Source organism: Anabrus simplex, chromosome X (genome assembly GCF_040414725.1).
Source record: "Anabrus simplex isolate iqAnaSimp1 chromosome X, ASM4041472v1, whole genome shotgun sequence".
Taxonomy (NCBI): Eukaryota; Metazoa; Arthropoda; class Insecta; order Orthoptera; family Tettigoniidae; genus Anabrus; species Anabrus simplex.
Window position 1 is genome coordinate 186721403 of NC_090279.1, and position 72089 is coordinate 186793491.

General features: G+C 39.2%; 2 protein-coding genes across 3 annotated transcripts; one reads left to right on the plus strand and one right to left on the minus strand.

Annotated features, from left to right (window-relative positions):
• Nucleotides 1–5332: 5332 nt before the first annotated feature.
• Nucleotides 5333–43443, minus strand: LOC136886762 (HIRA-interacting protein 3-like). Its single transcript, XM_067159568.2, has 4 exons — nucleotides 41839–43443; nucleotides 21646–21805; nucleotides 10699–10797; nucleotides 5333–6084 (listed from the first exon to the last, which is right to left on the minus strand). The coding sequence occupies exons 1-4, from the start codon at nucleotides 43441–43443 to the stop codon at nucleotides 5954–5956; spliced, it is 1995 nt and encodes a 664-aa protein (XP_067015669.2). The 3' UTR covers nucleotides 5333–5953.
• A 342-nt stretch (nucleotides 43444–43785) lies between these two features.
• On the plus strand, nucleotides 43786–45400 carry LOC136885996 (uncharacterized). Of its 2 annotated transcripts, none has more exons than XM_067158707.2 (2): nucleotides 43786–43915; nucleotides 44195–45400. In XM_067158707.2, exon 2 carries the CDS (start codon nucleotides 44290–44292, stop codon nucleotides 45034–45036), a length of 747 nt encoding a protein of 248 aa, XP_067014808.2. In that variant the 5' UTR covers nucleotides 43786–43915; nucleotides 44195–44289; the 3' UTR covers nucleotides 45037–45400. The 2 variants fall into 2 exon arrangements, with proteins under 2 accessions (XP_067014808.2, XP_067014810.2); XM_067158709.2 differs by having other exon boundaries at nucleotides 43792–43900.
• Nucleotides 45401–72089: the final 26689 nt, after the last annotated feature.

Below are 72089 nucleotides of genomic sequence, written 5' to 3' on the forward strand. Positions count from 1 at the left end.
AGAGAGAGAGAGAGAGAGAGAGAGAGAGAGAGAGAGAGAGAGAGAGAGAGAGAGAGAGAGAGAGAGAGAGAGAGAGAGAGAGAGAGAGAGAGAGAGAGAGAGAGAGAGAGAGAGAGAGAGAGAGAGAGAGAGAGAGAGAGAGAGAGAGAGAGAGAGAGAGAGAGGAGAGAGAGAGAAGAGAGAGAGAGAGAGAGAGAGAGAGAGAGAGAGGAGAGAGAGAGAGAGAGGGAGAGAGAGAGAGAAGGAGAGAGAGAGAGAGAGAGAGAGAGAGAGAGAGAGAGAGAGAGAGAGAGAGAGAGAGAGAGAGAGAGAGAGAGAGAGAGAGAGAGAGAGAGAGAGAGAGATACACACACACACTTCCCAATTCTGTATTTAAAGGAAAAGCAGTCAAAATAACATAACAAAAACTGTATATCCCAACCTCTCTAGCGTCATGTCGTATGAGATGCTGTATAATCGCATAAAATGAATGGACGGATGTTGGAACAAGCTTGGATGAAGTTTCACCATTTAGCCAAAAGATGTCAGCACATATGAAATTAAATTCAAACTTAAGACGTCAATTTGTGATAGTATTGCTTTGATGCAAGGTTCAAAACTGCTCAAGAGTTTTAACTAGTAAGATATGAAAGGACAGAGGTAAGAAGAGGAGTTCATTTCCTTGAGTGAATGATCAGCACTGATGCCTTCAGTTCCAATTTCAGGCTGGATCGAGAATTTTAACCATGTCTGGACTAGGTGTTTGTGTTCATTGTAATATACACCCCTTCATTCTCACATTACACTACCAAACACTTTAGAAACATGTGAATATATCCCTACAAGTAGGGTTGGCATCATACAGGGTGCCATTAAAACTGGGTCAGGTCTATGCAGTGAAACATGCTCCTGTAGCATGTTCTCTAAAATGATTTTACCCATGTTTCAATGAATAGGCTATGTATCTGCCTTGCATAAAGTGGCTTATGTACTTCTGCTTTCAATCGATAGAGGGCAGCTCCCACAGTCGCGAGCACGAAGGATCATTATTTAGGCGAGACTCTTTTAATATCATCTTCTTGGAGAGAATGTTGTTGTGTTTATGCATGCTAATTTAATAATGGAGCCCTCGCACACAGGTGCGGCATTTTTACATTTCAAATGGGTGTTTAATAGATTTAAAGCTGACCTAAACTACCGCATCTTTATCATGCCTCGATGATTGATATTGAAGGTACTGTAACAGTTTGAAATGATATTATTTCTGCATTCTCTGTTTTCTTTTTCTTTTCTTCGTATAATGGCCGACCGATACGCATCTTTGTACTTGGGGCGAGAATGGTTGGTGTGTCAGTTGTGGACGTGATTGTGGTGTATTAATAGCTGGGTCTCTGTTTATTTTGATGAGCTTCACTATGAAATATTTGCCATCGTTTGGAGGTATGCCCTGCGTGTCGGCTGGGAGATACATTCTGGTCGTACGCAGTGTGTATGTGATGGGTATACGCGTTACCGTGGGGTCACGAACGTCCTGCTGGCAATTGTCCTGGCTGAGCTAAGTATCTGTAATTAATGTGAGACCTAATTTGTGAAACGATGAGTTGCACTGTACGAGTTGCCTTGATTTATTTACTCGTACCAATCTGCTGGTATTGTTTGCCTAGGAGGGCAAAAAGTCGTTTGAATGAATGTGAGGATGAATGAGCGGGGTGTAAGGATGATGTGTCAATCAGCGAAATTAATTTTTATTTATTCTTTACCGTGCCTTGTTATTTCTTGGGTGCAATGTCGTTTATTTGTTTGGTGTCCGTCCTGGTCGTTTGTGACCTGGAGGGTGCCATGTTACTTTGTTTCTTTCGTGGGCGTGCGCAGGTCCATGTTATTCTTTGAGATTGGCATTCCATTCATTGCTCCAGAGAGCTTTCTTTCTGCCCTTTGATGAAATCTTCCTTGGTCGCACACTCTCTGGTTTAATTTATTATTATTATTATTTTATCTGCTCCTTGGTGTGGGAAATCTTTTAATGAGAGGAATTGCTGAAAAATGATTTGAAAAGATAACAGACGCCCACGCTTGGATTTAATTTTTTCTCGCTGATGGAATGATCAAATTAAGCCCGTGCAAAAGATATTAACATCACAGCATTATGTTGCAAGATCACTGATTATTCGATGGAAACATTATATGAATAACTATGCCTGGTGTTTAAAAGAACTGATGAGGTCACGTAATGTTGACACGTTTTCCATTTGGGTCGGCATCAAACATGTATGTATTGCCCTGTTTCAATGCTGGTATTTTCCCTTAATTGATTTATTTGATTTGCCTTATATTTCAATAAACCCTTATTTAGTATTTATATGGATTTTTACTCATGGTAGTATTAGTCATTAACTTCAATTGCGTTGATAAGAGGGATATTTCCAGTTCAGGGCTGCGTCGTTTGCCCTTCCTGGTCGGGGATCTACGCCTCATTTTTGTTTTTGACGCATGCATTTAAACATGTATGTATAAGTCTTTGGGGTGGGTGTGGCTCAGCAGACTGCACTCATGACCTCACCAGAAGTAACAGAGAAAGAGAAAAGAGGTAAGAAGAAGAAGAATAAATATACATAAGATAGGAAGGGAAGATAGATGAATTACGGCATTCTACTTCCTCAACTTCGACGTCCATTTCGGAAAGTCCGCTGTGTGAAGGAAAACACACCATTTCCTTTTTAATAACGAGTCTCCTAACCAAAACATGAAATGTGAACAGCAATGACAGCCTGCCTTTTTAAAAAGATCCAGCTTATATCTTTCCGAAAGATTTAAGTTTATAAGCTGGAATAAGAAGTGTGTTATTACCGACAGAAGGGATATTGCAGACCAGTGGAGGTACTATTTACAAGAAATTATAGACAGCTCAGGAGGGATTGTCAAAATTTAAGTCTGTTCCTCTTTTTTAAACAATATTTTTAAGACTATTAGGTGATGTAACCGTGAATTAAATATTTCTATCAAGTACAGTCGTAAAAACAACACTACAGTAGTTATTTTACTGTTTTAAAATAAAGTATATCCTAACGCTAAAATACTTTTCACTTGCAAAACTGAACACGAAATATGGAGCTACAATAACTTTTTACTCCATGCCACGTGCTGCAACGATGCTAACCAATAGCCAGATGAGGATGGTACCGGGCAGACAATACGGAGGGATATTTTACTTTCTTTTAACAGTAACCAGACTATAACCAATCTTATCACTACTGAATTATAATAATGAATGAATTACCTTGCAGTTAAGTGTTGCTGAAGACAGCTGCACAAAAAAGCTGAAAGCACTCCAAGAAGGTAATTCATTTACTGCTATAAAAATTGTACTTTTAAAAGTTTATCTCCACCCTAAATCTACTTTACAGGCATACTTTGAACTATAGTCTGTGCAGAACTAGAATGGGATTGACAGCTGCTTCAACAAATGTTCTTCGGCTAAAATGGAGATGGAGTGGGAAGAAAGCATTAGTAGGTCATCTTGACCATGCGGAATTTGAGCAATCACATGCGACTAACCACAAAAGAGCGCAGGCCAGCAAAGAGGAGGGAGTGCAAGCTTAAAACAATGTTTCCATTTTCGCAATACGTGCAGCAAGATAGTGGGTTCAAACCCGGCAGAGGTAGTCGGATTTTTGAAGGGCGGAAAAAAGTCCATTCGACACCCCATGTCGTACGATGTCGGCATGTAAAAGATCTCTGGTGAAACATTTGGTGTTTACCCGACAAAATTCATTAAATCTCAGCCATTGACGCCCAGGAGAGTTTCGGTTTACTCGGTCTGCCATCTAGTGGGCCTAGAGTAAAACAGAACGTCGAAACTGACGAGCAGACAGCCAGATGGCGTCAAATTGAAATGTCTGCACATGGTAGCTGAGGCCATACGATTTTATTATTATTATTATTATTATTATTATTATTATTATTATTATTATTATTATTATCATCATCATCAGTTCCTTAACAGTAAAGGTTACTTTGCATTCGTACTGTTACGTGCCAGCCCTGTGGTAGCCCCTTTCAGTACTTCCTTTCGGGGCTGTTGAATCAGCTGACCTGGAATCTCCCAGCCGGCTTCTGGGATGGGGCCGGCCTTTCCGAGTACTGTTCTCGTCGGCTGGCTTACCTGTGCGTTCCTTGAAGATTCAAATGGAATGTTCTGCCCCTAGTGATATTGCAAAATTTCTGGGCCAAATCAAGCGACCTATACAAAGGGAGGCTAGCAGCGGACAGTCAGTTAAGTGTTGGACTGGGAGTCCGTGGTGGACTCAGAGTGACAGTTGGGCTCTGAAATGGAGCCCGTGTGACACTCAGTGAGTTGGGGTTCGGTGGCTGGGCTGAGGACGACAGAGGTGTTGGCTGTCGCTAGTGTCCCACCGAGGTCTAAACCAGGAGTAGTTGTTTTGGTGTCGGAGAGACCAGTGTGTAGGTGCAAGCGACAGAACGAAAAACTACAGAGATGAGATATCTATTAGGTTCCACCTATTCAATACTAATTACGTGTTGATGTTACTAATAACTTTTATTCAACTTGGGACCGGTTTCGACACATAAAATGTCATCATCAGCCATTCATGTGTGAATGGACGGTTAAAGATTTTTAATGATCATATTTCAATATGTATCCACAATAGTTTTGATTATTATGTCTTTGCTTATATATCTGTAATTCATTTTATGGCTGATGATGACATTTTGTGTGTCGAAACCGGTCCCAAGTTGAATAAAAGTTATTAGTAACATCAACACGTAATTAGTATTGAATAGGTGGAACCTAATAGATATCTCATCTCTGTGATCTCAGTTCAATACGGAAACATCAATGAAGCTCATATCTTTGAAGAATGAAAGACTGTACTGTGTGTTCGTGTAACTCTGTGAAGACTGAGGATCACCGCGAGTCAGCGAGGAAACGCGCTACCGTGAGTGCGAGGATAAATAGACCTGTGTTAATGTTCGCTGTTGTGAGTATCGTCCTGCTGTTGAATACTGTTGGGCTGTTTAGTTGTTAACTGCATGGGACTGTGTGAAGAACTAGACCATAAGTGAAGTCGAACTCACGAACAGTCGCCGTATGTTGTATAGCCAGTGTTCAAATCCAGCTGTCTACGCACAGCGGCTGTAGGAGGTGACTGGACTTGGGGGAAAGTGAAAGTAAGGATTAGTGTCCCAGGTAAAGGAACGGGCTGTACCCTTGCTGCGCCATAAGGTACAGAGATTTGTAAATAGACTGGTAATTAGTGTGGCCATTCATAACTCATTAGAATTGATCGTGTGTGTGTGCATTTATCAGGCCATCCCAAAATAAATTAGAGTAATGAAACAGATGGAGTTATATTCGTAACAGTATGTATGTCTGCCTGTGTGTATAATTGTAATGTTACTTATAAAAATAAAAGCAAAAACACTGTTAGGAAAAGACGAGCATGATTACTGTAAATGGGCAACTGTCGTAGGGGAATTATATTTATTGACATTGATAAATATTTGTTTCTGCTGCAAATACTTATCTTAATTATGCATTATATATGCTCATTTTTATAATTTACTTTGTATATCTGCTTGAATTCTCTAAAATACATCTTTAGTGTACAGTAGTGACTTTGCTGTGAAGAGGCCTCCATCGAGTAACACGACATGGCAACACAAGCATCTCCCTCTCTTAAACATCAATCCCATTCTAGTTCCGCACAGACTATAGCTCCTATATTAAAAATGGTATGAACTTACCCCTACATCGTAATTTTACACTACACAAGTACAATGAAACATCTCTAAAAGTTAAATGTAAAGCACTGTAAGAAATGACTCCTAATGCCACAGAGAATCTGTCACATACCTGCAGTCACGGTTCTGCAATAGGGCAGATTAAAAAAGAAAAACATACTACTTAGCTGGCAGTGAAATCACAGCTTTGGACAGATCACCACTTAACATCTCAGTCTGACTCACTATCAATTAAGTCTTTGATGCGGCTGAACCGGTGCTTCCAGTCGGGTGTTGCCGCTTTCGCAGTATCTGGAGCTTCGTCTTTGACGGAATTACTTCGTGCTCCCCGAGTCCTGCGTCCTGCAAGATAAAAGAAGGCAGCTAGAAAGGGATTCAATCGACTCCGTTTTCTCTTAACTGAAGAATTCTTAATACAAGCCAATCAGAATACCAAATATGCATTTTCACATTTTTCCATGTCTCCCTGTTCCCACACTGACCTGTCATTGAGTCAGAGCGAGAGAGAGAGAGACAAGAGTGGGGGAGGGAGAGGAATAAGAAAGGAACACACATAATAGGACAAACATAATGGCAGGTTAGTGTGGCAAGAGGGAGCACAGAAACAGATGAGGACAAACATGGAAAGGTGGTGGTGGTGGTGGTGATTACTGTTTTAAGAGTAAGTACAACCAGTGAAGAATTCTCTATTAACACTAATCAAAAGGAAAAATTGAAAGGGATCCAAAACTTTTGAAAAATGAAGGTATCGGCCAAGAAAGACAAGCACCACGAATGGCGTGAAAATGAAAGAATCCCAAGGCCTTGAATGCTCTAATATCTATTCACTAACTGAAAATCACTGTTATATATTTAAACCAGCCTTGTCAATACTATTAAAAAATTAACTGTTTACTTATTTCAGTCATTAAACGCCGTACATGTTTCAAGAACTTAACACGTTCTCTTCTTCAGTGGCTCAAAAACCACCGAACACTTCTTGGAGTCCTAATATTTAACAACTATCAAGCTATCATTATAAGACACGTCATCTGTATAACATATTAAAGCTTTGGTACTAAGCAATTCAAAATTAAAATATTAGGTATGTCAATCAAATAAACTCTAGACTTACTATCTTCTACATAAAATTCTATTAAAATAACAGACTTGTCCAGGAACTTAAACATTTAAAACTACATATAAATCAAATTAATGAGGAGAGAGCCTATTGATTTGAAGACAGCAGTGTATGAAGATGTGGGAATTGTCCTTGTGTTGCTTCAACTTACTCCTCACTTTCATCAATCCTATCCAACCTCCTTTCATCAACTCTTGTTCTTTTGTCTAAGTATAGGCTATTTAAGTACCTAGGTGAATGGATCACTGAAAATTGCAATGAAAATAAATCAGTAGTTCCAAAAATTCAGAAAAGGGAAATGACTTTTCAACACACAAAGAATGTTTACAATAAAAAAATGCTTGTCCTGGAAGAGTAAAATTCGTTATTACTCAACAGAGATCAAACTTGAAGCTTTTTATGCTTCAGAAACCCTCACTTTACATCACAAAAAGTAAACAAAGAAAAATCACGAGAAAAATCTTATGGCAAAGAATTTAAAATGGAACACATTATCCCAAGTCCAACTCAGAAATGTACTTAAAAACATCTAAACTTACTGATAGAACGAGACTGTAAAGAATTAAATTTATAAGCCATTTGGAAAGAATGAATAACACTACACTTACTTATCCAATACACAAATTTTTGCAAAAATCAAACATACGAGATCAAAATGGTATAAGCAAATAGAGAAAGACCTCACTGGATTAGGATCAGCAAATCTGCAGGATATGAATATAATCAGGGAAATTGTTCATACAAGGGGATTTGAGGAAGACGAGAAGAAACCAACACGACATACTTGCTCGGAGGAACTGAAATTACAACAATCGATGAAAATAAAGAACTATTGGGCAAGGAGGAAAGCTCAACGAAAGTGGTCCTCAGTGACCCATTTGCGCAGAAGAAGAAGGAAGGCTACGTAGTTTAAAATGTTTTACTTATGGGACCTCAAGGCAACCAGCACTGGTGCGATGCTTTGTGTAAGAGTGACATTGGTCTCCTAAGCCTCCTCCCTTTCTCCCGCGTAAAATAGGAATGCTGGCTTGCAGTTTCGAAATTATACATGTTTTCCAGGTTGTTTAGCTCCTGTGTGTGACTAGAAGTGAGTAGAAGTGATTGGTGTGACATTATTCTTTCGAACATGACGGGCAAGTATTCAAGCAATAGAGCTGGATTTAAACTCCATAGTACAGTACGTTGACGAACGTGGTAACAGGGCAGCAGGTCGTAAATTTGCAGTGCTTTCAGGTACAATACTGGTGTAAGCAGAAGATGAACTTCAAGAAATGAAAAGTTAAAAAAAAAAAAGCTTTCCACGATCTGAAGAGTGGAAAGTTTCTGAAAGCTGGTTGCCAATTTTATTGTGTTGGAATACCTTCACAAGCTTTATATAGCAATGGGTTTGTAGTAGTAACCCATGAAGCAAATGAAACAATGAAGTCATTACAGCTTTAGCAAGCGTACAACCTTGTTGTGCTTCTAGCAATGTTACCATACTGCTGACATTCTGGACAGTCTTCGTCAGTGCTCCTCAAGTGTCAAAAAGAGAAACATCTGAATTATGAACAACAACTGTTATAATTCATATCAACTAAGTGTTCACAGATTCAAATGAACCTAAAAACGAGCAGCCATTGGTACGAACACATTACTACAAATCTAAAATAAATTCCAACTAAGTCTCTCTTCTTTTCTTGCTCCAACAGCAGCAGCATTTCATAATTGATTTCTTCCTATACTCTGAACTCGTGATGGGATAATCGAATACTTTCAAATTATCGAATAACCTCCATCCGATTATTTAAATAATCAAACAAAATAATCAAATGAGTTTCAAATATCATTCAGTTTAGTGACGGAATAAACAAGTACTTTCAATTCGAATAACCTCCATCCGATTATTTAAATATTTGAATAAATAATCAAATGAGTTTCAAATACCATTCAGTTGTATCGCATAGAATATTCAGATACATAATGAATAAAGGTTGCAGTTAAAGTGTGTCAGATGGATAATTGATTTAACTGCCAACTCTAGCAATCTGGAGTCTTTATGAAGTCATTTCGCAACATAATTTCAAAGATAGCAACTAGAATCTTCCGCCATTTAGTGAACATTTCGATGAATTTTAATTTATGATGATAAATGGTGGCCAAGTAGTCAACACTAGCATTGTGCTTCGCATAATCGTGTGTTGCAATATCTTAATCAATGCATTTTAAGTAATGATATCCGAGTGCACAACTCATTCACACGTGCGGAGCATGAGTTTGTATTATTTTCGGAAGGCTTATCAGAGACCGAGCCTTCCACGCACACATTTCCTGTAAGGGAATGGAGATAGGTAGTTTTAAATTCTCCGTGATGGGACAGATGTGCTGATGACATCTGGATAACATTTCATTCTATTATTTCAAAAGTATTAACTATTTGATTGCCTCATTCATTTGAATGGAGTTCAAATGAATATGATATAGATGATGATTCCCGTACGGAATCTGAAATATTTGTTCCGAATGAGTAAATTTATAATACCAATATAAACGGTCCGTTATTGGACATTATAAATTTTCCAGCTAACTCATTCCTGGTTGCCAGCGTTTCGCCCTAGTGTGCTAGGCTGGGCTCATCAGTTGGTACCTAGCACACCTACCAAGATGCATGGCTAGTGCATACTGGCACTGCCGGTGGCTACAATAAGCCTACGCAGTGGCCTCCATGGTATGCACTAGCCATGCGTCTTGGTAGGTGTGCTAGGTACCAACTGATGAGCCCAGCCTAGCACACGGGGCTGAAATGCAGGCAACCAGGAATGAGTTAGCTGGAAAATTTATAATGTCCAATAACGGACCATTTATATTGGTATTTCAAATGAATAATCGGAAAATAATTGAATGGAAAAATAATCAAATAAATGAAAAATAACTGAATGGAAAAATAAACAAAAAATAATCGAATGGAGAAATAATCAAACAAAAATAATTAAAATGGAAAAATAATCAAACAATATGAAATAAATAAATAAATAAATAAATAAGCAATTATTTTGAATTTGGTTAACCAATAACTACTCTGAACATTATAATTTTTAAATATACGTTTTGGCTGATTTTGATACTGTCCACCGGTAGCACATTAAAACAGAGATCCAATCAATCCCACGCCGCCATTCATATCGATCTGTATCAGAAGAGTGCAATCTCGAAATCTGGTTGCCAATTCTATTGTGTACATTCACCGTCTGGTTAAGCTATCTCATTCAGTGTGTATAGGATATGTTGCCACAAAAATAAGCAGTTCACAGTTTCCAAAGTGGAAAACCTATTAGCCAAAGCTGTGGCAAATGCTAGAGCCGATGACTGGAGGAAAGGAGTGTGCCATATACTAACAATACTACGTGTGGCATGGGAAAAAGAGTGTAGTGAAGAACTACGTCAAAAGTTTAACAATCTCTAGGGAGTGGAGAGTTCTAAGATTAGTGAAGTGTTCCCTCTGCAGGCCATAAAATGTATCTGTTCCAGCTTTTAGCGGCGAGTAATTTATTATTTCTTCATTCTCTTTTATTCTTAATAATTTACTTTTCCTATTTTAATGTCGGATATTATTGGTAAGTGCATACCGTCTTTAAAGTTTTTGTGAATTTTTTTTTCCCTCGTGATTAATTAGCTTTCCTGAGTACGTTATTACATTTTGCAAGGGCTGTGAGCGCAGTCGTATTTCATTAGCTGTTCTCACAGCTGACAACATAGGTAAAGCTTGCATGGTTTGCGAACTGTCAATTTAGAAGTAAAGTCGTATGGAGCATAAGACTCTTTTGTAACATCTCTGACTTTATTAGAGAATTCCTTACCTGATTCCTCTATGATATTATTGGTATCCAATTCCTGAATTTCTTTCTTGGTTTCAATTTTCTTGCGTAGTTTCTTGCATTTCTCCACAGTTGGGCGACCTGGAAATATACACATGCTATTAAGACCTAGTAAAATATTTTAAATCAAAGCAATTACCCACAACATTAAAATAATAAATGACAGCTGAGACCAGTTACAAATGACAAGTCTGAAGAGAAAGTTTGTTCAGGCGAAGATACATGGTAATCAGTGTGGATTTGTATAAGGAAAGTCCATCGTAATGCAATTTAGACCATGAGGATTCTGATGGGAAAACAAAGAGATGCCATAAGAAGACCTGTACATAGTTTTCGTCAATCTTGAGAAGGGATTTGATAGAAAATAAGAGAAATCTGACTTGGGCAGAATTACGAGCTCACGGCATTCCAAAAACTTATATTATACTGATCCAGGATATGTACAGGGATGCAAACACCTGTGCGAAATGCACTGCAGATACAATGAGTGGCCAAAAGTCATGGAAAGACACTGAATGTGATGATAATAACAAGTTGCACCTCCACGAGCCCTCAAAACGGTAGCAATACGGCGTCCTGTTGAAGCATGGCATCTCCATCAGGGCACTCTAGGGCCAGAAAGGGATGCAGATGGTCTGAAAGAATGTCCACGTAATGTGCACCTGTCAGCGCTCCCTGCAGCCGGACAAAGGGACCTAATTGCGACCTCGAGAACGCAGCTCAGACCAGAAATGAGCCACCTCCCGCTTCTACACAACCTTGTTGACATGCACGATCCATAGCTTCGTGGGGCATACGACACACTCTTACGCGCCCATCAACTCAATACAAGTGACCCGGATTCATCGGACCATACCACACGCCGCCACTGTTCCATGCTCCATTGCCGATGTTACGACAAGATATGGTCAAAAAGTTGCATACTATTCAGATTCACCTTATTTAAATCTGTGCATCGTGTTCTTGTGCTTTCTTTTATTTTTAATGCAGCTATACTCTTATGCAGGATTCGATCTCCTTTCCCCGCCTCTCCCCTTTCTTTCCTGTTGGTTTCTCGAGGATAGATGTCTCTTTCTTTCTATGTTTTCTCTTGAAGAATGTTTTTTAAACACCCTGGAGGTATAATTTAATTGTGGCCTTAAATTTTTAATATTTGTTGCGCTCTGTGTCGAGGTGTCAGCAAAGAGACACGAGTTGGTCGTTGGCTGGTGAAGCCTATGCGGTGCAGTTGTCTCCTTTCAGTCCTGGTAGAAATGGGTTCTTGACTTCCAACATTCAACTGGATGGTGATTTTACTCACAGCAGCCTGTCGAACAACCAGGATGGTTCTGTGGAGGCAACGTGATGTCTGTTCGTTAAAAACCTGTGGTCTTCCCATGCGGCGGTTTACGTGGGTAGTAACATTCTCTCTGAGATATTGAAGATTCACCCTCGACAGTGCTGACCTCGGAAACCCAAATTCACGTGTAATCTCCGCAAAGCTATGACCCGTGCGCCGTGCGCCAACAATCATCCCAAATTCAAAGTCAGTTAACCCACGACGTGTTGCCACATCTTCACAACACTGGTGTCAGTGACAGACTGCTCAGCTACGCCGCAGCTAGCAGCAACACTCAGGGGTCACACACGGCACATTTTCAAATCGGACATCCCTTCCGGCAACTTTTGGCCACTCAGTGTATATCAAAACCTTTTCCTGTCAAAGTTGATGTTCACCAGTGCAGTGTTCTCAGCCCTCTCCTTTTCATCTCTGTCATGAATTTCCTGACATCAGAAATCACAGATGCACTTCTAGAGACACCACTGTTTGCTGATGACAATGTGGTAGTGCTTCAGGAGGTATGCAAAAAAATGGCAAAAGGTGCTAGAAAACAATGGACTTCTAGTGAACCGTGCAAAGATCGAACATTTTCACTGCATTTTCAATGCCAGTTATTTTGCTTGACTCCCAACCACTTCCGAAATGCAGCAGTTCTAAATATCTTGGCTACGTGGTGGATGTGATGAAGATGTAAATCATAGAATCAGTGTAGGCTGGCTGAATTGGCAACAAAATTCACCTGTGTTCTGCGATGAGAGCATGCCACTGAAACTTAAAGGAAACCTCCACATGACAGTGGTGAGGCCTGCACCATTTATGTTTTAAAATGCTGGACATTCTATGAACACCACTAGTGTCGTCTAAATGCCACGGAGATGAAGACAGGAGGAGTTTCGAAAAAAGACTATATCCAAAATCAGAGCATAAGAAGCACTTTACAAGTGAAGGAGACAGTTTTGGAGAAAGTTAGGTAGAAGCAAGTGAAATGGTTCGAAAAGGTGAATGAACTGGACAGGCATTCCACAGTGATGGGTGTTACAGTTGAACAATTACAAAGACGAATTTGGAGAATGAAATAACAACTGATCAAAATCTCATCAATTGCAAAAGATAACTCTTACTTCTGTGTGTACTATGGGCTGAATTCTCAGTATTTTAAATACTAAAAAAACATACTGTAAAGGGTGTTACACGAATACCTGTTGAGGAAGATCGTGAAAATCAATGACACATGACAGCTAATAGAAACTTGCAAATTTTATTGCAGACCAAAGAAACTCTAGGAAAACTAAACATATAATTAAAAAAAGGACAACCTATGTTTTTCTTGTTATTTTACTATTTTCAATGTAACGGGTATTGCAGGAATTATAAAGGATGTTACACAGCTGACAGTTAACATTATAATTGAGCAAAATTGGCAAAATGCTAATCAGATTAAAGGAGATAATAGTATATAAGGACAAATTAGAGTAAAATTGTTTTTAAAATGAGTAAATTAAGCATTAGAGCTCATGAACAAATATAACAACTTAAAAATTATTCTGAAACTCCCTGTATTTTAATAGTGATTTATTATTAAATGCACATTAGAATTAGAGAGGAACTTAAAATAAAATCTAGCATCAATGAGGGAATTAAGAAAACAGTATACACTGTATTGGCATGGAAATGACAAAAAGATGAGGAATGGTGTTGGTTTCATCATGAGTAAAGATCTAGGATGAGTCGCTGACATTCAGTATGTTAGTGAGAGAATAATAAAGGTGACTGTGCGTTTAGGTAAAGAAAAACTAACTTTGGTACAGGTGTATGCACCTCAAACAGAATGTTGCCAAGAGGATAAGAACCACTTTCTTGATGATTTGGAAAAAAGTTATTAGAAAAGAGAGAGTAATCATTATAGGAGATCTGAATCTACAGATTGGGATGGATACAACAGAATATGAGAACGTAATGGGACCTCATGGATATGGTGGACGAAAAATAGTTGGTTCAAGAAGAGACAGAGCCATAAGATAACATGATACAGTTGGGATGGACTACAAAAGACTGTAATTGATTATGTCATCCCAAATGAAGAAAAGAGCAGAATGGTAACAGATGTAAGAGCGAGAGCCTTGACAGTCACCAACGTCTATTAGTAGCAGACCTGAGAAACTTCTATGCGCCAGAAGTACAGAACAGGAAAATGCCAAAAATCAAAGTATGGGAACTCAGAAAACAGATAAGAGAACCGAGTAACAGAACTGGATGAAAACCCTGTAACCAAGAGATGAAAAGAAAAATGGAGAGGCAGAAAGGACCAGACTACGGGACACCTTGGTTAAGGAAGCAACTGAAGTTTGTGGAAAGACAAGTATGAAAACAAGGGAGAAGGAAACACCGTGGTGGAATGAAAGAGTGAGAGCAGCAATCAGGGAAAGAAATATCTTGCGGAAAGAAAGGCATCGGGAGAAAAATAAACCAGATCTTACTAGAGACGAGGCAAAGATCAGAAACCTCGAACAATTATACCGAAACAAGAAAATATTAAAAAACAGTTACAGAAGAAAAGACCAAGACATGGAATATATTCACTCGGAAACAGAAGGAAGTCAGCAGAGGCAATAAGAAACTACTGTATAGTGTTATCAGAGGTAAAAGGAAACCAATGAATACCATAAAGGCACTTGAAGATGAAAATGGAAATCTGGTTAGGACAGAAAGTGACATGAGAGAAGTCCTGAGTTCAATCACCTACTGAGTAGACCAGTTCAAGAACAAAATACAGAAATGGAAATTCAAGCCTACAATGGGGAACCTCCCATCACCTGGAGAGAAACTGAGACAGGCTTAAAATCTATACCTAAAGGAAAATCTTCAGGTGCAAATGAAGTGAATACGGACATGATAAAGGCAGCAGGCATCCAGAGTATACAATGGCTGCACAGAGTACTAAATACCATATGGACAGACAACAAAATACCTGCAGATTGGAGCAAGGGCGTTATAATTCCCGTTTATGAAAGGCAGCAGACGGAAACCCACCAACTATAGTAGAATAACACTGCTGTCTCATGGGCTAAAAATTCTAGAGAAGATCATAGAAAGAAGATTGAGAACCATCACTGAACCACAGTTAGAGGAGGAGCAATATGGATTCAGAAGTAACAGATCAACAATATTGCAAGTTATGAATCTCATTCCGTATTGACGGATATCACTTTACAAAAGAATGTAATCACTGTAATCACTGTTTTACTACTGAAGATGGCCTTGAGATTAGGCTGAAACATGTATAGATTTTGTTTCATCTAACAGATGACTTGACTTGTATTGATAGGAGGATTTTATAAATATTTTCTTTTGTAAAGAGATCAACAATATGTATAATTTTTAGCACCCGCATGCTGATGGAAAAGTATTGGGGGAAAGGCAAGACCTGCTCATTGTATTCCTGGATATAAAAAAGGCCTATGATAGTGTTATAACAGAAAAGATCTGGGAGTGCCTGAAGGACTGGTAAGGAAAATTCAGATGTTGTATAAAGACTGTACTAGCTGTGTACACATTATAAAATCCTCCTATCAATACAAGTCAAGTCATCTGTTAGATGAAACAAATCAGTAATCAACACCATTACTGACAGCAACACCGTTCTTGAATTACTTAATAACCTGGATCCACACATAAAGTTTACGATAGAATCCGAGAACAACAATTCCCTTAATTATCTCGATTTAACTATTACTCGCAATCAGAATAAAACCATTTCTTTTAATATTTACAGGAAGCCCACTCACACAATAAACATAATCCACCAAACTTCTCTACACCCAAAGACACAGAAGAAGACAGCATACAATAGTATGATTTTCAGAGCTCTTAATGTTCGTTTATCCCGTAAGAATTTTAGAAAGGAAATCAACACCATTTATGCAATAGCCGAAGGTAATGGTTTCAGTAAAGCTTTCGTGAATAAAATTCTCAATAAATTTAGAAATAAACCCAAGACCACCTTAGAAAAATAATCTCCCCTTAAAGAGAGGTTCACCACATTTACCTTTCAAGACCGTTCACACCAATACAAAAATGTTTTTTAATTCTCATACTGTCAACAGCAACAAAAAAATTTTCAAACTCTGGAATATACAAATTAAAATGCCAATCATGTCTTTCAACGTATATTGGGCAAACAGGCCGCAGTTTCAACGTAAGATACTCCGAACATCTTAATTCCCTAAAGTATAATCGCTATTCAGCCATGAGCGAACATTATAGAGAGAAAAATCATAAATACACAACAATTGATCAAGATTTTAAGATCCTGCATTACGAACAGAAAGGTCCCTTACTTAATATACTAGAGAATATATATATATATATATATATATATACATACAACAATTGATCAAGATTTTAAGATCCTGCATTACGAACAGAAAGGTCCCTTACTTAATATACTAGAGAATATATATATAGATATCGACCAATATAACAATTCCATCTATAACTTGAATGAAATCAACGAAAAGAAAAATATTTTATTAGAAACCTTTGTCCCGCTCATCTGCGAACAGTTCATTAATAAAAAAGAGTTTCATTACCGACATTCTAGAACAAGACCCGCCCTTCCATCAAAACCCCCCTTCCGCGAATCACAACGTCCCTCCCTCCTTGCCCCTCCCCCTCCATTACCCCACCCAACCACATCGACACAGATACACAGCAAGCCACACACAGGCTTAGTTGTCAATGTGACTTGAGACTGACAAGGTCATCTCCATTCGAGACGACAACTTTTAGTTACAAGTAAGTCATATGAGTTTTCTTTTCGTACACCATTTTTAACTTGTTTTTGTTTTTCATCCACTCATATATTCCTTTTTTTCTCATTACAGATGTTATACACGTTTTATTCGTAGTATTGACGGTCACACTACACTCCTCAGCATAGTGTTTTCATTTTAACAGTCAGCAAGATCTATTAGACGAGAGGACTTTGTACCTCAATGTGTTTTTAACTCACTAATCATGATCACTGTCACTTAGTGATGGGTCGAACTAGCTCTTTTGAGGGAGCTAGCTCATTCGCTCCCGCTCCTAACTGAGAGTCGTTCAAAAGAGTCGACTCTTGGGAGCGGGAAGGTAGGAGCGAGCCAGGAAGTCAGAGGCCGCTCTCCGCTCCAGGTTCGTTCGTTCATTCGTTCATCCGGTTTAGGGCAGACGGCTCTTTATGACTTCCGGTCGCTCTTCATGACTTCCGGTCGCTCTGTATGACTTCCGGGAACGAACGATATAGCGCAAATAGTTTATATTTTCCACAACAGATGGCAGCACAACGTCTAGTTCAGAAAGCTTCTCTTGAAATAAAACAAATAAACAAATGCACTCCTGGCAACATTGGCAAATAATCTAACGATAAAGCTTTATATACAGTAACGAAGAAATGTTTAACAAATATGCAGTATTAATGGATAACATCTAATATTACTTTGCCCATGTTCCTTTCTTCTTAAAATGATGCCTTTCAAGACTGAATGCACCGTGACGAGACGTATGTTCATGATATTGGCAATACTTACACGTTAATAAATAATTGTTTAAGAATGTAATGGGATGTAAGTTACTATAGTATACACTAAGCCAGGAGTTTTTTATTCATAAGCGCCCAAAATAGCGTGATTTTACATCTTCTAGATTAATCATGACTCCCGTCTTTATTTGAAGGAGCGAGATGGTGCGAGATAGTTCACCTTTTACACAACAGACGGCAGCACAATGTACAGTTTGATACGCTATTCTTGGAATAAAACAAATGTACATTGCTGCCAAAATTCGCAATTAATCCGATGATAAAGTTTCATACACAGTAACGAAGAAACGTGTCACAAATATACAGTGTTGATTGATGACATCTAATATTACTTTGCCTAAGTTCCATTCTCCTTAAAATGATGTCTTTCAAGATTGAATGCACTGTACGGGACGTATGTTCGAGATATTGGCAATACTTCCGTTCGACCCCGGCAATCCAGATAAGCGTAAGAAGAATCTCTATTCCTGTGCACGTAGTTTACATTTCACTCAAAAGATGTCATCAGAATATCCTCTTTCGACTGGAGCTGCAGAAAGATCTCACTTGACACTCCGCGTTGGGACAACAGATTCTTTCATTCATTAATGCAGCGTAGGAAACATAGCTGATTAAACAGGATCTTTAACGAAAATAATGGAAACTACTATCAGCACAAATGTACATATAACCAAGTATACTACAGTACGCATAGCATTTTGCCTATTTTTCGTGTACAGTATGGTCACACTCTCTTCTATTTTTTTTTTTTTTTTTCAAGAACGATTAAACCGTATGAGTCGTATATGTTCAATATATTGGCATTCCTTACACTATCTAAACTTACTTCTTCTTCTTCTTACGCTTCGACCACTTTTCCCACACTTGTGGGTTCGCGGGTGCGAACTGTTCCGCAAATGTGGATTTGGCCCTGTTTTATAAGTAATAATGTTACTGGCTTTACGTCCCACCAACTACATTTACGGTTTTCGGAGACGCCGAGGTGCCAGAATTTAGCCCCGCAGGGGTTCTTTTACGTGACAGTAAATCTACCGACACACGGCTGACGTATTTGAGCACCTTCAAATACCACCGGACTGAGCCAGGATCGAACCTGCCAAGTTGGTGTCAGTAGGCCAGCGCCTCAACCGTTTGAGTCACTCAGCCCGGCTAGTCCTGTTTTATGACCGGATGACCTTCCTGACGCTAACCTTATGCGGAGGGATGTAATCAATATTGCGTGTTTCTATGGTGGTTGGTATTGTGGTGTGTTGTCTGAATATGAAGAGGAAAGTGTTGGGACAAACACAAATACCCAGTTCCCGAGCCAGAAGAATTACATTCCCGACTTGGCCGAGAATCGAATCCGGGACCCTCTGCAGCGAGGGCCTCAATGCTGACCATCCAGCTAAGGAGTCGGACTTCTTACACGTCAATAAATAATTATTTGAAAATGTACTGCGGTATACATGTTGGTATGAGTTATTTAGCCTATATTTTAAAGCCAAAACTAGTGTTATTTTCTATTTGCCTTAATTCGATTTAAAACTATGGTATATTATTTTATCCACTGTACCGTAAAAGCGAAAGATTTTGGCAATATGTTAATTCATAACTACGAACTCATTTAAGAAACAGATGAGGATTTATCAGAGTATTTCTTAATTATTTCAGACAGAATAAAACTACGCAGTTTCTACTTGCCGAGTGGTATATTCAGTATTCTGGATAGCGACTGTTTGTTCGTGTTTAGTTGAGGTTAGTTAACCCGAACTTCGTGTCGTTTATTTGCTCCTAACCTACTGGATCTATACTAGGCCCTAAATCCTTCATAGATTATGAGTGCATACAGGAAGTGAACAGGTAAGTATTGCTCAATAACATGTTGTTTATTTCATTTCATTGTTTCGTTACGTTGCAAGTTGCCAGAACTATGGCACAAAAACATACCTAACAAACAGCCCACAACCACTGCACTCAGAGCACTGACTGAATGCGGGAAGAGGCTACACTGGGCAGCCTATAAAAAAGAAAGCTGCTTCAATACGTCACGTGATTATCTGAGGCATGGCATTGGCTAGAAATGAACGAGAGTCGATGTGACGAGCTAGCTCTTTCTTGGAGTCGCTGCTGATAAAAGAGTCGGCTCGTGCTAGCTCTCAGGGAGCAAGGAAGGAGCTAGCTCATACAAGAGTCGACTCGTAATTGAACGACTAGCTGTTGATAAAAGAGTCGGCTCGTGGTAGCTCTCAAGGAGCAAGGAGGGAGCTAGCTCTTACAAGAGTCGACTCTCATTGAGAGAGCTAGCTCTGAGCTAGCTCTCTCCAATGAGTCGTTCAAAAGAGTCAGTTCGTTCATGAACGACCCATCACTACTGTCACTTCATATCATTACGATTTTTAATTTGTTTGTATATTATGTAATCACTGTTTTACTACTGAAGATGGCCTTGAGATTAGGCTGAAACATGTATAGATTTTGTTTCATCTAACAGATGACTTGACTTGTATTGATAGGAGGATTTTATAAATATTTTCTTTTGTAAAAGAGATCAACAATATGTATAATTTTTAGCACCCGCATGCTGATGGAAAAGTATTGGGAGAAAGGCAAGACCTGCTCATTGTATTCCTGGATATAAAAAAGGCCTATGATAGTGTTATAACAGAAAAGATCTGGGAGTGCCTGAAGGACTGGTAAGGAAAATTCAGATGTTGTACAAAGACTGTACTAGCTGTGTACAAATTGGGGAAGTTCGATCATCATGGTTTGAGACCAAGAGTGGAGTTCAACAAAGAAGTCGACTGTCCCCACTACTGTTCATCACTGTTATGGAAATATAATGAAGAACGTCAAGGAAAAGTTACGTGAACTCAATGCAGTGGTCTTTGCTGATGATATCATGATCTGGGGTGAAACAGAAGAGGAAGTACAGACCAGACTCAATGTATGGAAATCCCAGTTCGAGGAATATAACCTGAACATCAGCGAGACAGTGGTGATGGCAGTCAACAGAGAAGGGCATCCAGCAAGTGTAAAACTAGGAGAGCACCAGCTAGAATGAGTGGATAGTTTTCCTTACCTTGGAAGTGTAATCTCCAGTGACAATTTGGTCAGAAAGGAAATAACAAACAGAGTGCAAAAGAGTCAGAATTCTACCAACAAGTAAGAACACTTATGGGATGACATGATTCCAAAAGTGGCTAAACTGATGATGTTTAACAGCTATTTCATACCAATATTGACCTATGGTACTGAAGCGTGCACCCTCACAAAAAGAGATTCATCAAGACTGCAAGCATCAGAGATAAAATTTCTTAGATCCAAGTTAAGAAATGAGGAGGTGAGAAAAGAAGCCAGAATAAAGACATCCCTATTAGACCGAATCGACACATCCAGACTATGGTGGTATGGGCATGTGATGAGGATGGAGCCTACAAGAACAGCCAGAATAAGTTTGAAAAGACAGATGGAGGGGAAAAGACCTGCAGGAAGACCTAAAACCTGATGGATGGACATGATCAAAGTTGATCTAGTTACCACGGGATGAACAGTGGATGATGTTCTCCATGACCAGTTGTATATGGACAGGAAGAAGTGGAAGAGGCTCATAAACAGTACCCGGGAAACTGGAACTGTACAATGATGATGATGACGATCAATGTTGTTACAAATTCTACGTTTTTCATTTTGAAACCTCAAGAACTGCATCTAAACTTTATTAATAATGATTTTTTAAATATATTCATCACCAGATATGACCATTTATAATATGTACTTCCTCTTAAAACAAAAATCACACCACGACCACCAAGGGTCCAGAGTTGTGCGTTGGCAACAGTTGGAAGTAACCAAGCCAATGTGAGTCCTGAAGGTGGAGCATCTAAGAACTAGCAACAAAATACAATTACAGTACATTGCAGACAGATGTGTGCACTGCAGGTGGAGCCTCTAGCAACTAGCCTGCAGATCTTCTGGCCCCTAAAACTTATTCCTATGAACCTGCCATCAGCAAGTACACACAGGTAGGAAATGTATAAAATTCACATACCTTTCATGCCATGCTCTTCCAGAATACTAAGAAGTTTGTCAGCTCGAGCTTTATTTGTTCGACATCCTTCCCACATGCTGGCGTAGTTGTTGATACGGATGCCAGCAAGATGCAAGTAGTGTTTCATCGCTGCGATGCGCTTCTCATCTTTAGAGGGACCCTGTTTAACAAGACATGGGCTTGATAACAAAATGGCTAAAATCAATCAATCAATCAATCAATCAATCAATCAATCAATCAATCAATCAATCGATCAATCGATCCAACGATATCAAAGAGTACGGGCTACATGCACATGGTAGTTGTGTAAACAAATACAAAATCAGCTGATTATTCAGATAATTTGTAGCCTAAGGTCCCTGCATACTTTGTACTGTACTTTGCACCTTCGTTCATACACTGATAAAAAGTTAATAATTAAACTCCTATAGGGCCTATCGTAATAATATTGCAGCTCAAGCCCCCGGCGTAGTTTTGACAGAAATTATTGTAGACAACCTCTTATTTTTCGGCATTTAGGGACACTTATATTCTCCGCCCCGCATAGTAGGGAAAATAAGAGTAATCCACCAGCGGTAAAATTCATATAAACACATTTCAGTTTAGAATTGTAGTGCAGATACGGTATATTTGGATAGTACAGTATCTTACCTGCTATATTCGTATGTATCTTTGTGTGTGTATCTATTAGAGCATAGTACTAATAATAATATGTCTAAGCATTTAGCTTTGTTGGTAATCTTTGAGTACAGTAGTTCGTGCAAATTTCAAACTTGCAATTTCAATTTCTGTTTGTGCTTAGTAGTGATATACGGTACCGGTATTGTAATTAGGATACATCTGAACGTAGTTTAAAATTATTGTAGTGTACTGTACAGTAGTATATGAGTAATATCTTATTAGAAATTAGCGTGCTTATTTTATTATTGTAAAATTTTTGTGCAGTATAGTAGACGTATCTGTAGAAACTCTCTTAGTAAAATTCTGTTGTTGTAATTAGGAAAGGCTTAACTGCAGTATAGAATTGTGTAATTCTTGTGCATTCCTTATGGTATTCAGTAATTAACAGCATTTTTATCTGTTAGGGTGTTGTAGGATAAAAACAGAATACGACTAAGTATTATTGTAGTAGTATATTAATTTTATTGTCGTGTGATTTTTTAGTACTATTCTAGACAATATTTCTTTTCGTTCATTTTTTTGCACAAAACAAGTTATTTTATTTTTATTTTCATTTTTTTCCGTAAAGAATGGCTAAAGAGTGCAAGTGTAGGAACTGTGGGTGTGGCGAGGCATTGAGGGGTACGAGGGAGGAGTTGGAGAGTTTGAGGGAGATAATTAGGATTCTCACAGAAGACAGGAAGGAAGGTAAGCCTCCCTCAAACAATGTACAGGTTACAACATGTGTAAAAGAGGGATGGGAAGGAAAGGGGGGAACTGTACAAGACAGGTGGTCTAATGTTCTAAGGGGAAGGAGATTGCAGGCTAAGGCTTCTATTCAGGACCAGAATTCAGGACAGGTGTCTGTGAGAAATTGGTATGAGCCACTCCAGGTAGAGCAACAGAAGGAAGATGAGGAACAGGGAACTGTTGCTGAGATGTGTGGAAGTAGGAGGAAGGGAAAATGTAGGAAAGGGAAATGTAGAGTAGAGGGTAGGAAAAGACAGGTGGAACAGGGTCAGGGGAGGGAGAAAAGGGACAAGGAAGTAACTTCTGCATCTATCAGGAAGGATAAAGCTGACCAGGAGGGGAGGGGATCAAAAGAGGTGGGTAGGGTTGAGGCTCTGGTCATGGGGGATTCCATCGTTAGACATGTGGGGAAAGTGTGTGGAGGAAAGGGAATTAGGTTGAGGCAGATGCTGAGAAAAGCAGAAGAGAAGGAGGAGGGGAAGGAGAAGGTGGTAGTGTTTCATGTTGGTACTAACAACGTAAGGCAAGCTAATATAAGTACCAACATAGTTGGGGATGTGTGGGATCTGGTAAATGCAGCACGGGTGAAGTTTAAGAAAGAAGAGATTGTTACCAGTGGAATACTGTGTAGGAGGGATACTGACTGGAGGGTGATTGGTGATTTAAATGAGACTATGGAGTGGGTATGTGGGAAACTGGGAGTGAAATTTCTAGACCCTAATGGGTGAGTAGGAGATAGGGATCTGCGCTCAGATGGCCTTCACTTAAACCGCAGTGGCACGTATAGGTCAGAAAATTTGTTTAGAAGGGTAATAGGGAGGTACATTCAGGGAAACGGGGTTGTCTAGGGAGCGGTGATGAGCGTACAGGGGGATCTGGAAGTCAAGTAGGGATGACATAAAAATGTTAGTGTTGAACTGTAGAAGTATTGTAAAGAAAGGAATAGAATTAAGTAATTTAATAGATATATATATTTACCAGATATTGTAATAGGAGTTGAATCATGGCTGAAGAATGATATAAAGGATGCAGAAATTTTCTCACGGAACTGGAGTGTGTTATAATTCTCATGTTAGGTCCGTATTGAATTCAATATTGAATAGGTGGATATTTAAAATAACACTTGTAACATACTGTGTGTTTACTGGAGTGTGTATCGTAAAGATAGGATAGGAATGGTGGGAGGGGGAATATTAATTCTGGTGAATTAAGAATTTGTAAGCTACGAAAAAGTTAAAGATGAAAAACATGAAATACTAGGTGTAAAGCTCATTTCTAAAGATAATAGGAAACTTGAGGTCTTTGGAGTGTACAGACCAAGAAAAGGTAGCGCTGACACGGATTCAGAATTATTTGGTAAGATAATCAGCTATGTGGGAAACGACATGGAAAGGAATGTGATTGTAACGGGAGATCTGAATTTACCAAATGTCAATTGGGAAGGAAATGCAAACGAAGGAAGCATGACCAACAAATGGCAAATAAGCTAATATGGGAAGGACAGCTAATTCAGAAAGTGACGGAACCAACTAGAGGGATAAAATATCTTGGACGTGGTGCTCATAAAACCAGATGAGCTCTATAGAGAAACCGAAGTAATAGATGGTATTAGTGATCACGAAGCTGTTTTTGTCATAGGTAAAAATAAATGTGATAGAAAGGAAGGTTTTAAAAGTAGGACTATTAGGCAGTACATAATGGCTGATAAAGCAGGCAGGGGGCAGTTTTTAAAAAGTAATTATGATCGGTGGAAAACGGTAAATAAGACTGTAAACAGACTCTGGGTTGGGTTTAAAGAAATTGTTGAGGAATGTGAAAATAGGTTTGTACCTTTGAAGGTGGTAAAGAATGGTAAAGACATACCTTATTATAATAGAGAAATAAAGAGACCAAGAAGAAGGTGCAGACTGGAAAGAAATAAGAGTTAGAAATGGCTGTGGAAGTAAGGAGAAATTGAAGGAACTTACTCGGAAATTGAATCTAGCAAAGAAGGCAACTAAGGATAACACGATGGCAAGCATAATTGGCAGTCATACAAATGTTAGTGAAAAATGGAAGGGCATATATAGGTACTTTAAGGCAGAAACAGGTTCCAAGAAGGACATTCCAGGAATAATTAAAGAACAAGGAGTGTGTGTATGTGAGGATCGTCAAAAGGTAGAAGTATTCAGTCAGCAGTATGTAAAGATTGTTGGTTACAAGGAAAATGTCCAGATAGAGGAGGTGACTAAATCTAAAGAAGTATTAAAATTTATATATGGTAACAATATTTACAATAAGATACAAAAGTTGAAAACTAGAAAAGCGGCTGGAATTGATAAGATTTCTGGGGATATACTAAAGGCAATGGGTTGGGAAATAGTACTGTATCGAGCTATACCAAATGAATGGAGAGTTGCTGTAGTAGCCCCTGTGTATAAAGGAAAGGGTGATAGACATAAAGTTGAAAATTAGAAAAGTAGATCGTCATTTCCATGAATTTATTGCCTATATTTTGTGATGTCAAATTAAGATGTTTATTCGACATAAAATTTTAAGTTGGAATTTTGATGGAATTGGTGCAAAAGGGATCCGTGGTTACCCATTTTCAACTGGATGGAAGCGCTGTCTGTAGTGTTGAGTAATGCAGATCGGTGAATTTTGTCACGAAGGTTAACATATTCTATGTCCGTTTAAACCGTGTCTGAGTGACAATAATAACAGTAAAATTTGTCAGTCATTTTTGTGAAAGTCCAGTTTTAAAATACAAGATTATTTTATGCGAAGTTGTTCATTATTAAAGTATTGTGCGTTATTAGGCGTTGTGGATTCTAGTAAGGATTTCTATTCCAGTTCTTGTCAGTGAGAGTCGTCGAGTTTGAGACCAGAGGTTAGATTTGTCGTATGAGTTGAGATAGGATTTGCGAATCAGGTGATTGGAAACCTCTAGATGATGCCGGGACTTTGGTGTGAGCCCGAGGAAGATTTTATATGTTTGGGATGGAAAGTAGAGTGCGAGAATCCACGCCGGTATTAATTTGCGATGAGTACAATTATTGTAGGACATTTAAAAGTAAATCTATGTGCATATTTGTTTGGTCAGAATATCGTATTTTGTGAAAGGGGTTCGTTCTTTGCAGCCAGTCAAGCCTGACCAAAGACGTGTGTTTCATGTCAAAACTGACAGACAGAGGAGGGTCGTCTGTTTCAATGCCACCAGCTGATCGATAGGGGACAATTTAGAACAACGGAAGTTGTGTAGTGTGTTACGTATTGAAATGAAACTGCATTCTTGGCAACGGAGATCATTAACTGCGAGAACTAGTTAAAAATATAATCCGGAAATAACGTGTAGATTAATAGATACTGTGAATTTGTTTAATTGAGATCGTAATGTATATTTGAAACGCTAAAGTTAGAGTACAATGAGCGAGGTTAGCCAATTTCAGGGTTGTCCAAAATATAGAGTGGTGGTAGTGATGATTGTTTGTTTGTGAGGGTGCACAAAACTGTATGAAATGTTATGACAAGATATGACATCGTAATCAGCTTACATTGTACGGCGAGTTACTTTTGTTTTGTATGTAATTAGTAGGGTTATCCAAGTATTAATAATGGTTAGTATTAGATTAGATTAAAGTGTGATATCATGAAACAAGATATAATACTGGAAATAAATGATGTAAATTTTTTTCCAGCTGCACAATAACAATAGATGATAAACATTAAACATGAACTGAATATAACTGCGTCAGGATTTGAGTAGGAACATGTGAAAGAAACCATTCGTCCGTGGAGATAGAATTTGTTGTTCATTAAGATTTCATTAAATCGTTTTTAATTCATTAAATTCAGTAGAACCGTATTTGTGAAATAATTTTAAAGCAAGTGAATAACTTGGAGATGCATTCTGGAAATCTTAGTTTATTTTCTGGGAATATTTAAATGTTAACGTAACGATTAAGGGGACATATCCGAAGGTAATGGATTTTACTGCCACGAAGTATTGTGAGCATTGTTGTTGTTGCCTTATTTGACTTTAATTGATTGAGCAGTAAATGTGCTGGGGTTAGTAAAGTGGAAACTTTGGTCATCAACCAATGTAATTTAATTGTGTTTAGCCTTCAGCTTAGGAACTTGGATAGTCATGGGGTCATCAACCTCAGTGACTTAGATTAGGGCCACATGCCACTGTTGCATTATTTTCCTTGCGGTCATCATCCACAATGACTTTAAAGTAACTTAGAAGTTTAGTGGTCGGTCCATGACATAGTCACAGGTCACATCGATTCAATTAAGGGTCCATGCCGTACAACCACTGTGTAGCACACACCGATTGGACTGCCTTAATTATACCCAGAGTCCAGAGTTTGTTTTACGAGGGCTGGACCATCAAGAATCATTATGATGGTACATGTAGTCTCACATGGAAGCCAAATTTAAGGATTTCCAGACTTTCCTTTCTTTATTTAATAATTGAGACAATGGTTTCTAGTAAGGATGCACATCAGGCAGTTAAGTCAAAGGCTCAAACCAGCATTCGGCCCCTCTGTGTAAAAATGATTGTTGTGTTAAGTGGACAAGATAATAGAGTCCGAATTATACATGGATTTCAAATTATTAGTTTCTTCAGTAAATTTTTCCAAAAATAATATACAAATATTTTATGAATAGACCTTTCATTTGAGTAGATAGATTAGGATTACTGAACCCTACCTTTTACCTCAGCAACTGACGAAGAACCCAAAACGACCCAAGAGAGAGATCTCATGAAAATTGCTGATAGGTAAGGAAGGTAGGTATCTTTCATAGTGGACCAAAGGGTTCAGTACAATGAGCTACTATTGTGAGGCTTTTGCTGGAATTTTCACCATCAAGAATTCTGGCTGTAGTGCTCTATGAATGGCATTGCATAAGGAACAAATCCACTGATGTATTGTGAGCAATCCTTAAAATATGTAAGATGCAGACACGTATGAGTCACCAACGCCCAGAAACCTGTAGGCCTAAATAAATATATTTCCACTGTTAATTGCAGTACCTTCAAATTATGAATTCAAACTGATGTACAGTATATAAATGCATTCATTGTTTTCAGTCCTTTTTTATCAATACTTCATCAGCAACCTGTAGAATGCAAAGAAATGTACCTGTCACCAGTGGCGAAGTTAGCTATATTACTTGGGGAGTCTAAGAATATTGTTCAAGCTTACCTTAAATTCTTTTATAAAGCAAGTGTATGCGGCGCTCCTTTCTCTCTGCAAATGTATCAATGACACGGTCCCTGAAGCTCTGATTATTTGACAGTTCGTGCAATAGAGATTTCTCTATCGCAAGTGTACTTAAATTACATAGTCTACTGTTTGTCATTGAATTCCTCAGGAAGGTTTTTATGCATTTTAGCGCACTCATACTTCTTTCACTCTAACATGTTGTCACTGGAAATGTGAGAACTAAACGAACCAAACATGTTGTTTGTTCGTAAACCTTGTCCAGACCATTACCCAACATATATTTTAGCAGTATTTGTGGAGGTAGATATTTAGCTTCATCACGGTACACATTCACAAGTTCATTTGTCAGTTGTTCACTTTCGATAAAAGGGTACATCTTCAGGAGTTGTTTCATTTTCATTGAGGGAAAACTAGTGTTGTAAGCCTTAAATTGATTCTCATCCAATAATTCTAAAAAATGGAAGTTTTCAAAGTACAGAACCGTATTTCCATCTGTACCACGGTGGTATCAATTATTTCATATGGTAATGCTGTGAGGGTTGGCACTACAAATGATTCTGTTGCCACTGCGGTATTGAGAGCTTTGCTGGTGTCTATGCATTCATTCACTGTTTCTTCATTTCTCAGATTTTTAAAGTTATTTATGGTTTGCTTTATCTCATGGTTGCAGATATTTACATTAGATGTGCATTTTGCTTGCAGCACCTTGAATAAATGATCCGTGTAGCAAAATATCTTGTTGAAGACGCACAACAGGAAGAGGAAATTAGGGGCATCTAATCTCTTAACCAGTCCCATAGCACCATTAACAGATTCGCCATCCCATTCTTCATCTTTATAAACAATGTGTGTAAGAGCTTCTTTCAAGTCCTTGAAATGGGATGCTATTGTTAGTGTTGCTCCGGAGTGGAAGTTCCAACGTGTCGTACATGCCGGGGAAAGTTTAAAGCCTTTATCTCTTAGGACTTGAGTTCTCTTTGATGACTTGCTGAAATATGCATGGAAGGCAGTCAAATCATAAGTAAAGAGACGCACTTTCTTTGTAGCTTTTGCTCCATACAAGAGTACCAAATTAAGCTTATGTGCATAGCAATGTATAAACATTGCATGTGGGAAAACTTGCTTTACGATAGTTTGAACACCCCCTGTAGAACCCGCCATTACGGAAGCTCCGTCGTAAGTCTGACATATTAACTTCTTTTCTACGCCCCATTTTCATAAGACATCCAATATTACGGCTGACAGTCCAGTGGCACTTTTATCTTTTGAGACGTAGTAGAACCCCACAAACCTCTCGTGAACGTTATAACCAACACAATACTGTAATATAATGTTCATCTGATTCTGACAAGATACATCTAATGTTTCATCCGCCTGAACTGATACAAATTCACAAATAGAAAGTTCTTTCTGAATCTCTTTATTCATCACTTGAGTTACACAGCCAATAAGTTCATTCTGAATGTCACTCGAAGTTCCTTTAAATCCTGAAGTTGCTCCCAGATGCTCTCTCATGAATTGTTCTTCTTGTGCTAGCAATTCCAAGGTCTCGAGGTAGTTACCTTTATTTACGGAGTCACTACTCTCGTCATGCCCACGGAATGGAAGTTCTTGTTTTCCGAGAAAACACACCACTTGAACTAACCTGCCAAGAACCCGTCTTTTATGATTTACTAACTCATTATGCTTTAGAGCTGCAAGACGAGCCGCTTCTGATATCGCATGATCTATTCTACTCCTGCCGAGAAGAAGAAAACGCTCACTGTTCTGAATATATCTTTTTGAAATCTGGTGTTTACGTGCTCTTCTATGAAAATTTTTTAGGGTACAGATGCCACCCTCATTCCATTCACTACCACCTCCAAATAATATGCAAATGTAACAATAAAACTTACAATCTGTCACACTTCCTGTAAGCCATGTATAATCCTTATACCATTGGGACTGAAAAGTTCTTATTTGGTTTCCATCCTTCTGCATAATTTTCAATAATGACTGTGGCCGCTTGTCTTTCAGGGCACATTTTTCTTTGAAAGACAAAGAAGAAAATGGAGTTCGAAGCAAGTATGTAATAAGATCATTACTTTCATTCATTATATACGGATTTAAAAAATACTGGTAACTCTTCACAAAACACAGACCACTAATAATAAGTTGTAAACTTCACAGATCAACAGATCAGAACGTAAACATTAACTCGTAACTCAAAACTTGGAGACTAGACTCCCAGCTAGGTTTCAAAGCGAGCACTTACCGCTGCATGACGTCATACGCTGTCATAGCAACCAGCACAAGCCCCGCCCGCTAGCAGAAAGGTAAGAGTCTGGCTGAAGCCAGACTCAACGGCTAGGCTCAGTGCTTTGCGAGTAGCGCGGCAGATCGGATAGCCGTGAAGTCTATTAAGTTTATTAGACATAATTTTCGTGCCTTATATCAATAATTTATTATTCGTATTTCGTCTGGGGAATCTGAGACTCTTAGATTCCCCCCTAGCTTCGCCACTGCCTGTCACTAATCTTTTATTGACATATTTTGCCACGAACATAGTTGTTTCGGAGGTGAACACCGCTTCTGACTTTAAATCTTAAAAAATCGTTGTGAATATTGAATTTAACTATAGTGTCAGCCTTTCCTCAGAACTTGTACTTTTCCTGTAATTTGTTTGCCTGATGTCTATTTGTGACTTAATATTTTCCACTAATTCCTTATACCGTAACTATTGATGGGCATTCAGTACTAGTTCCTGAATTTTTCTTCGTCTTTCCACAACGAAGGCACACGGTGGTGGAATTCTCCATGGCTTGTCCACTGCGATTGTCTGGTTCTTTCCTTTCTCCTAATATATTCATACGTTAGAATATCTTCACCTGAATTATTGGTTTCACAACATATTCTTTTCCGCTCGTGAATATGAATATGTCTGTAGCCTGTACGGTACTGGGCGGGAGTATCAGCTGTTTCCGTGCAGTCGATCCCTCTCGATCTATGTCCAGTGTGACAAGGTAAATTAATTTAGTCGTTAGTACTCGATGCCAGTCGGTTGCTCTTGATCGTTCGATGCTGTGTGTGACAGCAGGCTAAGAACCAAAGCATTTATAGACCAAGTGACAGCTTTGGTCTACAATTGCAGAATTTTTTTTTTTTTTTTTTTTTTGCTAGTTGCTTTACGTCGCATCGACACAGATAGGTCTTATGGCGACGATGGGACAGGGAAGGGTTAGGAGTGGGAAGGAAGCGGCTGTGGCCTTAATTAAGGTACAGCCCCAGCATTTGGCTGGTGTGAAAATGGGAAACCACGGAAAACCATCTTCAGGGCTGCCGACAGTGGGGTTCGAACCCACTATCTCCTGAATACTGGCCGCACTTAAGCGACTGCAGCTATCGAGCTCGGTGCAGAATGTTTAGTCGGTTGGTCTACTATTTCAAATGCAAAACACAGTATTGGACTTAAATCATGTGGCGCTTAGGTTTTTCTATTTTACAGGAAATTTTACTGAAGAAAGTTGGCATTTCTTATTTTTATATTGAAGTTTGAAGTCTTGGCCACCAGAATGCAGGAAAAGCCCGAAATGAACAAACTGTCGCTTAGTCGACGAATGCATAACTGCATCCAATTGAAAGTTAAATATTTTATATTGATTAGAAATCTTACAGAATAAATTGGAATTAAACTTAAAAGAAAAAAGAGGGCAAAAGGGATAAAGATCCCAAAAAAGGCGAAGAGGCGTGTAAAAATGCCTCTTTTTTGCAACTAGAAACAAAATTCCACACTGTGATATCTTTCCGAACAGCTTTAATTTACCCTAACACAAAAGGTGCGCACCTAAAAATCCAAACCCTTCTTATTTTTATATTGAAGTTTGAACTCTTGGCCACCAGAATGCAGGAAAAGCCTGAAATGAGCAAATTGTCGCTTAGTCTACGAATGCATAACTGCATCCAATTGAAAGTTCAATATTTTATATTGATTAGAAATCTTACAGAATAAATTGGAATTAAACTTGAAAGAAACAAAGAGGGGAAAAAGGGATAAAGATCCAAAAAAAGAGGAAAAGGTGCGTAAAAATGCCTCTTTTTGCAACTAGAAACAAGATTCCACACTGTGATATCTTTCCGAACAGCTTTAATTTAACCTAACAAAAAAGGTGCGCACCTAAAAATTCTAACCCTGATGATGACGACGTTGCGCACTAATTTAGGTATAGGCTATAGGGTTAAATGAGTATTGTTTTTCACTAATAGCTCCAGCTCCACAGGAGCTTGGAAAAATTATAATTTCATTTATTAAACAAGGGTGTTCATTGTCATACACCAAATGATTGCAGAATTTAAATTATTTTAAATGACATAATGCTACGAGTATAAAATTATTTCATAGGGCAAAACATAAAATATGCGGCTAAAATTCGAAGTTTGTTTTTCTTAACTGAAGGATAGGAAATGCTTTCGTCAATAAATATGTACCGTTATGTAATAATTTGGCAAGGAGAGTTTGAATAGTAATAATTCAGCATTTCTTTCTAGTCAAATGCTGTTGTCTGCCGTGAACTTTCGACTGATACGATAGACCAACGCCACGAAGCAGTCTCGACTAGTGACGGAATTATCGAACGAAAACTACAGAATTATTCTATAGTCATCAACTACACTCGAGGCTAGCCCCTAGGGCCAAGACCGAGTCTGTTAAACTCCAAGTAAACTCAGAGTACACTCTATCCTTTCAGAAAAGTAAAGAGTTAACTCAGAATATACTCTTTTTACTCCGCGTAAATAGGTGGGTAGATTTAACTCGACATGCACAGTAATGCATTTATTGGTGGCGGTGAAAAATATTAAAATGCGAGTATACTGACATGGCAATCAATTAAAATTATTTTCTAGTTGTTGACAAAGAAGGGCGTTATGTATTGAATAAAGGAGATATTTTCGTTTAAAATAGGGAAAATAGGTACCAATTTTAATAATCGGCGGAAATAACATGATTTTAAAAAATTTAATTTCACGTGGCTATTTCTAGCCAAGTGCAGCCCTTGTAAGGCAGACCCTCCGATGAGGGTGGACAGCATCTGCCATGTGTAGGTAAGTGCATGTTATTGTGGTGGAGGATAGCGTTATGTGTGATGTGTGAGTTGCAGAGATGTTGGGGACACCACAAACACCCAGCCCCCGGGCCATTGGAATTAACCAATGAAGGTTAAAATTCCCTACCTGGCCGGGAAGCAAACCTGGGACCCTCTGAACCGAAGGCCAATACGCTGACCATTCAGCCAACGAGTCGGACAAATAAAATGACTTTTTATGAGAAGACCCATGTTATGAATGATCAGCTGATTTATTAACCCCAACTTTCTAAGATTTCCTTGGTAAATGTATAATACGTAACTTTTTAAAATTTCAGATGACCTTCTGAATGTGACTATTTAATTATATGATCAGAAATGCCACACAGTGCATTTATAATTCTCACAAAACAGATCTGTACAAATCAGGGGCTAAGAGCCAAATTACAACCAGAAGTTGCTTTCGTGGGTCTTGCAATGGTCTTCGTTGTTCCCCGAGTTTGGATTTAGAAAGTTTAGGGCCAATGACTCTGAGTAGATGTTCGAATGCTGATCCCGGCAATCGGAAATGTTGTTTAAATTCACTTTCATCGTAGTTAACAACGTAATGTACATAGCTAATTGTCCTAAATGGCATATCGTGCACCAGTGCTGAGCCGATGCATTGGTATTCATCATCACTGTAATGTCTGACTCGGCTGAACGGTCAGCGTACTGGCCTTCGGTTCAGAGGGTCCCGGGTTCGATTCCCGGCCAGCTCGGGGATTTTAACCTTAATCGCTTAATTTCAATGACACGGGGGCTGGGTGTATGTGTTGTCTTCATCATCATTTCATCCTCATCACGACACGCAGGTCGCCTACAGGCGTCAAATAGAAAGACCTGCATCTGGTGAGCCGAACCCGTCCTGGGATATGCCTACACTAAAAGCCATACGACATTTCATCACTGTAATCAGATTGTTCCTACGAGATAGAGAATAACGGATACTGTTTTAAGGCACAAATTGTTGAGGAAAGTAGTAACAACTCATATAGCATGCTGCTATGAAGAAACTCGCCTGGAAATTAGACATTAAATTCCTTGAAAATGAGGTTATGGTAAAACAAATAACCTTCCTTAATTGATTAGCCATATTCTGTTACTCTACATTAACTCAAAGCGTTCACGAAATAACGTTACTCAGAGTTAACCTTACTAGATACTCCGCGATACTCTACTCTACTCCAACTCTACTCGGCGTCGTATTTTGTGAACGTAGCTCTGGAATTGTTCAGGAGTAGTTGAGAACGAACTAACATATCTGAACTGAACTAATCTGAAGAATATTTCTGTATGTTTATTTTTTATCTAATCTCTAACGCAACCGCACCCCATCAGCTGTGTGCTGGGCACGTTGAACATGTAGGCCTGAAGATGGTTTTCCGTGGTTTCCCATTTTCACACCAGGCAAATGGTGGGGCTGTACCTTAAGACAACGGCCGCTTCCTTCCCATTCTTAGGCCTTTCCTGTCCCATCGTCGCCATAAGACCTATCTGTGTCGGTGTGACGTAAAGCAAATAGGAAAAAAATTATATATTGGATTGTATGCCCTATTTTACCTTGGATACCGATACTCAGTTTAGTGCAATTCTTATTGATTATACTTTCACTATAAATACTGCTATAAGTCTCAACTAATACAATATACAGGATTGATAACTTTAGCCAAAAGATAACTAATTATAATCCAGGATAGGCCCTAGTGGAACTAAGGCTATATTTGTATTTCGGTATTACTGATCTTGAAGAGCATATCCATTAGTGGTGGGCAAATTTGCTTGAATCTATATCGGAAAGTCATAAGAAAGTGGTGATGAGAAGGCTGAATATAATCCCATCAAAAACGGTACCCCTAGGTTATCATAGAAGGGGTTTTGTAAAGGTTATTCATTCAGTTCCACAGACAGAACCAACACTGAGCTGATATTGAAGGGTATTCGTTTTCCTGCCAAGCATGAGATTATAGGCCTACTGGTGAAAGGAGTAATATTTTCCTGTATGCTGAATTTCCACCAATGTGACTCGTGATGCGATTCCAAAATATTGTAAGATTCTTGTACGATTTTTCCAACTCCTCTCTATTACTTCCCAAGATATTCATATGTATTATACGACACACTCAAGCCAGACACCCTGTACTTAAAATGATCCACCTGTTCCACTTTTGTATTCCCAAACTGACATTCAGTTTTCTTTGGATTCATCCCAACTGACATCACTTTAGTCTTGGAAATGGTAATTTTCATATTGTACTCGCAGCACCTATTTTAATGTTTATAGATCACAGGCTTTCAGCACAGTTTCAGTAATACCAAGTTGTCAGCATTGGCAAAACTGTTTACCACATTTCCACTTAACTCAATCCTTCCCCACCACTTTATACCTTTTAGCAGATGATCCGCGTAAACTACGAACAGCAAAGGTAAAATATTACAGCATTAACAGCCTCTTCATGTTCCAGAACCAAATTATCTACATCTTTACCTTGATACACCTGTTGGATATGCTCCTACCATCTTTCTGCTTTGTTTTCTTTCCCTAGAAGTGGCTTTCCATCTGAGCTCTTAATATTCATACACCTAGATTTCCTTTCTCCAAATGTTTCCTTGATTTTCCTGTATGCAGCATCTACCTTTCCCAGGACCATACAACCTTCGACATCCTTGCACTTCTCCTTTTTCCTTAGCTACCTTGCACTTTCTATCCACTTGATTCTTTAATCGCCTGTATTCTTTTCTGCCCTCTTCATTTCTAGCATTCTTGTATTTTCGTCGTTCATCAGTCAGGTCTAGTAGCCTATCTCTTGAGTTATCCACTGATTCTTACTTGATCTTTTCTTCCTTCCTAACATTTCTTCAGCAGCCCTACTGACTTCATTTTTCATGACTATACTCTCTTCCTCTTTTGTGTTTCCTTCAGCCTTTTCATTTAGCCCTTGTGCAACATGTTCCTTGAAACAATGCCTCACACTCTTTTCTTTCAACTTGTCTAGATTCCATCTTTTTGCATTCTTTCCTTTTTTCAATTTCTTCAACTTCAGATGGCATTTCATGACCAACAAGTTGTGGTCAGAGTCCACGTCTGCTCCTGGGAAAGTTTTGCTACAGTTCCACAAAGGAAACATCTCTTATAGGCCTAAAACATTTTAACATGATACAAACTTGCGAATGTACGTAGGAAAATCAGTAAGTATCTGCAATTTTGCTCTAATTGTCTTTAGGTTGGCTGTATGGCATTGTGTGCTCACCAGCCGCTAGACGGCACCGTTGTCTACGTCTGTGGTAGGTTTCAGTGGTATCAGATCAGTACAGCTTGCGCTGTTGTGACGTAAAGATGGCCGCACTACTCTCTGTCTGCACCTAAGAAGGACAGTGTTCCGCAATCCGTTTTTTGTGGTCTGAGGGTGTACCAGGAGTGAAAATTCATAGAAGACTTTCAGCACAATACAGGGACAATGTTTTGCTACAGCAAAGTGTTTACCAGTGGATTGAACAGTTCAAAAGACCTTGCACGAGCATGAAGGATGAGGAAAGATCCGGGTGTCCATCTGCAGACGTAACTGATGCCAATACTGAATAACAGACGAGTGTCTGTTGATGACGTGGTAAACCATATGCACATTAGCCATGGTTCTGTATAAAAAATCATGCATAACAGGCTGAAGTTTCACAAAGTCTGCTCGAGATGGGTTCCAAAACAACTCAATGAAAAGCAGACTGACACAGAACAGGTACAATAAATGGGCAATATCCTACAAAGCCAAAATTAAACACTACAACATTGTTGTAAAACCAGAGGGGCTGTAAGGTTCAGAATGCCTTATCTTAAATACAGGGTCTTTATTTATGCTTGGCAAGGACTTTTTCGCTCGACCTTGGCCGCCAGTGACGGTTCAGTTGCCGGTTACCGCGCGTGCGTATGCACGGCAGAATACAGTGCTCAAAATCATTATCATGCATTTTACTCACCATGTTTACAGTTTATGCTCAAAATCATTATCATGCACTTTACTCACCATTTTTACAGTTTATTCTGAAAATGTTTCCCATGCGCTGCCAACATAATCGGCATCTCCTAATGACGTTTTCGCTTACTCTACCAAGTTTTTCAGCACTGATGGATGCAATTGCAGCTCTTATATATATATATTTTCTTTTTTGTAAGTTGCTTTACGTCGCACCGACACAGATAGGTCTTATGGCAACGATGGGACAGGAAAAGGGCTAAGAGTAGGAAGGAAGCGGCCATGGCCTTAATTAAGGTACAGCCCAAGCATTTGCTGATGAAATGGGAGACCCAATTTTGAGGTCAGAGTTTGACAGAGCTGTGAGTGACCTAAATAGGAATAAGGCACCTGGAATTAATGACATTCCCTCTGAATTACTGACTGCCTTAGGAGAAACCAGCATGGCAAGGTTATTCCAATTAGTGTGTAAGATGTATGAGACAGGAGAAGTCCCATCCGATTTTCGGGCAAATGTTGTTATACCTATTCCTAAGAAAGCCGGTGCTGACAGGTGTGAAAACTACCGCACCATCAGTTTTGTATCTCATGCCTGCAAAATTTTAACAGGTATTATTTACAGAAGAATGGAACAACAAGTTGAAGCTGAGTTGGGAGAAGATCAATTTGGCTTCAGAAGAAATGTAGGAACACGTGAAGCAATCCTGACTTTACGTCTGATCTTAGAGGATCGAATTAAGATAATGTTGATCAGATACCGAGAACAAAGAATTATCTACAATCTGTATAAAAATCAGTCTGCAGTCATAAGAATCGAGGGCTTTGAAAAATAAGCAGCAATCCAGAAAGGTGTGAGGCAAGGCTGCAGTTTGTGCCCCCTCCTTTTCAATGTTTACATAGAACAGGCAGTAAAGGAAATCAAAGAGAAATTTGGAAAGGGAATCACAGTCCAAGGTGAGGAAATCAAAACCTTGAGATTTGCCAATGATATTGTTATTTTATCTGAGACTGCAGAAGATCTCGAGAAGTTGCTGAATGGTATGGATGAAGTCTTGGGTAAGGAGTACAAAATGAAAATAAAAAAGTCCAAAACAAAAGTAATGGAGTGCAGTCGAACGAAGGCAGGTGCTGCAGGAAATGAAGTCTTAAAGGAAATAGATGAATATTGTTACTTGGGTAGTAAAATAACTAACGATGGCAGAAGTAAGGAGGACATAAAATACAGATTAGCACAAGCAAGGAAGGAAGACCTTTCTTAAGAAAAGTAATTTGCTCACTTCAAACATTGATATAGGAATTAGAAAGATGTTTCTGAAGACTTTCATGTAGAGCGCGGCATTGTATGGAAGTGAAACATGGACATTAACTAGCTCAGAAAGAAAGAGAATAGAAGCTTTTGAAATGTGGGGTTACAGAAGAATGGTGAAGGTGAGATGGATAGATCGAATCACGAATGAAGAGATACTGAATCGAATTGGTGAGAGGAGATCGATTTGGCTAAATTTGACGAGAAGAAGAGATAGAATGATAGGACACATCTTAAGACACCCAGGACTTGTTCAGTTGGTTTTTGAAGGAAGTGTAGGTGGTAAGAACGGTAGGGGTAGACCAAGGTATGAATATGACAAGCAGATTAGAGTAGACGTAGGATGCGATAGTTACGTAGAAATGAAAAGTTTAGCACAGGATAGGGTGGCATGGACAGCTGCATCATACCAGTCTATGGACTGATGACTCAAACAACAACAACAACTCGGGCCTATAATTCTACGCCCATTCAAAGCGACCCAGACCTCGAGTTTCTCGCCATAAAGCGGTTGCTCAAACACTATTTCCGGTTCTGTTGCACTGTAGTATCTGTTATCTTGTGAGCTTACATGGCCATGCAAATGGAAATTAACCTCATCTGAAAAAAAATTAACTTGGGGTCAATTTCACCTGAGTCTACCTTCCCTATAACCCAATTGCAAAAATTCACTCTCTTAACGGGATCTAGCGGTTGTAATTCTTGCACTGCGCTGATCTTGTACGGTTTCAGTTTTAATGATGTTGTTACCTTCCAGGCAGAAACATGAGATACCTCAGTTTCCTGCCCCAAACGCTTAAGTGATTTTTGTGGTGTGTGTTCCAATCTTTCGCCAATGTCATCTAATTTAGCTTCAGTAAGGAGATAACAACCTTACGTCTATTTTTATTGTTTACTGAACCTGTACATTTGAATCTCTTGGCCAGTTGTTTTATTGTCCGATTGATAGCAATGGGTCTCCCTGGAAATTTCACTCAAAACTTTTGTTTTGTCCTAGCGCATGATTTTCTGCACTTAATGTATGTATTGCGCAGATATACAAGTTCATGTAACGAATATTTCACATACATTACAGCACTATACACAAACACAATAAAACAGTATACATACGACATACAGTACGCAGTAGCTTCATTGAACACCCTACTATCTCAGAGCTCAGCTCTCAGCAACTGCAGGAAGTGCCGAAAGCCGTGCGCGCCAACGGCCGGCAGCGGCCTGTCATCGGCCAAGGTCGAGCGAGAAAGTCCTTGCCAAGCATAAATTAAGACCCTGTAAAACAGGGGAACTGAAAGAAATTGAGAAGAAGGAAAGGAAAACTCTGAGGAAAATTCTTGGACCTCAGAAAACGATGGATGGGACATGGAGGAAAAACAGAAATAAGGATCTCTACAAGTATTCCGAAAAGATCACGGACACAATGCGAAAACAAAGACTGAAATTTTACGGACATCTCAGAATGAATGACAACCGCCTGTCTAAAAGAATATTTAAATATATACTTGGACTGAGCAAGACAACAAAATGGATGCAGGAGGTTAAGAAGGACACAGAAGAAATTAAAATAACACCAGAATTGATCCTTAACAGAAAGAAGTTCAGAACTCGAGTATATGACCACAAATTCCATGTAGAGCCGTGGAGGAGCATGCCCAAATTTGTATTATCTGAGGAGCTGAGAAAAATAAGGAGTGAACGAATGAAGAAGTTCTGGGAAGAGAAAAGAAGAAGACTGGCCAGAAAGCATTAAGTTTTACGCAGTCCACAGTTGGCCAAATTCAGAAGCAAGAAGAAGAAGAGCAGAAGCACAATCGTGTGAGAATCTGTCAGCACCTACTGGACCATCATGCTAATGAAGGTGAAGTGATTATGAATCGGATCATCACTGGAAACATGGATTCACCACTTCGAACCAGGCAAACGTCAGAGCATGGAATGGAAGCATCTGCTGTGGCAAAACATGGTCCCCGTATTGTGCTGAAAGTCTTCTATTAATTTCCGCTCCTGGTACACTCTCAGACCACAAAAAACGGATTACGGAACGCTGTTTTTCCTTGGTGCGAACAGTGACGCGGCCATCTTTACGTCGCAACAGCGCAAGCTGTACTGATCTCATAACGCTGAAACCAACCACAGACGTAGACAATGGTGCCATCTAGCGGCTAGTAAACACACAATACCATAGAGCCAACGTAAAGACAATTAGAGCAAAATTGCAGATAGGCCTACTTATTGACTTTCCCTTGTATTTTAATTTTCTTTTATGTAGGTGTACTTTTAGATTACTTTAACTTAGTGTATATCTTGCCTACAATGATACCTTGATTCCAATTTATCAATGAGTGTACTTCAAGCTGATGATGTTTCGAAGAAGAACGAAACGTGTACTTGTAATATATGAACTAAACATTGTGAACTTGTATTGCCTGGTGGGACTTTTCTGTATTTTAACAAGCATACTGAGCTTGGAACAAGTAAGTTGAAGCAATGCCGGACTAAGCTAAGGGCTCCTTGGTTGCCAACCCACGCTCCCAAGTTAAGAGCCTCTGGGGTCACCCCCAAGGACGGCAGCTAATAGCGTTAACCTACAGAGGACAACTAGGAAAAACAGGGACAGCTGATGATGATGCAATATAAAGCGTCGAAACTAGTCCTGATAAAATAAATATACATGTTGTAACTTCATCTTAACAACATTTTTGGTATTGAATAAGGTGGATACGAATTTTAATAAATTGTACACATACGATAATGAAGAGATATGGTAAAAGGCAGAGGACATGCACAGATGGAGAAAAGGATTCCAATGGGTCAATACGTAATGGATAGGAACAAACAAGTGACAAATCAAGTTATGTACTGTTTAGAAAGACAGGAAAAAAAAACTCCTAAAACAATAAACACAATGACAGCTGTGTAGAAAGAAAGAGCAACAGAATAACACAACAAGGACATCACCTGATACATCCCAGAGAAGGTAATGATGCAAAAGGGAGAAAGACAGGGTGTCCGGAAGCAAAGACTACCATTGTAATAGAATGGGAATTTAGATAGAAATGATAACAATGAGGAGCCTGAAACAACTATGTGGAAGCAGTTCAGATACAGATGGAAATCTTATGTTCATTACTAGTGAAACTTCAAGAAAAACCAAGATACACATTTTATAAGAAAATAACAAAGCAGAGTCAACGTACCTTGCTTGATTTCTTCTTTTTATTATCTCCTGAATCAGAATCATCCTTTTCTTTCTTCTGATGTTTCTCACCTTCAGAATCACTTTCTTTTGAGCTTGAGTCTTGCTTTTTTCCAGTACTCTTAGCCATTTTGGAATCTGATTTCTTCAGTGGTTCATCATCTGAGGAGATCCCAACCGACTCTTCGTCCTCAGATGATTTTGTTTTATTCTTGTTATTTTTACTGGATGATTTTATATCAGAACTAGATTTCTTTAAAGGCTTGTCATCATCAGATTCTGAAGCATTGCTATCAGACACGGCATGGGTCACTCTATTTCTGTTTTTAATAACTTCCCTTTCATTAGAGGATATCTTTCTGTGATCCTGTTCGGAGGAAGAGGAGTCGCCATCTGAAGCAGACATAGTCATGACTGAAGATTTTTTCTTCATGGACTTTTGTTTCAAAGGTTTATCATCAGATTCACTGCCACTTATAACTTCTTCCTTTTTTAGAGCGGGTTTTTGTTTAGCTTTGGTATTTACCTTCACCTTTTTATTGGACTTTTGAGAAATCTCAGTCTCGGGTTCACTTTCGTCTTCTTCACTACTTTTCTTTAATCCTGTTTTATTCTTTTTTGAAGATCTCCTCAGAGGCTGGTTACCATCCAATTTAGATTTTTGTTTGGCTTTGGTATTTGCCTTAGTCTTTATATTGGATTCCTGAGAAATCTCACTATCAGATTCACTGTCGTCGTCTTCACTACGTTTCTTTAATCCTGTTTTATTCTTTTCTGAAGATCTCTTTAGAGATTGGTTATCATCTGACTCAGATTTCTGTTTAGCTTTGGTATTCACCTTCACCTTTTTATTGGACTTCTGACAAATATCAGTATCAGATTCACTTTTGTCTTCTTCACTACTTTTCTTTAATTCTGTTTTATTTTCTGAAGATCTCTTTAAAGGCTGATTATCATCCAACTCACTTTTTGTATCAGAATCATTGCTCTCTGCCTCTTCCTTCACATTGTCATTTATTACTGAACTTATTAACTTATTCCTGTCATTGGATTTTAATGGAGCGTCATCTTCAGAATCACTATCAGAACTCTCTTTCTTTTTATTATTTTTATATTTTTTTCTTGATGAACGTTTGCTGGTAACAAATTCACCTTCAGAATCACTAGAACTTTTACTTTGAAATTTAGTAGGCTTTACCTGGTCCACAATTTTCTTAGAAGTATCTTTAACAGAGTCACCACCTCCATTTTGCTTGGAATGCCCTGTTGTTTTAACCAGAGGTTGATCATCTGAGGAACGGTCACTGTCGTCATCTCGGGAAGGTGTCTCTTCAGGGATCTTCTCTTGTTCAATCTTACTGTCATGTTGACTTCTTTTAAAGGGTTTAACCAGTTTACTTTCATCACTACTTGAATCTTCATTCTGTCTAACAGTCCGTTTTCGTTTTCTAGAATCAGAATTCGCACCAACAAATGCATCTTCTTCCGATTCAGAGTCCCCTCCATCCCTTATTTCTGCAGGATCACCACCGGCCATCCGCATACCAACACTATCTTGTTTTGAAGACTCCTCACTCACACTCCCACTACTTTCATCCGACGACATGATTATGCATATAAATAGAGAGGATTAAACGACGCAATACAATAGGTTAAACAATTTGGGAATCATTCGTCAAAAAGAATGAGCATTTATGATTCACACACAACATAACAAATCTACACGATAACACATATTCACTTCCTGATACAAAAGACAGAAACGCGTGGATTAATGAAAACTTGGTTAGAAAATCCTTTGATTTTTAACACAAATGAGAGGCTTGTTCGAAAAAGAGCGCCAAATATCAACTCCACTGCCAAAAATACCACCATCTTAACTATCCAGAGAGATTACAAATGATGTTCATAACATGAAAAATTAAGCGCGTTGAAGCCTCTTTGATTTGGGTAAGATTGGTATGTCGAACATCTGACTTCAGACCTTCGTGGTCTACTTTTTCGTAGTATATTGTCATTTGTTATATCTATTTTCACACATATGAAGGCAAAATACGATCAAGGTTAGGAAGTGCATGGTAAAGTTACTTCGATATTATCATATAAGGGATTTGTCATGCTAAGTTGCTCATTTTTTAAGTGTTTAGAGGTTATGTCTATTTACAAAAATGGGTGTGTGGGTAAATTATAAAAGTATTAATATTGGAATATATATGATAATCTCACAACGAAATTTATAACTGTGTGTGTGTAATTTAAATATAGATAGTGACCTTATTTTGTTAAATGATTTAGTGAGTTGTTACTGATTAGGTCATTGTTTATATTAATTATTATAAATTGGTGTCTACTTACAGCTGTTGCAGTTGCACTCATATGACAGCCAAGGATATGTAATGTAACATCCTACCTGGTCTGTCATAATTCATCTTTGGAAGGATTTGTACCCTACATGAGTACTGACAAAACTACAGGATGTTGCATGGACAGCAGTGGACCAAACAACAGCACAACCACTAGTAACATATGGGATAAACCAAGTACCAGCAATACTACAGAAAGTGATGGATGGGGAAATATTGGAGGAGATGTTTGGAGTGGCGACAACAGAACTGGAGATCATACCTGGAGTGGTGGTGAAGTATGGACAGGAAGTGGAGTAATTGGCGATTCTTGGAATTCTGGTAAAGATGATGGCTGGGAGAGTAGCGAAAAAATCGGTGGAGATGGCTTTGGAGGTAATAGATGGGGAAATATTGGCAGAGTTGGTAGCAGTGGAAATGAGGTGTGGGGAAGTAATGAGGGGTGGGTTAATTCAAGCAATAATACATGGGCAGGTAAATCTGGAGATGATGGATGGGGCAGTAGCAGTTTAGGGGGTTGTGATGTTTGGGGGAGTAGCAGTAATGTTGGGGGAATTAAATGGGGTAGTGTAGGAAAAGATGGGGATGGTTGGGGTAGTGATAACAATGATAACTGGGGAACTAGCAGTAATGGGAGCAGTAGTAAGGTCGTAGGTGATAACTGGGGAACGAGTAGTTCCAGCAGTAAAAGTGGCGATTATGGGTGGGGGGTTGACCAGTCAGAGGGCAGTGAATGGGGCAATGTTAGTAAACAATCTTGGAGTAATGTAGGAAGAGATGATCAGCAAGCAAAATGCAGCAGTGAAGATGCCAGCAATAACAAAGACAGTTCTTAAAATTTGTTACTTCACTAGGCCTACATTGTTTCTTAAATTGAGAATCTTGTACATACTATTTTAAACAGCTAAAGGAAGCTCATTTTTCATGCCTGTGTTGGACATCCACTACAACATTTTTAAAAATTTAATAGATTTTTGTGATTCAGACTCTGATCATGTGCATAACGGTATAGCTCTGAGATTTTCATGATGACAAATCAATATGTTTGCACATTTTTATGCTATGTAAAAGTGTCAGCTATTTTCTTCATTAATATGTAGGTAGATTTTGATTATTTATCTTAACATTTGTATAAAATATACCACTATGCAGGGATATGGAATAAAATGCCATAAAAGCATGTCTAATTTTTAAAATGTATGTGCAGTATTTACTTATTTTAGAAAAATTAACTGTTAACCAAGAGGTGTGAAGTCCCTTAAAACTGATAAGAATTAAGCCTGCTATGTTGGGAATTCCTAAAAGATAATAATTCTGAGTGTTAGACATCCCTTCGTTAGTCCAACATGCGCTCTGCATGCTACTTGCTAGGTGCTTCACTTTAGCGTAATTCTGCTGGCAATAGCATGACTTGACTGTCTTTTGTAGTTACTTCCTACATACTGTTGCTAAATATTCTTGGTTTCTACTTACTGAAGCACTTTTATTTTTATTTATTTTTTATTGGTCTGCACACATCCTTACTAATGGCTAGACATCTGATTTGTATGCAAATTGCATATTTTGTTCACCGATGTGTAGACCTCCAAAACACGTTTGAAGATGAAACTAGACAATGTAATAGTGCATATATATGCATATTTGCATATATTTGAGATTAGTGCATACATGTCAAATTTTGGATTTATTGTGCATGTTTTGTCTTTTCTTCTTCTTAAGTATTCAATCCATGGATTGGTCTGTGGCAGTTCTCCAGTTGGGTCTATTCACAGCTTTCCTCTTCATCTCTTCATAGCTTCTGCATCCTACATCAGACATGATTTGCTGTGCATATTGGGGGCATGGTCTTCCTCGACATCTTTTGCCTTCAACCATTCCCTCCAATACTATGTCTCAAAATATGTCCTCTCAGTCTAGTCCTCCTCCTCTTTATACTTTTCAGTAAAGTATAATTTTCCTCCACCTTCTTAAGCACTTCAGCTTTCGTTATTTTTCCTGTCCAGCTAATCTTTAGCATTCTTCTACTGTATAACACCATTGTTCAAAAGAATTTAACCTCCTTTTTTTCTTCTTTTCCAATTGTCCACATTTTGCAACCATCAAGGGCAATGCTCCAAACATACGCTTTCAATAGTCTTCTTCTTGTTTTAAGATTAATGGAATTTGTAGTGAATAAACGTTTCTTTTTGTGAATGCTAATTTGGCTGGTAAAATTCTACTTTTGATTTCCTTCTTGGTTCTTCCATCTTTGGTAATTTTGCTTCCGAGATATTTAAATTCTTTAACATTTTGCAGTGTTTTGTTGCCCACCAATTATTTTCATACTGGAGTGCTTTTATTTTGCATAATTTAACATGTTTTTCAAGCACTGTTCAAGAAAATGTAAAGCAATTAATGTTGTGAACTCTTTCGGCAACGAAACAGTTCAAAGGGAACTGGCACTTAGCAAGACACACTTCCAAATCATACCACCTAGAATCAATCAAGAAGCTAGAAACACAGGGGGTGCATCTTGCTGATTTGCTGGACATTATGGAGAACGTGAAGCGTAAACTAGAAGGTATCCCAAGAAATCTTGGATTCTGTCCGCAAACAAAATATTGTGATGTCCTTAAACAAAATCCGGGCATGACATCATGATAGCTATAAACAAATAATTAATTCAAGAAACGTGCATAATTGTGCATACAAATGCAGCTAAGAATTTAATAAGTTGCCTAATTGAGATTCTTCTCTTCGAGCACTTAATGGAGTGGTACCTGTCACAGTATTCATTACATATCTCTCACACACACACACACACATTCATGACTTGGTTCATGGAATGTCTTAGTCCTACATATTTTGTGATGATAGCCATGTACAGCTAAACCGGTGATCATGTGTCAAAGTGGTTGGTTAGGTTGCATCCATGTTTGGTCCATCATTGCACTTGTGGCGTAGAATTCTTCTCTCTTCTGTCTCTTTTCCAGTAATTTTGACCAGTTTACTGTTGATGGAATTGAAAATCTTAGTCATAGGTCCTCCATTAAAAAGGTTTCCCTTGCGAGTTCATATGCGAGCCTCGATGGGGCAAATTTTGATAGTTCAGTGTAATTTTCAAAAATCATGATTTCACTCTTTCCATTGTTCTGAGATCTGATAAAGTGAGGCTTTCCCAGGTCAGTTCTATGCCATAACAATATATTGGGATAATTTTGATGTCTAGAAGTCTTATAGCGGTGCTTAAACTTAATTGTCTGAGATTCTTAATATCAAATATTGCCTTGGTCACTGTTACAGCTGTCTCCTTAGTATGTATATAGAATTATTTAGATGTTGATTGTAGGGTCATTCCTAGATATCTGAAAGCATTGACAATTTTGAAAGGTTCTTCTTCGAAAAGAATAATGTCATTCTCTGTAGTTCTTCCACCTTTCCTGAATACCATCTGGACTGTTTTCTCTAGATTTATGCTCATTTTGTTTTGTGTGGCCCAATTTATTGAGAGATTGAATGAATCTTGAAGGGTGTTTTTGTTTGGTGATCCTAAAGCCATATCATCAGCATAGATGAATAGAAATGTCCCTGGAAGACATATTTTTGTGATGTCAGCAGTGGCTTTCTAGACCGGGACCGCCATCTCACCGTCAGATAGCTCCTCAATTCTAATCACGTAGGCTGAGTGGACCTCAAACCAGCCCTCAGGTCGAGAGAAAACACTCCTCTGGTTTGTCTCTTTTCCTCTGATGTTGATAGTGAATTGTCTATCCTAATGATGATGTAAGATAATATATTTTTGAGAAGTGTTGCAATGTTTTCATCAATTCCAATTGTATCTAACTTTTCAGAGAGAATTTCTCTGTCCAAACTGCCGAATGCTTTACTATAGTCAATGAAAATTGTATAGTTATTTCTGACATGGTATGTGAATATTGTCATGGATGACAGTATATCCTCCACTGCCTATAAACAGGAGCGGCCCTGTCCTGAAACCATATTGCTCTTGTGGGAGTCGTGGATCTACTATTTCAGTGAGCTGTTTGTTTAAGATAGTTGTTAGTAGTTTGAATGAATTGTTTTCCAGTGCTATACCTCTGAATGAATTTAGGTCATCAGTTGAGCCTTTTTCCTTATAAAGAATTATGATGGTTGATTCTCTCCAAGGTTTTGGTATATCACCTGTCTGTAGGCATTCGTTGAAAAGCTCTTGCTAGACGTTTATTAGTTTATTATTACAACATGATGTAAATGGATCAGAGAAGTAAGAGAGGATCTGAAGGAAATAGGCCTTACAACAAAAGACACCACAAATAAGATAGAATTGAATACAAACCTCTGCTTTACCCTCACACGAAACAAACCAACAACACGCATATTTTCAACCGAGAAAAGGGCACGAAGATCGGAGCATCTGAAGAAGTACTGGGAAGACCGCAAAGCTCGAAAAATCCCTTCGAAGAGACCTGAACGATGACTGATTAAAGTGATCCTATGCGGTCATAAAAGAAGTGGGTATGATGTAATAATATGTACCGTACATTGTATATTCTGTCCGGTTCAGCTGCTTTGTATTTCTGTAAGTGTGTGATGGTGCTTTCAATTTCATCATCAATAAACAAATGTTTGGCCGGTAGTCATAATGTGGATCTACCAGAATGTTTTTCTAACACCTACATTCGCTCCCAAATCAAGTACTGTCCTGTCACATTTGTAGATCAACAGAGATCATTCTCTGTATTTAAGGTAGTTTTAACAGACAAATGCCACAGATTTATACCAGGAAATTTGGGGAATACTGTTGTAGTGTACTGCATAGCAAATTATTGACAGGAAAAGTAGGATGTGCAGTGTAAAATAAGAGGAATGTGTATTTAAGCATGTTTCTGCAAATTTGAGATATTTTTACACGATTTTCTTACAACCGTACTAATTGATTCTTTTCATGTGTATTAATTAACACACTGTGTCTTATCCAGGAGACGTGTGTATATTGTTATAACAGTGAACACATAGATTGATACATCACGCAAACTGTGCACGGATTGTTTGTACAGTACTAGTGGAACAGCCGCAGCTGTAAGTAGTGTGATTTTTTTAAATTTTCATTCACTTGTGTATTCCTGATCATGATTTTATGTATTGGTGAATTACGGGAGTCTAATAAAGGAATGTTACGTTTGCATTTCATGCAAGTGCTTAATAGCATGAAAATTTATTTATTCGTGTCAGTAGCACAATATAGATTGCAGATTAAAAAAAAAAAAATTACACGACACTTAACGCCCTTGAAAGGGCTTTGGCCTGCCCAGCGACCGCTGCTCGGCCCAAAGGCCTGCAGATTTCGAGGGGCCGTGTGGTCAGCATGATGCATCCTATCGGCCGTTATTCTGGGCTTTCAAGACCGGGGCCGCCATCTCACCATCAGATAGCTCCTCAGTTCTAATCACGTAGGCTGAGTGGACCTTGAACCAGCCCTCAGGTCAAGAGAAAAATCCCTGACCTGGCAGGGACTAGAACCCAGGGCATCCGGGCGAGAGGTAGGCATGCTACCCCTACACCATGGCGCCGGCATAGATCGCAGATGCATATCATAAAATTAAATAAAATACCTGAAATTACAATATTTACATAAAATTATACAGTTATTTACAAAATATCGGCCCAAAATTTGGCCACGATAACAGCACTGATACTGGCCTGTGCTAGATCAAGTTCTGTGCATTTAACATGGCTTAGAGGGCAATTAATAAAGTGCCTTGTTGTTTGTACCACACCGCATTCACATAGGGTCTGATCCCCCTTCAGGAGGCCCCATTTCTTCATATTGTCCTTGGATCTTCCAACGCCTGCTCTTAGTCTGTTCAGTGCCTTCCAGGTAGTCCAGCTTTCTTCATGACCAAGGGGAAGCTTTTCTTCCAATTTTAAGCATTTTGGATGAAAGATCTTCTGATTCCAGAGTAGAAGTTTGGTCTTCCTTGCGTCTGCACTAGTGGGGGGTGTGGAGTGCATAAAACTGTTCCTGGACTACAATCAAGTTGGTGGTAGTTTGTGGCCATGTAGGGGTGGGCTGAGCTGGTAGAAGCCCTTAACCTCTCCACATTTGTAGCCACTTCGCGTCTGATCTCAGGAGGGGCTATTCCTGCAAGGGAGTACAGTTTGTCTGTTGGTATTGGTTTCAGACATCCTGTAATGTGACAGGACAGTACTTGATTTGGGAGCGAATGTAGGTGTTAAAGAAACATTCTGGTAGATCCACATTATCAGTACCGGCCAAATATTTGTTACTGATGAAATATCACGGCAGCACTATAGCATGAAAATAAGTGCATAATTCACCACTTTTTGCAGCATAGTTGCTTATATTGGTGATTTGTACTGCATGTAAATCCGATGTCTACTACTGGCAAATTCCATTGGTCTAGCACGTCAGGAGTGCATAGCGCAATCGAAAGGAGGAGTGTTTTATGTCAAATCATTGGCCTAACAGCGAAGACATTGTTTAGGAGTTATCTGTGTTGAATTCTGGGAGCGATGTCTTATCCGTTAATTTCAGAAAATAGCAGTGACTCTTCACGTGGGATGTATGGAAAATGTTGCACGATTTGTATTAGGTTATAAAAGTAAATACAGTAGAACCTGAGTTATACGTACTGAGCTTGATAGCTACAGTAGCTTAAGTGCAGCCAGCATCCAGTATTTGGGATATAGTGGGTTCGAACGCCACTGTCGGTAGCCTTGAAGATGGTTTTCCTTGCTTTCCCATTTTCACACCGCGCAAATGCTGTGGCTTTACATTAATTAAGGCCACGGCCACTTCCTTCCCACTCTTAGCCCTTTCCTGTCCCATCCTCATCATAAGACCTATCTGTGTCAGTGCAATGTAAAGCAGCCTGTAAAAATTAGTTATACGTATATTAATAAAATTGATTATTATTCCCTCGCTTCTGTTTCCCAGGTATCTTCACGCAGCTGTTCTAGCCACACTGGTAAACAAGGCATCATTTTACTCAGTGCCTATCCAGCCCACTTGACACACAGTTGTCACGCGTATTTGCGTTTTTGACATTGTCAATTTTGTACTTTCTCTTTTAGAGTCTCTTCTTGTTAAATCATTGCATTTCATGTGACTTGTAATAGTGAGTTTTGTTCATTGTAGGATAAGATGATTTCTTTTGGGGCTGGCATAAAGTACATATTCTTTCACTTCACCATATCGGTTCTTTGAATAAGAAGGGATCCTTGTGTCAGACACAAGCATAGGCACATTTCCCCTGTTCTCAGAGATAAAAAAGTTTGAATGCCTCAACAACAATTTTATACTACGTATAACATTTAACACAGCTCAAAAACTGGAATGCTGTACGTAGTGAATAATACTCTACTTGCACAGTGTGATAGGATTTTAACATTGAACAATTTTCCTCAAGAAAGGAAATGAAAATATTTTAGACAGTGACAAGAAATAGAACTGCTGAAATTTTAATGTGTTTTTTTAAGTATACATTTTATTTTAAGGTTTTGGTTGTTGTAAACTCAGGCATCTTAGGGATTTTGACATTTTTATCATCACTGAAGAAGGGAAATTTCTCTAAACATGTACGATGGTAGTATGAATTAAATTAGTAAGCAGTATATACCAAATGTCTTACCTGGAGGCCCTGGGTTCGATTCCCGGCCAGGTCAGGGATTTTTACCTGGACCTGAGGGCTGGTTCGAGGTCCATTCAGCCTACGTGATTAGAATTGAGGAGCTATCTGACGGTGAGATAGCGGCCCCGGTCTCGAAAGCCAAGAATAACGGCCGAGAGGATTCGTCGTGCTAACCACACGACACCTCGCAATCTTGCAGGCCTTCGGGCTGAGCAGCGGTCGCTTGGTAGGCCAAGGCCCTTCAAGGGCTGTAGTGCCATGGGGTTTGGTTTGTTTTTTATATTTTTTATATATATACCAAATGTATAATTATTTGTATTGATAGACGAACCTTTATTAGCCCTAATTATCACAGGTTGGTGAATCATTATATGTATATCATGGTGAAGAGCAGATTTTAAATATAACAATTGGCTACAAATCAGGTTTAGACATCGAAAATGAAAACCTACAACCTGTTTTCCAGTCATTGACCAGGTCAGGGATGTAATGAATGAAACATATATAGGCTGTTATTACAATGGGGTTGCCACTTCCAAAGTGATTTAGTAATGAGTGATAAATGTTATGAAATGATAATGGAGAGTGTTGCTGGAATGAAAGATGAAAGGGAAAACCAGAGTACCCGGAGAAAAACCTGTCCCACCTCCGCTTTGTCCAGCACAAATCTCACATGGAGTGACCGGGATTTGAACCACGGTATCCAGCGGTGAGAGGCCGACGCGCTGCCGTCTGAGCCATGGAGGCTCTCAGGTTTAGACATTATGCCATATAATTATTGAAACCGTTTAATCTATTTTCGGGCATAAGATTAAAGACAGGTTATTTTAGAGATAGAAGTTAACAACATAATTTGTCATACGATAAAAATTTCATTACAACCCATATTGAGAGTATTTACAATTAGTAGGTAAAAGGAGTCCACCTATTCTGTACCACACTAATAAAACGTGTTACCAAGCTTTCCGCCGGAGAATGATTTAATGTGTGTTCCCTTATCTTGATATCTTGGCATGTTTAATCTTTTTATTACACCAAGGTCTAAATTCATGGTACAATATTTGTGACGCCATGGACATGCCACAAAGTTTTCTATTAGAGATTAATTTTAATGTGTATTCTTTTTTTAGATGTCTTTGTTTGTTTCATACCGCCTGTGGGTGGGGGATGCAGATTATTACACCCACGGTATCCCCTGTCTGTTGTAAGAGGTGACTAAAAGGGGTGACCAAGAGATGATGACATTTAGAACCATGAGACTACTTGTGATTAGTACCATTTCATGAGGAACACCAAGGATCTACGTTACCTAGGAGTAGTACAGTTATGTGAGGAACACCACGGTTCTGTGGTTAGTACCATCATGTGTATTCCACCGAAGAGGGAGAGCGGGCATTTGGCTGCGCAGACTAATGTCCATATGCCGTAACGCTGCGCTGGAATGTGTCGGTTCCCCTGTGTTCAGAATGGATATGCGCTACCTATGAGTAGTACCACTTTATGAGAAATGTCATGGTCCTACGTTGCCTGTGATTAGTACTACTATGTGATAAGCATGGGTCTACATTACCTGAGAGTAGTTCCATTATGTGGGTCTATATTGCCAGTAGCACTATGTGAGCAACACCATGAGTGTTCGTCACCTGTGATTAGTTCCACTTAGTGAGGAACACCATGGGTCTCCGTTGCTTATGAGTAGTACCCTTATGTGCGAAACAGCATGGGCGTGTGTTACCTGTGAGTGGTGCCATTGTGTTTGACTTACCATGGGACTACTGTGATTAATACCACTATAGGAAGAACACCATGGTTCTGCTTTACCAGTGATTTGTACCATTATGAGGGGCCAGCGACCTGGATTTTGGACCCCTTTCGATAATAATGCATCATCCCAGTAATTCAGGCTTTGTGAATTGGATCCACTGATTGTTTTTTTGTTTCACGATCATTTTTTCATCATCATTCGTTTTAGATTCTAGTCAGTGGATACATTTTGAAGTTTTAGTTTTCGTTTCATTCACCTTGTAGCATTAGGGGCCGATGACCTCACTGTTAGGCCCCTTTAAACAACAAACGTCATCATCATGTTTGTTTCATGAACTTTTATGCTTTTAGTTGTGCCAGTTTTTAAAAATCCTTACGGCTGATGATGACCCAATCGGCTGAAACCGATCCCATGTACTAATTATATGACAATGTAACTGATTTTTGACCAAATATAGTTAGATGTTTTTAGTGTGGTATTGAATAGTTGTTGCCATTTTACCTACTAATTAACATAATTTGAATTAATTATTCTTTTAATTTATCAGGTTATCAACATTCTTAATCACCATTGTTGATTTTGCTCCCAATTTTTAAAATTTGTCTAAAATAATGTTTCTTTTATTTAGGACTGCAAAGTGTAGGATAAGTAATTCCTAAATCTCCAGCTATTTCAATTTTAGTTTTATGTGGAATATTGTCCACTTCTCATATAAAGTTTACTTTCTCATCCAGCATGTAACTTTTTTTTCCCTCCATGTTTGGTTATGTACAAATAAACTGCATTTAATGAAAATGAATATGTATAAATGAGGTTTAATTACCATGATTTTAAGTTATATTTTGCCGGGACCTACAGATATGTACATATAAAACAGAATTACGCAGAACTGAGTTACGTATAAACCAGTCTCAACTGTATATTTCTTTGGGCGTGTTGGTGGGTTTTTATTTATTTAATGGTATGGTGATTTTATACAATATATGTACTATACAAGGCAAAATCAAACTTTAAAGTCCATCCTTCTCAGCCATTCAGTTAAACTGGGTCTGAGAGTGAACAAATCGTCAGGAGTGCCAGAGTACGAATGAAGAGGACAGCGTTGGACTAGGTGCTCAATCATCTGTTCTTCCAGGTTACAATCACACATTGGTGAAATGATCCAACCCCACTTGTACCTAAAATAATTGCAACAACCTTGTCCAGTCCTTAACCTGTTGACACGGCACCAGAGATTCCTCGGTAGGTCAAAACTGTTTGGCTTCTTTGTGGGATCAAGATGGTAGACACTTGTTCCCAATGTTTCGGTTGACCACTCATGCTTCCATCTTTCACTTAGGTCAAATCCATGTACAATGAGTTGCCCTGCAGTGATGGATGACAGAATTCTTAGTGCACTGGCAAAGAGGGTGATGCAAAGTTTTTCTTAGCTTCCCTTAGTAGAGCTTGCTTCTGCCTTAAGTGAGGTGGAGGGATGTGACTCAGCACAGGTCATCAGTGAAATGGAGTTGATATGATGGTACCAGTAATGCAATGTGTTGTATCGTTCAATTTTGTGTCTACCTTCTTCACATGTACACTTTCCAACCAGACAGGAGCACAGTACTCAGCAGCCGAGTAGACAAGGCTGATGCCAGTTAAACGTAGACAATCAGCAGAGACTCTCCAAGAGGTACCACAGAGCCTATGTAGAATGTCGTTTCTTGCGGCGACTTTATGAGAAAGTGTAGTGATGTGCTCTTTGAAGTTCAGGGTTCTATCTAAAGTGTTTCCAAAATATTTTGGGAAAGGATTGTACCTCAGCTTTCATCCATTGAGCAGAACTCTTGGTTTGTAGTTTGCAGCACGATTTGCTAGATGGAAACAAGAGACTTCAGTTTTTGTTGGTTTGGTTGGTGGGTCAATGGCATTCATAATGAATGTACATCACTCTCCTACAAGTAATATGAGGTAAGATGTGCATCATTTACCTTTGCTATAATGATATTTACACTGCAGTGCGGATGCTGGAGGATTTTTTTTTAGAGATGGCTGAGTAATACCTTGAAAAGAGATATTTCTTTTAGGCCTCTACTATACTAGGACACTGGTGGTGACATCGGTGGTACCGAAGGTGTTACCACTGCACAAGTTTAGTAGACCCTAGTGTCGCCACCAAAAATCGTGTATATATTCATTTTAAAAGATGTCATCAAGTGATGACGTACTTTTGCTAGTTTTCCTTATGAAAAAAGGAAAAACAAAGAAAGAAGAAGGTGTTTGGCATACACCCAATTATTATTATTATTATTATTATTATTATTATTATTATTATTATTATTATTTATTTTCCGTAAATTGTACATGTAAAATTTAGGGGTGGTAGATGGAGAAAGGGCAAGCCCCACGTACACGGAAGTGCCTCCATCTCCATGTGTACAAAATCTCTACTGAATATTTACATATAAACTTATGTAGACAATTTTAAATTTACACTCCAAACACTGTACTCTTAGAATACTAATTATCTTGATTTATTCTAAACATATCAGAGTAAGAAGACCCAGCCGTTTATACTCTCACTCATTCACAACCACTCCCACACGCGCATCAAGGCAAGAAAAAGGAATGTTCTACACTCTTTTCGGTGAACTTTGTGCAGATGGCAGACATTTTTTAAATTACTTTCGTTTGTCAAAATCGCCTATTTTTACCTATTAAGCAATATGAAAGAGGACATAACAGGTGTTTATACAAGAATGAAGAAAATTGTTACATCAGAGGATAAATTGGTTGTCACATTAAGGTGAGTTGATAAGTAATTTAATAATTATTAAAATTCAATCTACAGCCAGAATTTACCATTTGTAATAAAACATTTCAAATCGTATCATTTGATCAACACATTTTTAAAAGTTGTGGGATTTACAAGTAAGAACATAAAAATAAGCATAAAACATGCATAAGCTATTAATGGAATGCATTTTTTTCTCTACCTGACCCTTGTAATTTTTGAAAAAGCTTGCAGGTGAATTATGAAATAGGTACAGATCACTCATTTTAGTATTATCGGAATCTATATGCCACTGAATTAGGTGAAGTACTGCAACACTACTCTTCTTCATTATATTTCCCTCAGCAGTTACGAAAAAACTGAAAACGACAACCTGTTTTGAGAACAGCACGATTGAGGAATAAGGATGGAATTTTGTCACCGCTTCTGTTCTCATTGTCTATGAACGACATCTGAGATGTTGACCAATTATAAATATCACCTATCTGCAGATTATATTCAATTAGACATTCTGAAATCGTCTAGCAGGGAGATAGAGTTTGGAACGTGAAGAGCACCACAGTCGCGACGGTGTCCTCATCTTCCCCTTCGACCTTGAAAATCCGGAAGAGGGTCACACTGGCTTGCACCCATATCCGCAGCAGGTCTCCAAGGTAAAGATCCTCTAGTCAGTAGACTAATATAGGTAAGGGAAGTCGGCAAATTGGATCTGTAACTTCGGGATAAGGATTGGCTGAGAGGATTGGGGCGTGTCGGACTTGGTAGGGAAATGGGTCTGCTCTTTTTATGATTTGTGGGTCTGCGCTAACGTGCCGGGTCTAGGCAAGGCGACAGCGCGGGTGTCGGCATCCGTCAGTTCAATCACTAAGTTAAACGAAGACCTAGCAAATGTTAAAGACTGGACTAGCAGACATGGCCTGAAAGTGAACCCATCAAAATCACAGGCCATCATAATTGGTACTTATAAATCACATGCTAAACTACAAAACACTTCTATACCCAGTGTTATGATCAGTGGAGTACTAATAATAATTAGGATAATGTAAAGAAACTTGGAATGGTATTCGTTAAGTATTTAAGTTGGTCGGAACATGTCACAAAAATTTGTTAAAGAGTATTCTATTCCTTACATTCTCTAAAAACGATGAGGGACTTCCAGGAAACACAAGAAAATTATTAGTTCAGAGTCTAATATTCCCAATATTTGACTATGGAGATGTAGTTTATAATAGTATAAGCAAACCGCTTTCATGTTGACTACAGCAAGGCTACAATGCTTGTGCTCGATTTATATTTAATAATACCAATATAAATGGTCCGCTTTTGGACATTATAAATTTTCCAGCTAACTCATTCCTGGTTGCCAGCTTTTTGCTGCCGTGTGCTATGTTGGGCTCATCAGTTGGTAAATGGCACACCGAAGACCTAGCAAATATTATAAAGAATGGACTAGCAGACATGGCCTGAAAGTGAACCCATCAAAATCGCAGGCCATTATAATTGGTACTTATAAATCACATGCTAAACTACAAAACACTTCTATACCCAGTGTTATGATCAGTGGAGTACTAATAATAATTAGTGATAATGTAAAGAACCTTGGAGTAGTATTCAATAAGTATTTAAGTTGGTCGGAACATGGCACAAAAAATGGCTCATGGGTGTGCCATTTGCCAACTGATGAGCCCAACTTACCACACGGGGGCAAAACGCTGGCAACCAGGAATGAGTTAGCTGGAAAATTTATAATGTCCAATAACGGACCATTTATATTGATATTGTAAATTTACTCATTCGGGACAAATATTTCAGGTTCCCTATGGGAATCAACATCTATATCATCATATTAAATATCTTAGTCTAAACTCATATTAACCCTTTCCTCTCTGTTGTCATAGCCAAGATTGACCGAATGACGTAAATACCACGCGGTTTCCCTCCTCCACTGTGTTCTGCAAACAAGCAAACCAGACTATCTCAGAATAGACTACCTCTCCGCTTCTGATAGAGCTCCCTCAAGGTCATCCACACAATCCCTCTAGTAGATTCCCACCCATCATAGTAACTCATGTAACAAATTTATACCCGCTATCATACGTTCTTGGAACTCAATCCCAGCTGAAATTAGAGCCATAGGCAATCAGGCTATTTAATGTTTAATGTGGTACTCAAACCTGTAGAACAGCAGTGGCTAGGAATGTCGCACTTGGCCTCATGCTTACACATTAGGTTACCACCCCTCCGGAACTGCTCTTTCCTGCATGACCGACTCGACTAACCATTCGGGAGGCCCTCCCCGCTGATTAACAACAGTACGACACCTTAGCCATCTAGTTGTAAACAAATACAAATCCATAGGATATGTCCTTGTTTGAGTAAACCTGTGAGATATCTCGTACAAAATGGTATGGTATGGTATCTTAGTAATGCTTTTTCGCTGTTTTCAGCACTATATTGTAACTATCTCTTAATACTGGCGTGTCAAGATCATTTTCTTGAAAGTAGGAGAGAAGGACACTATTGAACATACTGCAGTTGTGAACCACAGAAGACTGGGTCTTAAAATATGTTTTCAAATGTTGAACTTATGTCAGAATCTGACTGCGATCACGTGTTTTCAGTTCCCTAAGCCTTGCTTCGCGTTCTTCGCCTACTAACGTGTCATATTCTTATTTGTGGACAGCATTACAGTGACGCTCGACAGTAAATTTTCCGGTATCCGCCGATAGTCTGATGGCATAATAAGCATATAGAATTGTTTCCATCGGGCTTAGAAAAATAACTGCAATTCCTAGTCCATTTTAAAGGATTGTAAACTTTTCCAACTTCAGTTCTTTTTTGATGTGCTTTCCATAATGCAATGCATTTGCAACAGCACTTCCAACGAACCGCCATCCTGAACCGTGTCTGCTATATTCCCTAGCCATTAAACTCATACAGTACACCTGGCCAACTCTACGATCAGTGTTCCCCACCACATTACGTCTCTCTCTCTCCCCAAGAGCATATACGCCTACCAAGCTCTTCACTCATGCGAAGTCAGTGCGTGGTAACTGTACACACTGTGAACTGTGCAGCGTTTGGGCACCATTGCTGTAGAAGGTAGATCTCACGAACATAACAAAACTAACACTGAGTTCTTGACTATCAATAAATTATAGAGGTTAAGTAAATTAATTTTAGCGATATTTAGAAATATTATGTTTAACTAACGATTATATATACACTATTCACATTGCTCTATAAGTTGTATAATATGGTTTGGCATAATAGTATAGCATGGTTCATGTTTGTCGGTTACTGTAGTCACGTCCTAGTTCGTGAACCATGGGCAACGGCTGAGTGGCCTAGTAAGTGGTCCTGAGAGTCGGGATACCAGTTGCTATGGAATGGGAGTGGGCATCTCGGACATATTCTGAGTCGTGGCCCTCCTTGTGCTCAGGCGGCTAGGACTACATAATTCACCGGTGGTCCATAACCCGTTAGAGGAGAGATCCTCACTTGGACTATGTGCAAGTAGGGCAGCATCCTGCTTCATGAATTTACCGAGCTCAGAACACTTTAAGTAAGCCTCGGACCTATGGGAGTAATGGAGTCCCACTCCCATTTGACAGGCGAGGGACTCCTTGGAAACAACTTGGCGAACGAAATGGAATTCGATGGGGAGCTATCAATATTAATGGGGCTTATGGAAGAAAGAAGGTAGAACTTGCTGAGTCAGCAAAGAGGATGCATCTGGATGTGCTAGGAGTAAGTGATATTCGGGTAAGGGGAGATAAGGAGGAAGAGATAGGAGATTATAAAGTGTACTTGACGGATGTTAGAAAGGGAAGGGCAGAGTCTGGGGTAGGGCTCTTTATCAGGAATACCATTGCACGCAACATAGTTTCTGTTAGGCACGTAAGTGAGCGAATGATGTGGGTAGATTTGTCAGTGGGAGGAATTAGGACAAGAATTGTGTCCGTGTATTCACCATGTGAGGGTGCAGATGAGGATGAAGTTGACAAGTTTTATGAAGCATTGAGTGACATCGTGGTCAGGGTCAACAGCAAGGATAGAATAGTGCTAATGGGCGATTTCAATGCAAGAGTTGGGAATAGAACTGAAGGATACGAAAGGGTGATTGGTAAATGTGGGGAAGATATGGAAGCTAATGGGAATGGGAAGCGTTTGCTGGACTTCTGTGCTAGTATGGGTTTAGCTGTTACGAATACATTCTTCAAGCATAAGGCTATTCACCGCTACACATGGGAGGCTAGGGGTACCAGATCCATAATAGACTATATCTTAACAGACTTTGAATTCAGGAAATCTTTTAGGAATGTACGAGTTTTTCGGGGATTTTTCGATGATACAGACCATTATCTGATCTGTAGTGAACTAAGTATCTCTAGGCCTAGGGTAGAGAAAGTGAAATCTGTCTGCAAACGAATAAGGGTAGAAAATCTCCAGGACGAGGAAATTAGACAGAAGTACATGGATATGATTAGTGAGAAGTTTCGAACAGTAGACAGCAAGCAGGTTCAGGATATAGAAAGTGAATGGGTGGCATACAGGGATGCTGTAGTAGAAACAGCAAGGGAATGCCTAGGAACAACTGTGTGTAAAGATGGGAAAAGGCGAACATCTTGGTGGAATGATGAAGTGAGAGCAGCTGTAAACGTAAAAAGAAGGCTTATCAGAAATGGCTCCAAACAAGGGCGGAGGCAGACAGGGATTTGTACGTAGATGAAAGAAACAGAGCGAAACAAATAGTTGTTGAATCGAAAAAGAAGTCATGGGAAGATTTTGGTAATAACCTGGAAAGGCTAGGTCAAGCAGCAGGGAAACCTTTCTGGACAGTAATAAAGAATCTTAGGAAGGGAGGGAAAAAAGAAATGAACAGTGTTTTGAGTAATTCAGGTGAACTCATAACAGGTCCCAGGGAATCACTGGAGAGGTGGAGGGAATATTTTGAACATCTTCTCAATGTAAAAGGAAATCATCATGGTGGTGTTGCAAACAGTCAAGCTCATGGGGAGGAGGAAAATGATGTTGGTGAAATTATGCTTGAGGAAGTGGAAAGGATAGTAAATAAACTCCATTGTCATAAGGCAGCAGGAATAGATGAAATTAGACCTGAAATGGTGAAGTATAGTGGGAAGGCAGGGATGAAATGGCTTCATAGAGTAGTCAAATTAGCGTGGAGTGTTGGTAAGGTACCTTCAGATTGGTCAAAAGCAGTAATTGCACCTATCTATAAGCAAGGGAACAGGAAGGATTGCAACAACTATCGAGGTATCTCATTGATTAGTATACCAGGCAAAGTATTCACAGGCATCTTGGAAGGGAGGGTGCGATCAGTCGTTGAGAGGAAGTTGGATGAAAACCAGTGTGGTTTCAGACCACAGAGAGGCTGTCAGGATCAGATTTTCAGTATGCGCCAGGTAATTGAAAAATGCTACGAGAGGAATAGGCAGTTGTGTTTATGTTTCGTAGATCTAGATAAAGCATATGACAGGGTACCGAGGGAAAGATGTTCGCTATACTGGGGGACTATGGAATTAAAGGTAGATTATAAAAATCAATCAAAGGCATTTATGTTGACAATTGGGCTTCAGTGAGAATTGATGGTAGAATGAGTTCTTGGTTCAGGGTACTTACAGGAGTTAGACAAGGCTGTAATCTTTCACCTCTGCTGTTTGTAGTTTACATGGATCATATGCTGAAAGGTATAAAATGGCAGGGAGGGATTCAGTTAGGTGGAAATGTAGTAAGCAGCCTGGCCTATGCTGACGACTTGGTCTTAATGGCAGACTGTGCCAAAAGCCTGCAGTCTAACATCTTGGAACTTGAAAATAGGTGCAATGAGTATGGTATGAAAATTAGCCTCTCGAAGACTAAATTGATGTCAGTAGGTAAGAAATCCAACAGAATTGAATGTCAGATTGGTGATACAAAGCTAGAACAGGTCGATAATTTCAAGTATTTAGGTTGTGTGTTTTCCCGGGATGGTAATATAGTAAGTGAGATTGAATCAAGGTGTAGTAAAGCTAATGCAGTGAGCTCGCAGTTGTGATCAACAGTATTCTGTAAGAAGGAAGTCAGCTCCCAGACGAAACTATCTTTACATCGGTCTGTTTTCAGACCAACTTTGCTTTATGGGAGCGAAAGCTGGGTGGACTCAGGATATCTTATTCATAAGTTAGAAGTAACAGACATGAAAGTAGCAAGAATGATTGCTGGTACAAACAGGTGGGAACAATGGCAGGAGGGAACTCGGAATGAGGCAATAAAGGCTAATTTAGGAATGAACTCGATGGATGAAGCTGTACGCATAAACCGGCTTCGGTGGTGGGGTCATGTGAGGCGAATGGAGGAGGATAGGTTACCTAGGAGAATAATGGACTCTGTTATGGAGGGTAAGAGAAGTAGAGGTAGACCAAGACGACGATGGTTAGACTCTGTTTCTAACGATTTAAAGATAAGAGGTATAGAACTAAATGAAGCCACAACACTAGTTGCAAATCGAGGATTGTGGCGACGTTTAGTAAATTCTCAGAGACTTGCAGACTGAACGCTGAAAGGCATAACAGTTTATAATGATAATGTATGTATGTATGTATGTATGTATGTATGTATGTATGTATGTATGTAATAGTATAGCCTGATCCCCACCATATGAGAAAGGCAGTAAACTAAACTAAGCAAAGCAGGTATGGAGGGGGGAATGAGTCATAACCAGGTGTCGCCACCAGTGTCCCTAATATAATAACCTCCATATAATACAACGCCCGCAGTGTCTTACTGTAATAGGGGCCTAATGTGCCAATAAATTAATTGTCACTTCCTCTGTGGTTCAGTGATAGAGTATTGGCCTCCAGATTCCAACCCAGATGTAGTAGTCAGATTTTTGAAGAACAGAAAAAAGTCTTAACACGCCATGCCGTTCGACTTCAGCCTGTAAAGGATCTGTGGGTAACATGTTCCAATGTTTACTCGATATAATTTAGGTCTTTATAAATAACTAACTGATGTACATGTGCTTTACTACAGAATTCTACACTGTATACAGAATTCTAGGTTAAGCAGTGTACATGTTGTGAAATTGTATTAAATTGTATAGCTCTTACCTTACCCCAGAAACGCAGTGGGGAAGTCGCATATACATCTTTTCTCATGTGAAGACTGGCTTAAGGAATTTTCAGTGTAATGGCAGGCCCTGTTGCATACTATCAGTCACAATCAAGTTGTGGAGTTTTCATTATGATGGTAGGCCCACTTCCCTGCTGCCAGTCAGAATCAAGTTGAATAGTTTTCATTGCAATAGCAGACACTCGCTCTCCACCTGCCTTTTTACATCCTCAGAAAGGCTGTATTTCTGGTTTTCTCAACTGAAGTCAACATAGGTCATTACAGTGACGTCAGTAGGAATGTTGCGATTAAAAGTAATGCTATCATATGAAATACTCAATCAAATGGAAAAAACACACATTTTCTCACTTTTAACTAATAGTACTATGCTGCCAATCTAACAGTCCAAAGTTCCTGAACTGGAATAACCAAGCCGCAGACAACCGTGAACACTCCTCTGCCATTATTTCTGTAAGTATGCCCTAAATGCAGTTCAGTAGTCATTGATTGATTGATTGATTGATTGATTGATTGATTGATTGATTGATTGATTGATTGATGTACTCTGTACCTATACTGACGTATGCAGCAGAAACTTGAAATAAATTTCATTTTGGATCCGTATTCACAATTATGCCATGTAAGTTTAAAAGCTAGTATATAAAAACTTTGAATTGTAAGTAAACTTATAGGTACTGACTAGTATATTGGTTATGATGTTTTTATAACTTTGAATTGTAAGTAAATTTATAGGTACTGACTAGGTGGCTATGTTTCTACAAAATAGAACTCAGAGAATTAGAGTAAGTGAAGCTTTATCTGTCCCTGTAATAATTAAGAGGGGAATTCCTCAAGGCAGTATTACTGGACCTTTATTTTTTCAATCAATAAATCAATACTGATCTGCATTTAGGGCAGTCGCCCAGGTGGCAGATTCCCTATCTGTTGTTTTCCTAGCCTTTTCCTAAATGATTTAAAAGAAATTGGAAATTTATTGAACGTCTCCCTTGGTAAGTTATTCCAATCCCTAACTCCCGTTCCTATAAATGAATATTTGCCCCAGTTTGTCCTCTTGAATTCCAACTTTATCTTCATATTGTGATCTTTCCTACTTTTATAAACGCCACTCAAACTTATTCGTCTACTAATGTCATTCCATGTCATCTCTCCGCTGACAGCTCGGAACATCCCACTTATAATACCAATATAAATGGTCCGTCATTGGACATTATAAATTTTCCAGCTAACTCATTCTTGGTTGCCAGCGTTTCGCCCTCGTGTACTAGGGTGGGCTCATCAGTTGGTACCTAGCACACCTACCAATACGCTGGCTAGTGCATACCGTGGAGGCCACTACGTAGGCTAACTGGAGCCACCGGCAGTGCCAATGCACTAAGAGACTTTGTCTCATTATCAAAAATTGATGCCTGCTTGGCCATCAGATCTATGACATCCCACTTAGTCGAACAGCTCTTCTTCTTTCTCTCAATTCTTCCCAACCCAAACTTTGCAACATTTTTGTAACGCTACTCTTTTGTCGGAAATCACCCAGAACAAATCGAGCTGCTTTTCTTTGGATTTTTTTCAATTCTTGAATCAGGTAATCCTGGTGAGGGTCCCATACACTGGAACCATACTCTAGTTGGGGTCTTACCAGAGACTTATATGCCCTCTCCTTTACATCCTTACTACAACCCCTAAACACCCTCATAACCATGTGTAGAGATCTGTACCCTTTATTTACAATCCCATTTATGTGATTACCCCAATGAAGGTCTTTCCTTATATTAACACCTAGATACTTACAGTGATCCCCAACAGGAACTTTCACCCCATCAACGCAGTAATTAAAACTGAGAGGATTTTTTCTATTTGCGAAACTCACAACCTGACTTTTAACCCCGTTTATCAACATACCATTGCCTGCTGTCCATCTCACAACATTATCGAGGTCACGTTGCAGTTGCTCAGAATCTTGTAAATTATTTATTACTCTATACAGAATAACATCATCCGCAAAAAGCCTTACCTCCGATTCCACTCCTTTACTCATATCATTTATATATATAAGAAAGCATAAAGGTCCGATAATACTGCCTTGAGGAATTCCCCTCTTAATTATTATAGGGTCAGATAAAGCTTCACCTACTCTAATTCTCTGAGATCTATTTTCTAGAAATATAGCAACCCATTCAGTCACTCTTTTGTCTAGTCCAATTGCACTCATTTTTGCCAGTAGTCTCCCATGATCCACCCTATCAAATGCTTTAGACAGGTCAATCGCGATACAGTCCATTTGACCTGTTTTCTTATACAGTATATATCAATGATATGTCTAAAGAAGTGGAATCAAAGATAAGGCTTTTTGCAGATGATGTTATTCTGTACAGAGTAATGGAACCAATATCCTAGTTTTTCAACTTATATAGAAGAAACTTGGGTAATGAGGCAGAGAGCCATGACTAGGATACAGGCAAGTGAATGAAATTTCTGAGAAGCAGGATAGGAATGACAAGAATGGATAGGATGAGAAATGAGAAGATTAGAAATATAGTTTTTTTTTGTTGTTTGTTTTAATAATAGTTTTATGGCGACAATGGGATAGGAAAGGCCTAGGAATGGGGAGGAAGCGGCCGTGGCAATAATTAATATACAGCCCCAGCATTTGCCTGGAGTGAAAATGGGAAACCAAGGAAAACCATCTTCAGGGCTGCCGACAGTAGGGTTAGAACCCACTATCTCCCGGATGCAAGCTCACAGCTGCACGTGAAATATAGTAAAAGAAGAGCCACTGCAGAACAGGATAGAGGCATCTAGACTCAGATGGTACTAACACATGAAGAGAATGACTGAGGAAAGGATACCCAGGAGGATACACCAAATGGAGATAACAGGAAAATGACCAAGAGACAGGTGGGAAAAAGAGTGGAAGAGTGTGTGCAGAGAAGAAGAGAGGACTGTGCAAGAGTGAAGAGGGAAAAATGGGGGGGGGGGGGAGGGGAGAAGGCAAGAGGAGATAGAGAGGCTTATGTTCTAAGCAGACGTGGCCAACAGCTGGAAAGTGCAGATGATGATTGAAAATAAAAATCCACAGCCTGTTTCCAGTCATTTGACTGGGTCAGGAATGGAATGAATGAAGCCCCCATCTAGCGGCGAGGACAGGAACTGTGCCGGCTGCCGCGGCCTGTTGCACTCCTCTGGGGCAATGATTAATGAATGACAGATGGAATGATATTGGAGAGTGTTTCTGGAACAAAATATGACAGGGAAAACTGGAGTACCTGGAGAAAAACCTGTCCTGCCTCTGCTTTGTCCAGCACAAATCTCACATGGAGTGACCGGGATTTGAACCACAGTATCCAGCGGTGAGATGCCGGTGCGCTGCCGCTTGAGCCACAGAGGCTAAGATTATTATTATTATTATTAATAATTTTAGCAGCTACCATATATTTCATAAATTACACACAAATAACTGACCCAACATAGATGTTATAAATTCTTAATGCACATAGCCCCTAGTCTTAAATGAAATCTATACTATTATTATAAAGAGAAGATTATTTGTATGTTTGTCATGGATAAGCTCAAAAACTACTGAACCAAATTTAAAAATTCTTTTACCTACAGAATGATACAATACCAGTGAGTAACATGGGTTGTATTTTATTTTAAAAACAATTAAGAGATCCCTCTAAAAATTGAAGTAATGTAACACAAGGTATCAAAAATTTGTCTATGAAAGTCATTATAAGCCAATAGAGACAAAATATTGAATTTGTCGCACAAGGATGAAATAAAGCTCATTTTGAGCCTCACAACATGAAGAACAAAACTCGGCACAGCCCTATGGGCCCCAAAAATCATGTTTTAAGGGCCTATCACACTACGCTGCTCTACGAGTCGGATGAAGAAATGACCAGTCGTAACCATGGCAATGTTAGCTCAAAGATTCTACAGTAGAATACAGGCCCGTTGTTCGAAGTAGGCACATGCGTAAATGTAGGCTAGACCAAGGAGAGATTCTGCTACGCATATGACTGTCTGGAAAAAAAGCACTGTGGGGGTAAGTCACCCCTGTGGATAGAGGTGGTATATAAGATTAATCGAAAATATTGTAGAATCCAAAGGTTTCGGGGTTGCTGAGATGAACAGTGACACTTTGCATGTTGTTTAATTCCAAGTTCAGCCCCCAGTGGCATAAGGGGGTGAGAAGAGGTAAAAAAATGTCCAAAATGGCCCAGATTATGGATTTGTGTGTGTGCACCGCTCTGGGCAGGAGTCAAAAAGTGGGGTGGGGGGGAGGGTGTGAAGTATCAGTCAACGTCACAATAACGAAATCTATAAAAATTTGCTTCACACATAATTAACAGGTAATAAAATATCTAAACGTAAACAATCAATAAAGTGAGCGGGCAGCATCAGGTAATACAGCTAATAGTTTAATATTCTTTGGGAACAATTGTGTAACGGGTAGAGCAACAATTGAATGTCATCATTTTGCCACCAAGTCTCTGAAACACATTGTGAAGAAAATTCAGAAAAAATTGTGACCGGTAACAGATTTTTTTTTTTTTTTTTTTTGCTAGGGGCTTTACGTCGCACCGACACAGATAGGTCTTATGGCGACGATAGGATAGGAAAGGCCTAGGAGTTGGAAGGAAGCGGCCGTGGCCTTAATTAAGGTACAGCCCCAGCATTTGCCTGGTGTGAAAATGGGAAACCACGGAAAACCATCTTCAGGGCTGCCGATAGTGGGATTCGAACCTACTATCTCCCGGATGCAAGCTCACAACCGCGCGCCTCTACGCGCACGGCCAACTCGCCCGGTGGTAACAGATTTAATTATTTATAAAGAATTAATTCACAGTCATGGACAAGGCCTAAATAATAAAACATGGTTATGTTTATTCCTGGGACACTGAGCCCCTGTAGTCTCCTGCCTCCATGACTTCATACTCTCTCAGCTCGTGCACTAATTGTAACGAGTGATGACTGCTTGTATATCAAAACATATCTTTGGGGCATACAGTTCCCCAGTGTACGGTTAATGAAACTTTATTTCTTTATAGCCAGTTTGGTTTTTCATACTTTTTTAACATGTTGTGTTAAGAGTGTTTGAAATCTATTGCTTTGAAAGCGGTGAGCAGATTTTACCAGAATCATATAGGTCTGATGGTGGTGGTGGTGGTGGTGGTGATTACTGTTTTTTAAGAGGAAGAACAACTAGGCAACCATCCTCTATATAACACTAATCAGAAAGAAAAAATGGAAGGGATCCGATTCTTCAAAAAATGAAGGTATCGGCCAAAGAAAGACAAGGGCCACGAAGGGCATGAAAATGAAAGACTCCCTAGCCCTCGGAAACCTAATAGCGTCGGGGTCGGAAAAGAACAAGAGTTGACCAAGGGAGGTCGGATAGGATAGATGAAAGTGCTGAGCCTGGCACAAGTAAGTGGAAGCCATGCCAGGACTCAGCTAAGGGCCCCATCATCCCCAACTCATGCTCCGAAGTACAAAGCCCCTGGGGCCCCTTTACCGCCCCCACCCACAGGGAGACATACAGGTCTGAGCCTGATATTCTTGATGTTGATGCTCTAAGATGACAATAGAAATAAACATTGTTGAAGAAGATAATGTGATAGAATATATATTTTTCCTTTGTGCTTCAGATGAACTTATTTTCACATTGCCAGAAGAATTAATGAGATTCTGGGTATGATGGGGACTGGAAATCCTATCAACACTCAGAGGAATCTGTCTTCCTGTTGCATTAAAAAAAAAAAAAAGGTATTTACAATACTCAGCAGTCTCAGGTCTGGAATATGTAACAACCATCCAAAGAGTCTAAAATCACTATTATTTGCAGTGATGCAAAAACCATATGCTGGCGTTGTGCCTAAATTCTGCAAAAGGTGAACCTTATAGTGGTACCAAAATCCAAAGGTAGATTTTTTAATGTGACCTTTTTATTTTATTTCAATACCAGTGATTACAGTGCTGTTCTAATTTGCAAATACATATTCATCATCATCAATGTCCCGGGTGTGGTTAACAAGCCTCCTCCACTCCTTTCTGTCCTTCCACTTTTCCTGCTCCATTACTTCCGCCACATCCAATCCAGCTTCTCTAATGTCCTTCCAGATCTGATCCATCCTCCTTCTCCTCGGTCTTCCAACTGGTCTCTTTCGCGTAACTTCTCTTTCCAATTCCCTTCTTGCTACCCATTCCTTTCCCATTCTTTTTACATGTCCAAACCATCTCAGTCTTGCTTTCTGTCTGTTCTGTACCAACGGTTCTATATTTAGCTCTTCTCTGATTTCAATATTTTGAATTCTATCTCTTCTTGCTTTTTTAACTGATGTTCTTAAAAATTCCATTTCTACTGCTTGGATCTTAATACGAGGCGTGTTTTTTAAGTAAGGTCCGTTTGAAAATAAGTACACAACGAAAGGTTAATTCAAAAAAGTAAATTTATTTTCAAAAAGTACATACTTCACTCTATTTTTCGACATAGTTGCCAAGTTTGTTCAAACACTTATCATACCTCGTAACCAATTTTAAAGTACCCTCTTCATAGAAACTTGCCGCCTGCTCCGATAACCAAGAGTTCACTGCCGTTTTCACGTCGTCTTCATCATTGTAATGGTTGCCACTGAGATGATGTTTGAGGTGGAGGAACAGATGGTAATCGCTCGGCACAAGATCAGGACTGTAGGGTGGGTGGTCTGAAACTTCCCAGCCAAAACTGTTCAATAAATCGCGGGTCTGACCTGCAGTGTGAGGTCTTGCATTGTCATGGAGAAGGACAATTCCCTTTGTCAGCATGCCGCGTCTTTTGTTTTGAATGGCTCTGCGTAGCTTTCTCAGAGTTTGGCAGTATGCTTCTGCATTGATAGTGGTTCCTCGTTGCATGAAGTCGACCAACAAAACACCATGCCTATCCCAAAACACCGACGCCATGATTTTGCACTGGGACAGAGTCTGTTTGGCCTTCACCTTTACAGGCGAGTGTGTGTGTCTCCATTCCATGCTCTGTTGCTTCGATTCGGGCGTGATATGCGAAAGCCATGTTTCGTCTCCAGTTACGATCTGTCTCAAGAAGCCGTCACCTTCTTCGTCATAACGCATCAAGAACTTCATAGCACACTCAAACCTTTGATTTTTGGTCCTTCGTTAGGAGTTTCGGGACCAAACGGGAGCACAGTTTCCTAAACTTTAGGTGTTCAGAAACAATGTTGTAAAGCACTGATCTCGACACGTCAGGCAATTCGTTTGAGACATCTGTTATTGCGAAGTGCCTGTTCTCACGAATCTTCGCATCAACTGAAGCCACCAAATCGTCTGTAAACAAAGAAGGGCGACCGGATCGGTCCTCATCTTGGACGTTGTCACGGCCATCTTTGAATTGTCGTACCCAATTACGCACTTTGCTTTCACTCATAACAGTATCACCGTACACTTCGCAAATCTGTCGATGAATTTCTGTAGCAGACAGGTTCCTTGCTGACAAAAACCGTATTACTGACCAAACCTCACACGCGGCGGGCGAGTTGATAGTCTTAACCATTTTGATAGCACAGAACAGAACCGTACAGGTTAGCTACAGAGCTGAAACTGAGCACAGTTGTTCCCGAGGCATGGCGGTACACGATGCACTCGCTCGTTGCGATATGCACGCGAACTACTAGTGTCTACAACAAAACGGACCTTACTTAAAAAACACGCTTCGTATCTTGTCTCTTATTAGTTACCAGAATTTCTAGTCCGTATGTTACAATTGGTATGAAATACTGTTTATATAATATTAATTTCGTTCTCTTGGGTACTTTGTCATCCCATAAAGCTCTCTGACTTGACATATTCACATATTGAAAATAATCCTTTTCACTGGTTTAATATTTTAAAATAAATCTTAAATCTGAGTATGTTTTTCTTTTCTGCAGTATTCAGTGCCCCCGTCTGACTCGTTGGCTGAACGGTCAGCGTACTGGCCTTCGGTTCAGAGGGTCCCGGGTTCGATTCCCGGCCGGTGAATCGTTTTTTTTTTAAACGACACATGTCAAGATTTTGTCAAAATTGAGTTAAGGCAAGTAATACAGTCTTTAAGTATAGATCTATCGTTTTATGCAGACACTACACACGTCACTGCATTGCTTTATCCGGTAGCTCTGCCTGGTAATAATAGTTTGTTGGAGAAACAGCACTTGTCACTGACATGTGCACTTTATCCGTAAAATGAACTGGCTTGCTGTATCCAATCGGCAGTTCCACGCAACCAGCTGGCAGACATTGCAGTAGCAGAATTACTTATACACAAAAGGAGGGCAAAAAATTTTTACTCCAAAATGAAATTTGTCAGAGAGAAATGCTTCAATTGCTGCTATTACATTCGATTTTATGCAAAATTTGCTCCTGCCAGATATCCCTGTGCAGGATATTTTTTACTTCCGTCACTTAACAGTGAATATGTTTAGCGTCACATCGCTGGGTCCTAATAATACGAAGTTTTATACATATCATGAAGGGCAAGGACATAAAGGTCCGAATGAGGTTGTCTCTTTTCTTTTGGACTTCATTAACAATGCCTAATTCGGTACAACACCTCCA

Coding starts and splice junctions, on each gene's coding strand:
- LOC136886762 (XM_067159568.2), bottom strand. CDS start 43,443: ATGTCGTCGGATGAAAGTAGTGGGAGTGTGAGTGAGGAGTCTTCAAAA. Junction 21,806..41,838: donor AAAAGAAGAAATCAAGCAAG/GTACGTTGACTC, acceptor CTTGTTAAACAG/GGTCCCTCTAAAGATGAGAA. Junction 6,085..10,698: donor TAATATCATAGAGGAATCAG/GTAAGGAATTCT, acceptor TTTATCTTGCAG/GACGCAGGACTCGGGGAGCA.
- LOC136885996 (XM_067158707.2), top strand. CDS start 44,290: ATGAGTACTGACAAAACTACAGGATGTTGCATGGACAGCAGTGGACCA.